The 60,948-nt window shown below is 46.2% G+C and overlaps 5 protein-coding genes across 5 annotated transcripts; 4 read left to right on the top strand and 1 right to left on the bottom strand.

Annotated features, from left to right (window-relative positions):
- Positions 1–2,274: 2,274 nt before the first annotated feature.
- Positions 2,275–4,467, top strand: LOC119656965 (uncharacterized protein K02A2.6-like). The gene has a single exon (XM_038063684.1). It carries the CDS (start codon positions 2,275–2,277, stop codon positions 4,465–4,467), a length of 2,193 nt encoding a protein of 730 aa, XP_037919612.1.
- Positions 4,468–4,554: 87 nt separating this feature from the next.
- Positions 4,555–5,460, top strand: LOC119656964 (uncharacterized protein K02A2.6-like). The gene has a single exon (XM_038063683.1). It carries the CDS (start codon positions 4,555–4,557, stop codon positions 5,458–5,460), a length of 906 nt encoding a protein of 301 aa, XP_037919611.1.
- Positions 5,461–7,332: 1,872 nt separating this feature from the next.
- Positions 7,333–10,045, bottom strand: LOC119657753 (NEDD8 ultimate buster 1-like). The gene is made up of 7 exons (XM_038064807.1): positions 9,804–10,045; positions 9,604–9,727; positions 9,104–9,298; positions 8,116–9,047; positions 7,961–8,047; positions 7,661–7,897; positions 7,333–7,605 (listed from the first exon to the last, which is right to left on the bottom strand). Exons 1-7 carry the CDS (start codon positions 9,921–9,923, stop codon positions 7,495–7,497), a joined length of 1,806 nt encoding a protein of 601 aa, XP_037920735.1. The 5' UTR covers positions 9,924–10,045; the 3' UTR covers positions 7,333–7,494.
- Positions 10,046–11,559: 1,514 nt separating this feature from the next.
- LOC119656962 (cingulin-like protein 1) lies at positions 11,560–19,386 on the top strand. The gene is made up of 4 exons (XM_038063682.1): positions 11,560–11,824; positions 11,866–12,395; positions 18,607–18,900; positions 19,039–19,386. Exons 1-4 carry the CDS (start codon positions 11,560–11,562, stop codon positions 19,384–19,386), a joined length of 1,437 nt encoding a protein of 478 aa, XP_037919610.1.
- A 30-nt stretch (positions 19,387–19,416) lies between these two features.
- LOC119656961 (probable E3 ubiquitin-protein ligase bre1) lies at positions 19,417–33,329 on the top strand. Its single transcript, XM_038063681.1, has 4 exons — positions 19,417–20,212; positions 20,265–20,392; positions 22,798–23,310; positions 33,285–33,329. The coding sequence occupies exons 1-4, from the start codon at positions 19,417–19,419 to the stop codon at positions 33,327–33,329; spliced, it is 1,482 nt and encodes a 493-aa protein (XP_037919609.1).
- Positions 33,330–60,948: the final 27,619 nt, after the last annotated feature.

Genomic DNA, 60,948 nt, shown 5'->3' with positions numbered 1-60,948 from the left:
AACTTGGCTGCGGTGGCATCTAATGCAAAAAATGTTTTAGATTTGGAGAAGAAGGTGTTCAAACAAAGCACCATTCCGCCAAGTACACAAATTTCAAAGACAAAGACTGATGGGCTGAAAGGAGATAGCTGGCCAAGAAAGACGATTTCGACACCCATCGCATCTAATCAAGAGGTACTCCAGCAGCAAACACAGCAAAGATGGCATAAGAGAAAACTCATGGGAGCCCAGCAATTGAAAAATGTGAAGGAGTATGTAAAAGGAGTAACCTGGAAAAGACTCACCGAGAACAGAGCTCTGACCCAGAAGAACTACCTTCTATGTAGCTTGGAGCTAAAACTGTCGAGCTTTCCAACTTCATCAAGGACACACACAACATGCACCAAGCCATTAAGAACATAGTGAACGCCACCAGGGTACTTTATAATAGGTCGCAGGAAGAAGAAAGAAAATCGTATGAAAAGCCGAACACCCCTGCCCCGACAGTTGCACAGGCGACTCAAGTGACACCGAAGCACAAGGTGAACGACCTACGATCAAGTAAAAGAGTGCGAGACAAAGAAGGGAAAGCTTTAGGGAATCAACAGGCGCCAAAAAGGTGTCTTAGCCAGTCCAACAAACGAAACTAAAAGTTCAGAAGGGCCCAAAGTGGGAATGCCGACAAGCGAAGCGAAACCAAAGGAAAATGAAAATGGTGGATGGACTAACGTCGTAAACAAAAAAAAAGGACAAAAAACTCAAGGTGCGAATTCGCCCGGAGGCAACTGTAATCTTCAGCAAAGGAAATCTATCGTATGCGGTTATACTGTCAAAGGTGAAATTTGACCCCGACCTAAGAGACCTTGGCGGAAATGTCAGCAAAATCCGAAGAACCCAGAATGGGGATCTCATATTTGGGCTGAAAAAATCCAGCAAGGGAAAAACTGACGGCTTTCGTAACGAAGTTATAACCTCACTTGGGGAGAATTTCGCGGTAGGTTCCCAAAAATATGAGATCTATGTACAGTGCAAGGATCTCAATGAGTTAACATCTAGAGAAGATATCTGCATTGTCTTGAAGCAACAATTCAAGTTGGAGGAACTCGGGGACACCGGCCTTAGTTCTCGTAGTGTAACAGTGTGAACTAACCATTAAATGTAATACATAGTGTGAATTAACAATTAAGTTTACTACAACTGTATTTAATATACATTCAACTGTCAAATAAACATGATTCCACAACATACTGGCGACGAGGACGGTCGTGTTTTTCGTTTTTCCGAGCGCGAGTTAAATATGGACCCCACACAGTTTGCCGAATTTTTACGTGTGCAGGCGGAGCAACAAACCGCCATCCTAAAAATTCTTGAAAATTTCGCTACCGTGACGGTTGGTAGAGAAAACATCTCTACAGAGGTAAAAAAACAAATCATCCTAAAAAACTTTAAATGTGAGAAATATGATGGCGTTACAACGGCTAGTGTTTTCGTAGATTATTTTGAAGCCCAGTGCATGTGGGGAATCGCGGATGATATAAGTTCGAAAAGAGAATTATTCATATCATGTCTAAAGCCGGAAACCTATCGTGAACTAAAAATTGCATTTGCGGACGCAAAGAAAAAATTTGAAAACCTGACTTACACGGAAATCGCGGAAAAATTCGTGAAGCTTTTTGAACGAAAAACCACGCGCTTCAAAGCTCTAACGAACTTTTGGGATTGTGTGAGGAAAAAAGATGAGTCATTCGAATCTTACGCGAACAGGCTAAAAGACATAAGTCGCGATTGTGGCTACGACGGCGACATGCTAGAACGTCAATTACGTGATCGGTTTGCAACGGGTCTCAACCATCCCCGACTTGAAGTGGAATTGAAACAAAGGTGGCCAGAGCTAAAAACATTCGATGATATTGAAGGCATAGAAAACGAAGTGTCGTTCGCTGATGTTTTCAAAATAGCGCTATCAAGAGAGTTGGCGGAAAAAGACATTGTAGAAAGTGAATGCGCGGAAGTGAAAAAGATAGTAAAACGTCGTACGAAAATCGGTAAGCGGATCCGAATTTTGTCGGAAGAACAATGTTTAAGATGTGGTGCGCGTGAAAGACATTCGAAATACAACTGCAAGGCGGCGAATCACAATTGTGAAGCGTGTGGCAAACGTGGACATTACGGGTCGTGCTGTATAAGAAAAGGCAGAGCTAAATTGATCGCGAGAGACAAAAAGAAACAACAGCGTATTTACAACGTAAAAATAGTGATACATCTATTTCGAGTTGTGAGCAAGTTTTTAAAGTAATGAGTGCCATTGCTAAGAAAAGAAACATTGACGTTAAGATAAACGGTGTCACGTGTACGATGGACTGGGATCCGGGCGCGTCAGTTTCCATTATAAGTACAGATTTTTGGAAACAGATCGGATCACCAACGCTTAAAGGGAAGCCAAAACTACGGGCTTATGGCAATTTCGATTTACCTTGCCAAGGGGAAGCTGCAGTGACAGTGACGCTGAACAAGCGAACGCGATCTTTGAAAGTAGCCGTGGTGGACAACGCGAATCCAATGTTATTTGGGTTAGAGTGGAATGAGGCCTTCAATTTGCCACTGCCCGAACCAGTGTACAACGTAGATCGTGTCAACAACCACGTGCAGCCGACAACGAAACCACTGCATCAGAAGTTAAATGACATATTGGAAGAGCTATTCGAAGAAGGACTGGGAAAAATAAATAACTACCACGTTAAAATTCACGTAAAGGAAACAGCAACACCAATACATATTCCAGCCAGGCCAGTCCGATTCGGAATTCAAAAAAGCGTGGAATTCGAACTTGAAAGGTTACAGCTGCTTGGAATTATCTCACCTGTTGACCCCAACGAAACACCGATCGAATGGGCAACACCCACTGTCAACGTGGTTAAACGAAACGGAAATATATGTATTTGTGGTGATTTTCGTGTTACACTGAATCCAGCACTAGTAACAATACGACATCCAGTACCAACATTCGAAAACATCCGTCAGCAGCTTGCCAAGGGTGAGAAGTACACGAAATTAGATCTACGCGATGCCTATCTACAATTCGAGATTAGTCCAGAGTCAAGAAAATACCTAATCATATCCACACACAAAGGGTATTTTCAGTATAACCGTATGACTCCTGGTATATCGAGTGCACCCGGAACATTTCAAAATTATATGGAAAATCTACTTGCTGGCATACCCAACGTTGCAATCTATTACGACGACATAGGCATTACAAGTCCAGATGAAGATAGCCATCTAAGATCATTAAGAGAAGTTTTTAAACGTCTGCGTGAAGCTGGTTTTCGTATCGAAAAGAACAAATGTAGCTTTTTTCAAGACAGTATCGACTATTTGGGCCATCAATTCAACCGAAAAGGGATCTATCCAGTGGAAGACAAGCTGATAGCAATAAAAAATGCTGCAATACCCACTAACAAGAAGGAGTTACGATCCTTTCTGGGATTGGTCAATTTTTACGAGAAATTCATACCCAACTTACATGGAGCATGTTCCGAACTACACGCATCAACTGGTACAAAGTCGCAATGGCGATGGTCAATAAAGGAACAGAAACAATTTGATAATGTTAAACATATGATAGCTAGCGCTCGTCATCTAACTCCTTACGATCTCACAAAACCGCTTTATTTGGCAACAGACGCATCCGATGTAGGCCTTGGTGCTGTTTTATATCATCAGGACGAGGCTAACAACGAGTTACCTATCGCCTACGCGTCACGAAAATTGAACGAAGCAGAACAAAAATACGCTACCATTGACAAGGAGGCATTAGCAACATTTTTCGCCGTGAAGAAATTTGATCCATATTTACGTGGGACAAAGTTTACATTAATTACGGATCACAAGCCGCTTCAACACCTGTTGGGAGACAAACGAAATTTGCAAAAAATCGTAAACAACCGTCTGACGAGATGGGCACTAATGTTAGGTGCATACAATTACGATATACAGTATCGTCAAGGCAAATACAATATTCTAGCTGATTGCTTATTACGCTTACCAAACGCACATGAAGCAATTTCGGAGGAAGCGCAGAAGATTCATAAAATTTATGCGGTAATTCAAACACGGAAGCTTGATGATATTGTACTAACAGAACAGGAACTTAGGAAGCAGGCGAAACATAACCTAATATTACGACGAGTAATTGAGTTAATTGAGCGTCACTGGCCAGACACGAAGTGTATGAACAACGAGCTGAAACCATACTACGACAAACGGGAGGAACTATCATACGAAAACGGTATTTTGATGTGGCAAGGACGAATTATCGTGCCCGATAATCTTCAAGAAGTAACATTGAGGCATCTTCATAGAGGGCATCCAGGCATTGGCTCTATGCGTGCGTCAGCGAGGTACTATGTATGGTGGCCGAACATCGACAAGGACGTGGAACATACAGTGAAATCATGCATGGCATGTCAACGGCAACGCCCAAAATAATCTGAACTGCCAATCTACTTTTGGTCCCTGCCAGAGCATTGTTGGCAACGACTGCATGTGGATTTTGCAGGTCCCTTCGAAGGAAAAATGTGGATTGTGCTTGTTGATGCTTTATCAAAGTGGGTAGAAGCAGATGTACTTTATGCTGCCACCACAAGAACTTTGTGCGAATTCCTTGAGGAGAAGTTTATAACATTTGGTTATCCGGAAATTATTGTGTCGGATAATGGTAGTCAATTTACGTCAGAAGAGTTTCGAAATTATTGTCAAAGTCATGGAATAAAACATGTAACGTCTTCACCGTACCATCCGAAAACCAACGGACTAGCCGAACGATTCGTACGAACATTCAAGGAGCGCATGAAAGCCAGTGAATATGATGGTTTATCACAACGTCAGCGCTTGCGCACATTTCTAGTTACATATCGAAACACACCACACTCCTTTATAGGGAAGGCACCATCTGAATTTTTGCTAGGTCGACGCCTGCGAACTTTATTTGACAATCTGAAGCCTAATGTACGGCGAGAGATGCATTTTAAACATGTAAAACAAAATCTTCAAGCAGAGCAGTCTAACAGAGAGTTCCAACCAGCACAACCAGTATTCGTAAAGACAGACATCGAGAAAATGTGGGAACCAGCCAACATAGTCGAAAGAACAAATCGATATTCCTACCGTGTTCGAACAAAGGACGGTGTAGAAAGAAGACGACATGCAGATCATATCCGAGAACGGAGGGTAATACCACCATCAATCGACTTCCGGGATGTCTCAGATTTTAATCGAAACAGTTTCCATTACCAATCTGCAAGCCCGACAGCAAATGATGAACAGGAACATCAGCAGTCTATGCAGCCCGGTATACCGTCGCATGAAAACGGAAACAAGAGTGAACAAGGACAACACACCGAAGCACAACAAATTGAACATCCAGTACGGCGAAGCCAACGGCTAAGAAATCGACCCAAGAGACTAGTCGAAGAGATGTAAAATTACTGAAGGAAGGAGAAATGTAACAGTGTGAACTAACCATTAAATGTAATACATAGTGTGAATTAACAATTAAGTTTACTACAACTGTATTTAATATACATTCAACTGTCAAATAAACATCATTCCACAACAACGGGCTGGTTATATTTGGATTTCCAGTTCCCAAATATTTGGCGTAGTACTGGATTATATCCATGCTAAGTACCAGGATAATCCAGTCAGATCTGGGAGGCAACCGCTTGATCAGAGCTGTGAACAAAGGCACGCCCCAGGGTGGCGCCATCTCTCCGGAACCCTGGATAATAGTAACGGACGAAACTTTACGAACATTTGACAGCAGCGGGGTGAAGGTGGCAGGGATATTTCCGTCCATTATTAGCGACATCATGGAAGGAGCGTTGCGAAAGGTGTGTCTGTGGCCGCAAGATGGGGACTAGGCGTAAACTCAACCAAAACGGAATGGATGCTGTTCACCACCAATAACAAAAAGGATACTTGAATTCCACCTACCACGGCCGAATGGACAAAGATTGGTTCTTTCCTTTAATGTAAAGTTTCTGGGTGTAATCCTGGATCCAAAGTTAAATTGGAGATTAAACATAGAACCGAGGGTTAAGAGGGCCTATATAGCCTTCTATGCCTGCAAGAGAACCTTTGCAAAGAAATGGGGTCTCCGGCCGAGGGTGGTTCTCTGGATGTACATCGCTGTAGTGCGTCCGATCCTAACGTACGGTTTTATTGTTTGGTGGCAGGCTTTGAGCAAAAAATACAATAGAACGCAGCTCAATAGGACTCAAAGAACCGCGTGTGCAGATGCTACTGGGCTCTGCAGTCCTGCCCGACAGATACTCTCAATGTACTTCTATACCCCCTCCCCTAGACCTCCTCATTAAATACTTTGCAGCGTGCAGTGCCGTCAGACTACGTGAGTCCGGATGCTGGGCAGCGAAGTCCTACGACCACAGCAACATCCTAGACGGAGTACCTCGGGAAATCTGGACATTCCCCACGGACTATGCCACACGCAAGCTGAACTTCACGAGAAACTTTGCTGTGGATTTTCCAACCAGGACAAAGTGGAAGACCGGCGGCGTGTTGCAAGGTTATGACTCAGTATTTTTTTACTGACGGATCAAAGATGGCCTGTGGAGTCGGCACGGGGGTTTTCTCGCATATACAGAGCGTATCCAAGTCGTATGGTCTTCCAGGTTTCGCCAGTTTATTTCAAGCGGAAGTATTAGCGATACTGGGAGTCTGTCGATGGCTGGAGCAAGATTCGAGCCCCAAGCGTAACATAGCCATTCTGACCCACTGCCAAGCGACCATCAAGGTGTTGTACTCAGCGATATCTTCCAGGCTGGTGGCGTAGTGTCGAGACGCGCTGGACCGTCTGGGCAGCACACCCCAGGTCACCCTCCTCTGGGTTCCCAGGCATAGGAACATAGAGGGGAATGAGTTGGCTGACGGATTGGCCTGCCCAGACCCTTCGGTGAATACAGTCCGTGTTTCGCTGGGGGCTTTCAGGGGCGGAGTCTACTCGCACTACCTAGCAGCCGCGGACCTTAGATTGCGAAGGCTTACGCGCTGTGCTTAGTTAAGGAAAATTTGGCCCGCTTATAACATAACCCGATCACGAGAGCTCCAGTGCCAGACGCGTGCAAATGCATTCAAGATTACAGCGGTCTGCACGGTGCAATGGCTCATAGGGACCATACCGATAGGCTCCGCATACCCTACAATTCGCATTGGCGAAGCTGCAGAGAAGGAAGGGAAACCCTCATGCACTTTCTCTGCCTCCCTGCTCACGGAGCGTGGAGAAACTTCAAGGACAGTGTCAAGGAGCTTAGAATTAGGAGAAAAAGAGACCACTTTGCTATCATATCGTATACTTTATTTCACATACATAATATACTTTCACAAGGGTTACGGAACACATCAATCTAAAAATAGTTTTCATTCTCAGTTAGTTCGTTTAAAATACCTGAATTGACGGAAGCATAGAAGTGCACGGCGCCAGCCCACTGGAGGCGCTCACTGCAAGAGCCGGTTGTACTCTTTCAAGATGTTCTCCTCGCGGACCAGCGGCAAATCCAAATACTCTTCGTCCTCATTGGACAAGTCTTCAGCAAATCGGGTGTAAGCCTGCGTAAAATACAAAGTTAACAAGAGCTCACTCCTCAGTTTTTGGGTTACAAACCTCCATTGTCTGTTTGAACTTCTCCGAGGACTTTTTTAGATTCTTCACGGCTTCTTCTTGGCGGCTGCTGGCCCCGGCGCTTGTGGATGGCATGTTGGCAAGAAGACTCTCCAATATCTCGTCGTAAGTACCGTCGGTTTGCATCTTCAATAGGATCTCAATCGCCCGCTCGGAATTGTTGAAGGCTTGCTCGAGGGCTACCTGGACAACCTCAGGGGCGAAGCCAATCGCCGTAATCTGTGCAGGAAGGGAGGAAGATTCGTGAGTCTTGGGGATATGGAGGAAAAAATTGTGTCCTACCTCATTTAATAGGTCGTCACTGACCTTCAGCTCCTCATTCTTCACCTCGGAAGCGAGCGCGTCTACGTTGTGTTGCAGCATATCGATCTGGAAATGGAACAAAGTGGAAGGATTAGGAACTAAGTTTCTTTGTAGATGGAAGCAAGACGACTCACCGCGGTCTGAATGTTGTTGTCGCTCTTCTTTAGTGCGACAATGGCGAGCTCCTTGTTGAATCCCATGTTCACCAAAGTGTTCAAGCTCCTGGGGTTGACCCAGTCTTCTCCGCCCCGTTTCAGCAAAGACCGATCCAAATGCAACTCTTCCTTGCCCTTCTTCCTCGCCTCCTTCTTTGCTTCCCGTCGTTCAAGGATATGTGTGACGGCGCGATCGATGTCTCCACCGCAAGCCCGTAGGGCCACCCGTGACTCAGTCGGGCTGTACCCCATGTCGACGAGCATAGAAACGCTGGCCTCATCCACCTTGAGGCTTCGCAGTTCTGCCTCGGCGAGCATGAACATGCCCTTGGCCTCGCTCCTACGGTTCTGATGGAACATGACCACTGCTTGCAAGAGGTGGAGGCGCATCATCAACGCCTTCTCGTTGGCTGCGTTGCCCTTGAGAGCGCGCACGCGATCCATGTTGTCGCCGTAGGTGCGCCGGAAACTTTCCTCACAAATGATAAGGCGACGCTCAGCGTCTGGCAGTTGGGTTAGGCTCTTTAGGCAAAGGTAGCACCAAACGATGTCCAGATTGAGGAGGGCGTAGTTGTCCACCGTTTCGAGGAGGTTCGCGTTGCATGCCGTGAACTCCTGGTCCGCCTCGAGGAAGAGAATGAGAGCTTCGTGGTAGTTCTCGCGATCCAGGGCAGCGCGACCCTTCTTGTGTAGTGCAAGGGCGATCACCAAGGACTTGCGCTCGTTGGGGGGTATATGGATGGCGTTGCCGTCCTGGTCCTCCAACTGCATGAAGCTCTCGTTATCGTACTTGGCCATCATAACCGCGTCTTCCTTAGCTTTCTTCACGCGATCGTACATTTCACACTCACCGTTGGCGTCCGTGCCGTTTTCAACGATGACTGCCATGAGCTGTTGGTTGTTGTTCACATCTGAAAATAGAGGAACGCGTTAGGCCGGGTTTCCCGTGATTTTCTGCTGGACGTACTTTGCTCGGATAACGGCCTCTCCGGGTCTAGAACTTTTCCTGCTGAAATCAACTTGACATGCTCCTCGGGGATCTTGAGCTCTTCCGAAATTTTCTTTTGGAGTTCCTTGCCCGGCGCTGTGAGGGCTAGTTTGAGTGTGAGCAAGTTAGTACCGTTTGTTCGCTGGACGGTCCGCACCTTGAGAGTGGCAATTCCTGGAAGGATATGGAACTTTATATGGTTGTGTCGTAAAGTGCAGGGTGTGGCGGCAACTTTTCACTTTTGGAAGATAACTGAAAGCGAAAAGTACAACGCAAGTTCGCACATCTTCAAGCATCGTCTACACAACCGACAAAAGGATGTGCGCAGGATCCGGGAAAATATACGCCTTCCCCTTGATCGAGGTCCTTGTCTCCATCAATTAACGCCCATAAAAGCTAAGCCTGAAGATCACATAGTCACACCACCATGCACACACAAAATAATTTCACCACGTCTGAAATATCGCTTGCTTACGTACCAGTTTCTTGAAATTCCTTCCTGGAGCGGAGTTTTTCGATCGCGTTCGACTGGAGCTCGTTGATGGCGGCCAGGCAGTAGTCGTACCGGATATTGAGGACGCTGCTGAAGTCCCGGGCCAGCCGCTGTGAAAAGACAATTCCATTGTTGTGGTTAGCACCCGCAACACACTTGATGTTTACAAATAAACAAAATACTAACCTCCATCTCCGACTCGATGGGGCCAATGTCCTCGATGTAGTACGGATCCAGCCAGAGTTTGATGCTGTTCCGGTTGAGCTCCGCCCGGACTTGGATGATTATGTTGTCAATGTGCGACATGTCGTTCTATGGAAGGACACCAACGAAATGAAAATGAGTTTGCAACTTTTCTGGAGGAACTATTTCGACGACAGCTGTTCGACGTAAACAAAGCCATGAAAGTGATAAGAGAAAATCTGAACGGGATTTTATACTCATGTCAGCTGGTGTAGAGTTTCGTTCAGTTCTGACAATTGATTGTTTGCAGCGGTGCAAGACGGGACGGTAATGCAGGTCAAGATTGACGATACTTTGATTTGCCATGGAGAAATTGTAATTTTGTATTTCAATTTCAGTGGAAAAATATAATTATCCCATATTATCTTGCTATTTTCAAACCTAAAATATAACCATTCCCCTTATGGAATATTATTTTATAATCACCAAGGGGAATCCCCTAATACAGCAAATAAAGATGTACAGGAAAATGAAGCGAAAGTTTTTAGGCAATGGTGGACAGGATTGAGCGCAGGGTTTAGAGTAAAACGCAGTCCTTTCTCATTGGTAATAGCAACCCGAGAAGGGGTTAATTTTTACTCACCCCAGGAGAGGGCGTACAGGAGAGAATTTTTGTGGAATTTTAGGTTCCGCCTTCTGTATTTTGCAATGCATTTCCTAAGGATCGTCCTTTCAAAGCGTTGGAGGGCTTCATCTACGTTAGGTCACATGTTAGTCCATGCAGGGAAACCATAGGTCCGGATTGGTTGAATTAGGGTTTTGTATATTAAGGTTTTGTGTGTCCGGATTGCTGAGTGGTTAGAGCCCAAGCCTGTCGTAGGAAGGTCGCGGTTCAAATCTCGCTGGTGACAGTGGGTTTTGTATCGTGATTTGACGTTGGATACCAGTTGACTGAGCTGTTGAATGAGTACGTGTTGCCTCCTACAGTGTTCTATAGTGTACCGTTACCGTCTTGAATGAAGTGCTCTAACACACTTTAAGGCTCTGATCCAATATGAATTGTTGTGCCAACGATTATTATTATTATAAGAGGGTTTTGGTGGCAGGGAACAGGGCCCGAGTGGAGAGGGTTTTTTTTTTTTAAAGCGGTTGAGGTCCTAGAAACTTTGGTAATAGTTGATCTGATGTAAAGGTTAGATTTAAGTTTATTGTTGAGAGAGATTCCCAGGTATTTAATGTTTGGTTTTGGCTTGAGAGTGTGGTTGGCAATGCGTAGATGAAGGTTTTTACTTTCTGGCACTGGGCGCCAGTAGCACTTCCCCCTAAGGTTTCCGAAACAAATAAGCTCAGACCTAAGAGAAATAATGGTGAGGGCCCACTGGTTGAAATACGCAATGATCCTTTGTTTTGAGAGTGAGAGACTAGTGAGGGTCTGAGCCTAATCGCATATAGGATGGTGTCTTCAGCGAAGAGCATCCCTCCTGAAGCCGGAGAACCATTGTGATTGGGGAGAAAGGGCGGGCCTGGAGCCGCCTGAGCTGCCGTTAGCGAAGGGGATAAGTTCACGGGGGGAAGGGTAATATTGTGTAGGAAGATGTTAAAAAGTTTGGGGCCTAGAATGGTTCCCTTCTCCCGAAATCTAGTGGTTACCAGCCTTTTCGTTTTTCTGATATTCACCTTCGGACAATCTTAACAAGCGATTTTATAAATACCCGATGATCTGCTATCTGAATTGGAAAACCAACTAAAAGAGTGTCAGATGGAGAAAGATCGAGCGGTAAAAGAGAATGATACACTGCGTGGTCAAATTTCTAATGAAGACATTGAGGATTTGTTGGATCAGTTGAATGGCTGCAAGCGAGAGAATCAGAGACTGCAGGGGTTGCTAAGTGAGGGCGGTTCTCGGCATTTCGATGAGATGTTTGATGAACTTAATGAATTACGATCCAAGATGAATGAATGCGAAGAAGAAAAAAAGAAACTAAACGACAGAGTACAGGAGTTGGAAAAGCTTCTTCAGGCCAGTAAAAACGAAAATGACCTTTATATAATACTTTGCTCGAAGAAAAGCAGGAGGCAGTTGACTCTTGTCAGGCTCGTGTGGCCGAATTGGAACAACAGGTGGCGAAGTTGACCAAGGAGTTGGAGGACAGCATAAACAATTGTGCACAACAGGTTGCGGAGATGAAGAACCAAATAAATAAAGACAAAGTTGACTTAGATGAGCAACTGGACAAAACGATAGCGAGTCAGGAAGACAAACAGAAAGACCAGGAGAGTGTTATCAATAATTGCCAGCAACAACTTGACGAACTCAAAGCCCAGTTGATGCAGGAGGTTGAAAAGTGCCGAAAAGAGAAGGAAGAAATGCAGAAACATGTGTCGAAACTTGAGGATGCTAAGGATGATCTTGGAAAAGCCGAAGACGAAATTGTTCAGGATCTCAGTGATATTGAACAACGTCTGGAGCAATGCATGCGAGAGAATCAGACTCTCCAGAAAGAACGCGATGACTTGGGTAATCAACTGAAAGAAGCGAAAATCACCGCTCAAAATGAGATCGATAAACTGCGCGATGAAATGAAACAAAAAGAAGTAGACCAGGAGAAGGCAAAGGACGAGCTGTCATAGAAATTCGCTGATGCTTCGAGTAAAGTTGAGGATCTTCACTCAAAGCTCGAACAACAGGTACAGGAAGGCAATGTATCTAACGATGATTGTGAAAAGGTGAAAGCAGCATTACGAGACCTACAGGAGAAGTACAGACAACTAGAGAGTATATACGACTCACTACAGCAGCACGACTCAAGCATTCAGAAAGCTCTGGATGAGTTGAGGAAGGAATACGAAGACAAAACCTTGGAGTGGACAAAAGAGATCAATGAGCAGAAGGGCTTGTTGGAGCAAGCAAAAGCATCCTTGTAGACACAGCGTGCAGAAATATCCAGGCTGAACGATGTCCTTAAACAGGGCTCATGTAAAGACCTCGAAGATCAACTAGCCAAAATGACTGCTGAACATAATAAGCTGAAAGACGAAAACGAGAAGTTGTGGCGCGGCAGGATTCGCAGCATTCGAAATTTATTTCGAATGTTGCGAGTGCAAGCGAATAGATGGCGCGGATCTATCCACTTTGCGTAGCACGCCAAGGGAGTGGAAGATCTCAGAAAAGTGTGCGATGAGTAGTTTTGTTTTAGGCGAAAAATGACTGATATAAAAAATGTTCACGAAATAAGATTATTAAGTTGAACTTGAAAAGATTAGAAAGTTTAGATAATATTAAAGAATTTATTGCTTGAATTGTTAATGAATTTTCCTCATAATCTCTAGTGCGGAGTAATGGAATAGATAGTCTGTTGTATTACCAAGTGAAGTAGCAAAATTGAAGGATTACTTAATTGGTGACCCCGAAGAGCACCGCAGCCCCGGACACAATCCAATTCCGACAGCTAATCACCACGGGCAAAGGAAGAAGAATGTAACGCAAGGGCCTCTTTTCGCTGCTTCTCAAGTTCTTAGGAGGCATCGCTATCTGCTACCGCTAGGCGCAATCAGTGCATCCTTAGCTCTCGGAATTTCCGCCTATGCAAGGGGTGAACGTCTACTGAAGATACCATATAAGATTCCATTCGCAAGCAGAAGTTCAGTGCTCAAGGATCCGGAATTGAAGCGGATATTCTACTGCGGAAATTGGAAACAAGTTTACATCTTCATCATTAAGTCTCTTGCCCTCAAGAACGCCTGCTCTTTCGACGCCAAGTCCATCGAGCTCCACTATTTCAAGTTCCGGCCAGTTCAAAACTCAGACTTTTTCACATCCCGAGTCGGAGCAGAGGCAAGAAAAAACGCGAGAAAACCTTCTCTACACAGTGTACTGCGCGACACACGTCGGACCCTCTCCAGAAGTAGATTTTCACGCGACTTCCCGTACGCACGCCCTCCTGCACAACGCCTTTCACGCACCGGACTAGTCATCATTGCACCTCGCTCAAGTTGGTGCCGTATCAGTGCAAGTAAACCAATCTCCAACGACTATTCAAAGTGCCACGAATCAGCCTTCAATTACTATTCAGCCCCAGTTAATGCAACAACCAGCTTCTATCATCCAATCGCAGGGCAATCAACAACAAACATCGCTCCAAACACAGCAGCAAGCTTCAATTTTATCTCAATTGCCACAACGATCAACAACAGCAACAAACGGACGTCCCCAGCACCGCCAACGCCGCAGCTACAGCCGACAAATTCGACCAGCGCCGCCGTCGAGGAGTTATATTTAAGTGAAATTATTGTTCATTTATATATAATATTTATTTATTGATTCAGTTTAAAAAAAAAATAGTAATAAAAAAATTGAAATCGCTGCAAGAGACGGCGTGCAGGTGTTTAGCATCGCGAGTCCTCCATTCTCATTGGTGGTGTTTTTGGTCTGCGCTGGATAGCGTCCGCTTCGTTTTTTCTCGTTTCGTGCGTGCATTTGTGGGTGCGGCCTGCCGTGTCGGTGTAAAGTTCACCGCGTTTCAGAATAAACTCACCGCGTTTGCATTTCAATCTCGTACTTTTCGTGAAACAAGATGTCTTTTGACAATAGGGACGCGGCGGGCCCATCGAACCCGCAAGTGACCGCCCTCGCCGTACGCGTTCCTCCGTTTTGGCGGCGGAACCCCGAACTGTGGTTCGTGCATCTGGAAGCACAGTTCCAAATGTCCGGCATCACATCGGACGCGACCCGCTTCAACTACGCGGTGGTCGGCCTGGACGAAGAGTCCATACTTCTGGTGTCCGACGTGGTGAAGTCGACATCGTATGTGCAGCTCAAGAGTGAGTTGATCAGGCGCCTGTCGGCAAGCGAGTCGGCAAAATTAGACCACTTGCTGGCAGGTTTAACCTTAGGTGATCGAACTCCCAGCCAATTGCTTCGTGAAATGAGGCAATTGGGTGGGAGTAAGATCGGCGAAGACCTGATCAAGTCGCTCTGGCTGCGTCGGCTCCCGGAGGGCACCCAGGCGATCCTCGCTTGCGTCTCCGGTTCCTTGGAGGAACTGGCAGCGACGGCCGACCAGGTCCAGGAGGTGTACGTACGCCCAACCTTGGCGGCCGTTCAACCACCGTCAGATGAGGTGGGTGAATTGAGGCGCGAGATTGCTGCGTTAACAGCCAGCATGGCCGAGATGCGGGCGACGTTGGACGCTCAGCGTTCGGGCGCCAGATCGCGAGCACGCTCGCGGTCTGCCATCCGAAAAGGGCGATCAGGTAGCAGGTCGTCAAGACAGTCCACGGACCCAGGGATTTGCTGGTACCACCGCAGATTCGGGGATAAAGCGACAAGATGTACGCTACCGTGTAGATTCTCTCCTACCGCAAAAAACTAGGTCCGCGGGGGGTCTTGGCGGCGGCCACCCAGAACGCAGCGCCACGTCGCCTAACTATTTTCGACCCTCTCAGCAGGCGTAACTACCTCGTCGACACGGGTGCGGAGGTTTCGGTCCTTCCCGTACCCCAGCATCATCAACTTTTCCCTCAACCGCTCAAACTTGCGGCAGCAAATTCCTCCCGCATAAACACGTACGGGTATAGGCAAGTGGACGTGAGTCTTGGCTTGCGTAGGACGTTTTCGTGGCGTTTCATCCTGGCGGATGTCAGCTTCCCCATACTAGGCGCAGACTTCCTGTGTCACTATGGATTGCTGGTGGACTTGCAAAACAAGTCTCTTATAGATTCCACGACCAAACTTAATTCGTCGGGACATATGGTATCTCACCCAGGCAATAATCTTTCCGTTCTTTTAGAAGACATTACCGACTCTCGTGTTCGGGCACTTCTCCAAAAGTTCAGCCAGATTACTACCAACTGTGGTCTCTCCAAACCAGTGAAGCACAATGTGCAGCACCACATTATCACTACTGGTTCCCCGATCTTCTCGAAGGTGCGTCCTCTACCATCTCAGAAACTGGCAATTGCACGGAAAGAGTTTGAACAAGTCGTTCAACAGGGTATCTGCAGGCCCTCAAACAGCTGTTGGTCTTCCCCACTGCATATGGTCCCTAAGCCAAACGGCGAATGGCGCCCATGTGGGGATTACAGAAGGCTAAATGCACAGACTGTTCCTGACCGATATCCAATTCCACTCATCCACGACTTTGCGCATCACCTCGCGAATTGCCGCATCTTTTCGACCTTGGACTTAACCAAGGCTTATCACCAAATTCCAGTAGCTCCTGAAGACATTCCAAAGACGGCAATATGCACACCCTTTGGACTCTTCGAGTTCACCCGGATGACTTTCGGATTGTGCAACGCGGCGCAAACCTTTCAAAGGTTCATTCACTCAGTCCTGCGAAACCTCGAATTCTGTTTCGTATATTTGGATGATGTTTTGGTCGCTTCTTCCACTGAGTCTGAGCACTTAGCCCATCTCGAGTGCATTTTTCAACGTCTCCTTGAGGCCGGTTTAGTCCTAAACGTTGAGAAATGCAAATTCCTTCAACAACAGGTGAGATTCCTCGGCCATTTCATTTCCCCTGAAGGAATACAGCCCGACCCAGACAAGGTGCAAGCGATATCAAGCTTCCCGCGTCCAAAGACAGTGAGGGAGTTGAGGAGGTTCTTGGGCATGCTAAACTTCTACCGTCGTTTTCTGCCCAAGGCCGCCCATCTCCAGTCCATTTTGAACGCGTACTTGTCTGGCCCCAAAACTAAGGACACACGAGAGATCGTGTGGTCTGAAGAGGCTATCTGCGCGTTTGACAAATCTCGTCAACAACTGGCTGACGCTACGCTCTTGGCATTCCCTCTGCAAGATGCTCCCCTAGCCGTTTTTGTTGATGCCTCTGACATCGCAGTAGGTGCTGCCCTTCACCAAAAGGTGGACCAAGTTTGGCAGCCGTTGAGCTTCTTCTCGAAGCAGTTGAATCCCGCTCAACGGAACTACAGCACCTACGATCGCGAACTGCTCGCCGCATACCTGTCCATCAAATACTTCCGTTTCTCCCTAGAAGGCAGGCCGTTCACAGTGTTCACGGACCATAAGCCTCTCACGTTCGCTTTGAAACAGAAGCCCGACAAAGCGTCCCCTCGTCAGCTTCGACACCTGAGCTTCATAAGCCAGTTTACGTCGGACATCCAGCACGTGTCCGGGAAGGACAACATTGTTGCTGACGCTTTGTCTCGTGTCTCCGAAGTTAACATCCCCGCCTCACTCGATTTCTCGGCTATTGCCAAGGCGCAAGTGGATGACGCAGCACTTCAGAGCCTCAAGTCCAACCCCAAATACAAATTTCGGGAGTTGCCCATCTTCGGCTCAAACCTCTCGCTCTGCTGCGAAGACTCGGAAAAGGGACCTCGGCCATACATTCCGGCCACATTTCGCAAGGAAGTGTTCCACGCAGTTCACGACTTGGCGCACCCCGGCATCAGGACAACAAACCGGTTAGTCACCGGAAAATACTTCTGGCCCTCCATGAACAAGGATATTAATTCCTGGGCCAGAGAGTGCATCGCATGCCAAAAATGTAAGGTCTCCAGGCATGTTAGGAAAGAAGTGGGCTCATTCCCCCGCACTACCAAGCGTTTCCACACCATACACCTCGACATTATAGGGCCTTTGCGAGACTCGCATGGTTATAAGTATTGCCTCACAATCATCGACAGGTTCACGCGGTGGCCTGAGGCAATACCTCTGAAAGACATCACGGCGCAATCATGTGCTGAAGCCCTCTGTCGAGAGTGGATACCTCGCTTTGGCGTCCCTGCAGTGGTCATCACTGACCAGGGAATGCAATTTGAGTCCACCCTTTTCTCCGAGTTAGGCAAACTCCTTGGTTTTAAACGCCAGCGGACTACGGCATACCACCCACAATCCAATGGGATGTTGGAACGTTGGCACCGGACGCTGAAAGCCGCCATTATGGCACGCGACGACCCGTCCTGGACGCAAGTCTTGCCTCTCGTCCTACTCGGCCTTCGTACAACCCGCCGAGAGGAATTTGCTGCCAGCCCCGCGGAGCTGGTTTACGGGGAGAACCCAAGACTCCCAAGCGATCCGGTCTTCGACAAGAGATCGGGTCTCACGGAGTCGGGGTTGGTGCGTCTGCTGAGGGACAATCTCCGGCGCATCAAGGCGCCACCACCCACTCGACACTCGTCCATACCTGCTTGTTCGCCCAAGGAACTGGACACAGGCACGCATGTGCTGATCAGGACGGATGCCGTCCGGAAGCCGCTGCAGCCTCCATATGAGGGCCCGTACCGCGTTCTCGAGCGGGGAGAACATTTCTTCCAGCTCGAGATCGGTGGTCACAAAAAGGCGGTCTCTTTGTCCAGGCTGAAACCCGCGTGCGCCCCGAAGCAACGTCGTGTCCGCTTTGTGGATTAGCGGCGAACGAAGTTCGGGGATCAGTCGCTGAAACCCCTAGGTTTCATCTGGGGGCGGAGTGATGTGGCGCGGCAGGATTCGCAGCATTCGAAATTTATTTCGAATGTTGCGAGTGCAAGCGAATAGATGGCGCGGATCTATCCACTTTGCGTAGCACGCCAAGGGAGTGGAAGATCTCAGAAAAGTGTGCGATGAGTAGTTTTGTTTTAGGCGAAAAATGACTGATATAAAAAATGTTCACGAAATAAGATTATTAAGTTGAACTTGAAAAGATTAGAAAGTTTAGATAATATTAAAGAATTTATTGCTTGAATTGTTAATGAATTTTCCTCATAATCTCTAGTGCGGAGTAATGGAATAGATAGTCTGTTGTATTATCAAGTGAAGTAGCAAAATTGAAGGATTACTTAAAAGTTAAGGGAATCTATCCAGGCAAGGGAAAAGGAAGCCGCATCCGTACAGGAGAAAGTAGAGAATATCGCAATTGATGTTAATAATGGGGATGAACAGTTGAAAGCTACAGATTGTTCAGCGTACATCAAAAAAATCGATGAGTTGAAAGCGGCGATTGCTAAACACTTAGAAGAAATTAAAAAGCAAGCAGACCTCCTGGACAATCTGAAGAAAGAAGTAGAAGCAGCGAAGGTTGCGAAATCCGAACTCGAATCCGAATTAGCAAGAACAAAAGCTGATAAGGAATCTGCAAATCAAGCACTGAAAGACCAGGTCGATAAACTATAAAAAGACTTGGAGCCCGCTAAAAGTACTGCTCCTCCCACACAAAGCAACGATGAGCTGATCAAATGTTTAGCTGAGCAGAAGCGCCTACAAGAGGAAAATAAACGCCTTCAAGATGAATTCCAGCAACTCGAGAACCTCGTGAAAGACATTGAAAATGAACGTAAGAAAAATAAGGAGCTGGAAGGACTGATTGCTGAGCTGGAGCAAAAAATTAAGGACCTTCAAAATAAGCCTGCTACGATAGCGCCGTCCACAGATATAAATGTTCAAGGTGCTGTTGAAAAAGTAAAGGATCAATTACAGGCGGAAACCAATAAAAATAATACTTTGAGTGCTGAATTGCAAGCATGCAAGGCCTCTTTGGCTGATGCGCAGAAAAAGCTGGAAGAGACTCAGAAAGCTTTGCAGCAAGCAAGGATCGAAATTCCACAATCAGATTGCGAGAGGGAGCTCGCAAACTGCAGGACATAATTGGACAAGGCCAGGGAAGAACTTGTGGCAATGGGAAGACAACTCGAACAAGCAAAAGCCTCAATGGGTCAGACAGGCAAAGACATTATTCGGACATCATCGAAAGGCGAAGAAGACGGTACAGTTCCTCTCATTGGGGGAGCTGAAGCTCCTAGTTCGATATTGAAGATTCCTTCATTCCCTGATCCTACTAGTCCAGTCACTCTGCTGTTCCCTGATGAAACAGTTCCACCAGGGGATAAACGAAAACAGCTAGGACCATTGAAGGGTCAACAAGGTGAAGCCAAAACGGGTTCCAAGCCGTCCATAGATCGCAATTCAAACGAAACGTTCTTGTCAACCATAAATGAAATCCGGGCTAGCCATTGTGAGAATTTAGAAAAGATGCAGAAGATGTACGAGGAGCGGATGCAAGAGATGATGAAAAACCATGACAGGGAAATCGAATCGTTACGAATGACCAATGAAGCCCTTCGCAATATGCTGCAAGATATCAAGGCACAGATAGCCGCTCTGGGTGGGGTTGGTGGTGTCGATGCCAATAAACTAGAACAAATCAACAAAGAATTAGATTCTGAATTAGATATTTGCGGACAGGATAAGAAACTCAATAAGATATGCATGAAAATTATAAAGACATCGATAAATTGTCTCAGTTTACGAGAACTCAGGTACCTCCATTGCGCTGTGTATAGGGCGGGAGTGAAAATGAAACCAACATCTATTGTCCATTCGGAGGATATAAATCGTTGTTGCGAATGTACAGGATTCATCTGTTGTTTGCCAAGTATTCCAAAAGATGCCGAGAAGAAGTTCATTGAGAGAAGTATAATACTCTACTTTTTACTGAAAAAAATCTAATCCTATTTACTTTTCAGTAAATTGCCTGGAAAATGAATTGGAGAATGCAAATGACCTTCTGCAACGCTTGCGGGATCGCTATGAATCGAAATCTGGTTGCAATCGTCGATGCTGCACTGGTCACTCTGAAAGGTACTTACATTACGTTTTTATGTATCTCGAAATTCTTCACATACTATGAGACACTGGTTATCGTCTGCAGTGTCTTTGATTAAATATGGTTGCCTTTCACCCCTTGGTGGGGTATAGCACGTTAACCACATATGCGCCATAACTCGCGGTTACCTGAAATGCGCTTCAGCTCCACCCACGACTTCCCGAGACGCTCGCACTCCTTCTCTACTGTTCTGCGCCAAGTGCTCTCGGGACGACCCACTCGTCGGCCATCTTGGGAGAGTGGATTCCACTGAATAGCATAGTCCGCAATGCAATTTTCGCCCCTCCTTAATGGATGACTTATCCACTGCCACTTCAGTCTTTCTATTACTTCGCATACGAGTGTCAAGCCTGTGCGCCGGCCAAGTTGTTCGTTCAGGCCAGCGTACTCCGATGATACGATGCAGACAGGTACTGACGAAAGCCTGGAGCTTTTGAGTAACAGTGGAGTTCACTTTGCCTGTGCTACTCCCATATAGCAACACAGAAAGAACACTAGCACAGAAGAATCTCAACTGGATCTTAGTGTTGGGATAACTGCATTTCCAGATGTTAGATAGAGCCACGAAAGCGGAAGCGCTGTTACTACGACGGGAACATCTCGTTCGTTATCGCTGTCGGCAGAAATCACGCTTCCTAGATATACAAATTGATCGACGCTTTCAAGGCTCTGCCCGTTAATGCAAATAGGGAGAGTGCGATGACTCGTCAGACTGGGAACCTTGGTTTTGTTGGTCTTTCTCTTCAGTCCAACTATACTTGCCACTCTTTCCAAATCCAGAGCCATTTGACCAAAATCCATGAGTGGATTTCATCAGTCTAATTGCTTGAGGAAACATCTCATCGTCCATTGAATTCCTCCACGTCCTCTGGGCAGGGCAGTATGAACAACGTCACCGATAACAAAAGGAAATAATATCGAAACCTATCTCGAAATCGATGAAGAGCAGGTGCAGCGAAGATCTAAATTCCGCACAGTGTTTCAAAATAATCCGTAGGGTGTTGATGTGGTCTACGCAAGAGGATCCGAGGCAGAAACCAGCCTTCTCTCTGTCGATCAAGCTTTCCAGATGTTCTTTGATGCGTTTCCGGATTATTTTAGCTATTATCTTTTGCGACGGCAGGCAGAGAGCACGCAGATACCCCTCCAAGTGTTACAATCAAAACTTTTGCCCTTTTTTGTGATCTTAACGATCATCCCCTTATTCCACTTTCTGGGAAACGTTTCGAATTCCCAAAATTTACGTACGAATGGAAGCAGCAGATCTGCAGTAACTGCAGGTGCAGCGATAAATAACTCTTTTTATAAATACCACTCATCTGCTCTACCGTTTTTCGGTCCTTTGCTCTATCAAGCTGAGATTTTAGCTGGTAGATACGATTTGATCCTACCAGTTGTATGTCGAATTTTTTCAATGTGCTTTTTATTTGCTTGGACAGATTTGAGAAGGTGACGCTTGACCTTTTTGAAGTGGTAGAAGTCGATTGTTGGCTGCACATATTTCTTAGATATATTAATCAAACGTCACAATGGAATACCTTGATGTAGTAAGCAATGACTTCCCAAGCGGACTCTTGTCCAGAGGTATCGGGAATTTGTCGTCTGGGTCACCTCGTAGGGATATAATACACCTACAATTACGACTAGCCTCGATGCGCGCAGTATGTGTGTAAAGACCATCGAAAACTCCAAAAATGTAAGGATAACAGCAATACAACGGCGGGTGCGGCAACTCGCTGACTCCATTTGCGGTCGGTAAGGGTTCTGCTCGCCAAATTTTTGTACGCTTCTGATTGCGCTGGGTGTTGGCGGTAATCTTCCTTTCGTGATAACTTTCTTCCATCAAATTATTCGGCACCTCAGCCGATCGTGTTTCCTTCCTTCAACTTTTGCGTCAGGCAATAGCCCACGCTAATACTGTCCACGCAAAAATCATCAAACTGGTCGATGAGATTGATTCTGTTTTCAGTCGTAGCACCTGTCGTGGTTGGCTGGCCAAACTACCCACCTCCCTGTCTTCTTTTCGTTTCCAAGCCCGCTTACTGAAGTGACAGTCCCATTTCGCTTAATTTTTTCAGGCATTGGTTGGGTTATATTGAGCAAATCGCGGTATATATACATATATATACATTCGCCTTAGTCCAGAGTTCGCTCCGAGACTTCGTGGCGAACAGACGTCGTGCAAAGTAAGAAACTACAGTGTGTACCAAAAAAACGCCTTCGGGCATATTGGATCAAAAGTTGAGTTCGGAAGTGGAAAGGAAAAGTGAAGACAGTGCAGTGAGAGCAAGACCAAAGGAAGTATTGTTCCTTTAACAGTGGCACCAATATTAATTGGACACTGTCAACAAAAATAAAAGAAGCTAATAAAGGAAAATTTCTTTTATTTTCAGAGTGAACCAAGGACGGGCTTGGGGACAATAATGTCCGCCAAGAGGACAAAGTTAGTTCTACCGGACGAAATTTCGTCTGAAGAGGAGGGAACGGGCCCTACAACGACGATGGAGGGGAACTCGAGCCTCCTCAAGAGAATTGCGGAGCTGGAGCATGAAAAGGCTGACATGGCCCAGCAGTTGGAGTGCCAGTTGGCGCTCATCAACGAGCTGCAGCAGCAGATGGCCGAGATGAAAGCAGCCAACATGGCCGCGAAGCAGCCGGCCCATCAAGAACAACAGCAGCAACTACTGAACCAGCAGCGGCAGCAGCAGCAGCAACGGCAGCAGCAGCAGCAGCAACAACGGAAACAACAGCGACAGGAGCAGCAGCAACAGCAACGACAGCAACAGCAGCCAGAAGAAGATGACGGCATGTGCCTGGAAGTCATCCTTCAGGAGGAGGAAGGAGACCCCTTCAACTTCGTGCAGCGAAGGAAGAAATTGAATAAACAAAAGGTTAGTGCAACTATTGTAAGTGCCCCACCAACCGCCCCACAACCTTCTCCCCAAGCAGCTACTCCCAAAAAAACGAAAATCCCCCCAATAACTGGGTACAAGCTGAATGTACCACAGTTCTTAAAACTCATTAAAGAGAAAGGGTTGAAAGCAACCCTTAAGAACACGAGGGCTGACAAGACCCTCATCTTCGCCGAGACGGTTGAAGACCATGCTGCAATTTTCGCTCTCATAAGAGAGAAAGGGCTTCACGCCACCACCAGCACCCCACCGACCCTTAGAACAAAGTCGCTGGTTATTCGCGGTCTCCACAGGGAGACAGATCCAGCAGACATATTGCGGGAACTCAATGAAGATTACCCGCAATTAAAACTGAAAACTGTGGCCAATTTAATTACGCGTGCAGATAAGCTTCTGCACAGCCAGAACCCGGCACTCCCGATGAGGTCTCAATCGGGACTTTTCATAGCCACCTTCGAGCCCTCCCAAGAGCTCAGTGAAGTATTGAAAATTAAGTATATACTTCACCAGAAGATTTCGCTTGAGAAAGTCAAGCCAATTGAAGAAGTGCAGTGCTACAACTGCCAGAACTTCGGGCACATTGCCCCTAACTGCTCCATTGTGCACAGGTGCGTGAAGTGCGCAAAAAAACACGTTCGCGGGGAATGCCCCACACCATCGGCGGAGACGCCGCATTGCTGCAATTGCGGCCAGACCGGACATCCTGCCAACTACCGCGGATGCCCGGCATACAAAGATATGGTTGCCAGAAGGGAAGCTGGCAGGGCGCGAAAAAATGCAGAAACGGCGAGGACCAAGCAAACGTTGACACAGATGTCACAAAGCTTGTCCCGGCCAGGTGTATCATACGCCCAAGCAGCTAGGAATACTCTTCCTAGAGCTGCACCTCAAGCTCCACAAGGCAACAAACTGGCCTTCAAGAACTTGGTCGATAGCCTCGCTTCCGCCCAAACGAATGAACAGCGGCAGATTGCCGCAATCCAACTACTCATGAACTTATGGAGTTAAATATAGTTACATTTAACTCCGCGTCCCTGGTCTCACACGCCCAACGTGCCACTGCCCAAGCGTTGGTTGATACTCTGAAAGCAGACATATTTTGCGTTTCGGAGACCCACCTAAACCACAGACATAATGTCAATTTCACCGGATATACCACTATTCGGCATAACAGCAACACGGGCGCTGCCCTTCTAGTCAAAAAAGACTACCATTTTGAAGAAGTCGTCATCGAGGGCTTACTAGTCTGTTCCGCTGCAGCGGCAATAGTTAAAACTATCGATAATAAACGGATTTTGGTAGTTTCCGTTTATTTCAAATACAATTCCCCAAGTGAGAAACTGGGCCATGACTTAAAAGTCTTGGGCGATCTCCAGTTAAAATCAAAATATCTTATCTTCGGTGGCGACTTTAACTCACGGCACAAATCCTGGGGCGATAAGGCAGAAAATTTAAATGGGAAAACCCTGTATAACTGGATCCACGACCCTTTCACGCCAGCCAACCTTGAGGTGGTCTCGCCGGATTCGCCGACAAGACCCGCTAGTCAATCCATCATTGACTTTTTCCTGCTGTCTGATGAAACCAAGCAAAGTTTTCAGGTAACTTCCTGTAAAACCTTGCCAGGCATGTCCGACCATTTTGCAGTTGAACTCAAAATGGCCTCAACTTCACAACTGCAGAAGCGAGTTAAGATAACCATCAGGTCATTCGCCCACACTGATTGGGACAAATTCAAGTCAGATTTAGCACCAAGGCTGAACTTGAAGAAACTCGCTACAGATCGCAATCTGTCGGACAAAGAAATCGACGAAGCAATCATTTTGGCCACGGACGCCATCAATACTGCTACACGCAGAAATACCAGGCTTATCAAAGTCGATGAGTTTGTATACAACAAACTCCCGCATGATATCATGCTACATATGAAGGTCAGACAGATTTGGCGCAGGAACCTCAAGCGCAACTTCCATAAAAATGGAAATAAAGTTAATGCTGAATACAAAGCATTGCTCTCCCGGATTAATTGCCTGAGTACAATTATCCGGGAAATGGTGGCGCAATTCCGCAATAAAGAATTAACCCGTAATCTCGCAGATATTAAACCCGGGCCAGATATGTTTCAACATATAAATAGGCTAGCGGGGAAAAATAAGTCCCGTAATTTCGTTCTTACCAGGAACAAGGAACCAATCTGCGGAGACGCCAGAAAGGCGCAAGTCCTTGCGGAATCATTTGAGTCTCAGCTCAATACCCCTCCGCCTCAAAGTAACCCGGCAATAGTGTCGATGGTTGAAACAACTATCGCCGACTTTGTCTCTAGGCATTCAAATAGATTAGTCACATTCTCCCAAACGAACTCCTCGGTAAAACCAACGGATTCGCAACAATTCCTGAGTTTATCACAACTCACCGCCTTGACCTCAAACCTAAACGATAAAAAATCAGCCGGACCTGACGAAATTCCTAATTACGTAATTAGGCAACTTCCCCGAGTCTCCATCAAATTTTTGCTGGCAGTATTTAATAACTGCATAAATAATGGCTACTTTCCCACCACCTGGAAAGTAGCTAAAATAATTGCGATCCGGAAAAAAGGCGGCTCTACTGAGCCTAAAAACTTTAGACCCGTGTCATTACTATCCAATTTAGGCAAACTTTTTGAGAGAGCATGGACCATCGGGCTAGTCCAATATTGCAATCTCAAAGAGATTATACCGAACCATCAGTTCGGGTTCCGCAGCAAGCACGGAACTCAACATGCACTTAGCTACCTTCACGACACCGTCGTAGCAAGACTTAACGTCAATAATAAACCGACCGTAGCATGTGCATTAGACCTAGAAAAGGCCTTTGACTCCGTATGGGTAAACGGACTAATATACAAACTGATTGATCTTGAGTTCCCAATTCCGATCATTAGAATTGCACTAAGCTTCTTCGAAGATAGGTATTTCTACGTCAGCGTGGGGAATGAATTCTCCGATCTCTTGTCGGTAACATCGGGAGTACCGCAAGGATCCATTTCTGGACCCACATTTTACAATATCTTCACGGCTGACGTCCCAACTCCCGAGCCCGGCACCGAACTTGTTCAATATGCCGATGATACTCTCATCTTCGCTTCAAGCCTCCACCCCAACAGGGCAGCCAAAGCGGTCGAGAGATACTTGAAAGACCTTGGCAAATATTACCTGGCATGGGGCATTAAGATTAATGAGGCCAAAACGCAATTCTGCACCTTCCGGAGGAAAGCTAGATACCTAGGTTCTAGAGGAATCCATAGAAAAGCTAAACGCTTGAAAATGAAGATCGGAAACACTATAGTGAGCAATTCCCAGACCATCAAGTACTTAGGAGTTAAACTTCATGAACTCCTTAAGCCACATCTTGAGCTCGCTATCGGTAAGGCACGCGGTGCATTCAGTAGGATCTACTTTCTTCTTCGAAAGAAGGTAGGACTCAGCACCAAGGCCAAACTGACTCTCTACAAGACCCTGATCAGACCCATTATCTGCTATGGAGCGCCCACGTGGATCACTTGCTCCACCCGAACCATGTCCAAATGTGAGGCATTCGAACGCCGGATATTAAGGTACTGCACTGGTCTTTCCTATAATTGGAAAACCAAGAAAGTTGGAAAAAACGCCGAGGTATATCGGCGCGCCAAGGTACAACCTCTTCGAGAATTCGTTCTCAACTTAGTGGAACGGTTCTTCGAAAGAACGGAGAATCATCCAAATCCACTAATCCGGCAACTCTACCAACAGGGTAGCACCTTCCCATTGGCCAACTTCCTAAGGCCCTGCCAAATAGTGAGCGAAGCTCTTAAACCCGCCATCCTTTCCCTATATGATTCTCCCTGCCTGGTAGGGGTACATCGAGGCTAAGCACAAGATATGTAATGTGCTATTGTATATAGTAGGTTAAGTATTTATTGTTAGATTAAGTTAGATTAAGTTTAGACTTAGTTAGTTTTAAGTATTTAAGTAAGTAAGTAATGCCTTCTGGCGCTTTTAGTGCAAGCGCAGTCTTTAAATAGTTCAGTTTAGTACAAAAGAAATGTGAAGATTTATGTATTAAAATTAATGCAATTAAAGTAATAAATTACACAGAAGGTCGGGTAGGCCAAACAATTGTAATAGCCACCCATTGAAATAAAGCTAAGTTAGTTAAGCTTAATATTTAAGCTAGAATTAATCAATTATGTATTAGCGTAAGTCACTATCATGAATAAAAAACTTAACTTAAAACTTCGCCTTAGTGTCAGATTGCTCTGAAACAACTAGGAAACGTTCCGTCCGCATCGCACAGCACTCTATGTCCATCTAGTATGCCATCGATCTCTTTCTCTTTTGGACAATGGAATGCAAACTGTAGATTTCCTTGCAATATATAGTGTGCTCCAGTATCTCGCCAGTGAACACTGCACATACCGTTCCCCTCTTTTGCGAAAAAACTCGTCACGTAAGCTTCATTGGGGAGGAGCATCGTAGCAGCGGAGCCATCACAAAGAAGATGCACGGAACCAGACAGTTTCCCTAGCTGTTGGCACCGACGAAACGCCTTTCTCGTAAGAACAATTGATAGTTTCCTCGATTAATAGCTCCTTTGGGATCGTAAAAATAAAATTCCCTTTTTACATTTGCTGGAATTGTGTAGGTTCAGTAAAATTTCAAGGATGGCTACTCTGATCGGGGTACTTTAATTCAAAACAAGAGCTGCTCACCTTCCTGTACCATCTTAATCACTGTTTTTCGATAACGTCTCTAGGAGCTCCGTATTTGGAAGTTGCCGAAGGACTTTTAGCGAATCCTTGTTGTGAAGTAATGCCTGATACAATCGACCAAAACTAGCGCTCTCCACAATCTTAAGCAACATTTTCAAGCCCACTAAAACCATTGATGCAATTCAGCTGGACGTTGTACTATTTCGTTTGCTACGTTAACTTAACTAAAAAGAGCCGCAGCTTCCCGTATCCGGGTCTCATTAAACAGTTGAAAGTTCGACTTCGTCACACTTCCCTGTTTTTCCCAGCAAGTGGTTTCCCTCTACTCCAATTCTTTGCCTGCCCAAGATTTGAAAACGGTCATCGTTATTCTACGTTTCGAAAGGTGTCTTACGGAGGGGACCCCACATCGAAAAATGACCACCTTACTTCAGAATGCTTCCGGTGGATGTACTTGCACCATCTTTAATGGCCCCCGGTAGATCGAATCTAACTTACTTCTCCGTTGAACATCTCTGAGAAACACCTGTTCCCTCATATGCAACCTAACTGGGTTAAGTGACCTGTCATGGAATTTTTTAGAAACCTCTTTGGCTCGTCCTAGATTCTTCCTCTCTCCCCTCTCCCTGAATACGAAATGTTATTATTGGCGAAAGCTGCCGTCTTAAGGTGCTCATCTCAACCTCGGGGCTTATCATTCAATAAGTAGTGCAGATAATTTCCTAGGGAGGAATGCTGTCATTCCATAATGTTGGCCTGTGCATGTAGAGTGACTTATACATCTCTCCCGTAAAATTAACACCCTGATCGGTCATTGACTTGGGCACTCGAATATTGGCTGATTATCTCATCAAACAATAATCTTGTAGCACACTTCTTGGTTCGAGATAGCCACGAAGTCTACAAATCGACTACAAATAGACTGGGCACTTATTGTCCTTCGACGACTCAGGCAACGGTCCCATCAGATCTAGACATATTTTGGATATAATTCGCACTCTTGTCGTGTTTTGCGAGCCGCTTCAGTCACGTAGCTCTCAGGGCTGAGGTGAGACAGCGCCTGATGAGTTGCCTCTGTGCTGATACGAAACCATAGCTGCCTTCGTCCCTTTTTAAGGTTTTGCCTAATACAGAACCTTATTAAAATCAGTTCACTGTCTGTCTGTCTATGTCTTTTTTTAATGGATGGTGGTGGAAATCTTATAAAGACACTGTTGCACCAGGTTGCGGCAGCGTGTGGAATTCTCTCTCAATAAAACCACCCCGAACCTCCCCTTCTTCCTCCCTCGCGGAACCGCTGCAAGGCATTACTTCGCGGGGTGGACTGCGCTTTAAGCGACCAAGCCTTCCGTTTTTCGCGCCCTCCGCTTTTCCAAGTTCCTCCTGCATTCTTTTGATTGCGGAGGTCACCGTACACCAGTTTCCCTCCGACTTCAATATTTCCCCGACGATGTTCTACTGGCTTGGTTTGGTTTTCAGCGAGTCTTCCAGACTTCTCCTCTCTCAGAAAAATCGTGGACAGTGGAGCATAGCATACTCCGGGTCCTCAACCAATCAAGTTCACCGACTCCTTATCATTTTCACGAACTTCCCCCCGAAACAACATTTTAAATCCAATGTTTCTAAGATTACCAATTTTTGGACTATTTTTCGACTCTTCTGCCATTAATTCTTTCCTGCTCCTTGCTTGGGCAACCCTTAGCTACTTACTGGTAGTCACTATCCGGCGATGCCAAAACCTCAGAACCGGTCTATTACGGTTTCCTTATGTAAGAATCCCCTACATATTATCCTGTCATATCTTAAACTCCCGTCATTTCTTTGTATTAAGCTGTTTATGTTGGGCTGCAGGTTCACTGGCAGACAATTAGGCGATAAAGGTTGGTTGCGCAAAATACTAATGACATTCTGACCTCAGTAGGGGGTAAAAGTGGCTGCCAAGGATATACACCCTCCATAACAATTAATGTTGAAGCTCTGAACGCAGCAAAAAGGGTCCTAGACAACGCAGTAAATTTCTATTAGGTCCGCCTTGATCCGAGACGTAGAGAATGTCAAATGTCAAATTTTCCCTCTAGTCACTTACAAATTCCTATCCGTAATACTTGAAGCAAGTTCTTAACTTCAGTATCTCTGCAGGATGTTGGTTGCCTTAGAATAATAGTGAGTACTTCTCCTATCTAGGGTCGAAAATCACAACCGATAACAGCTATGATAATGAAATCCGCGCACGACTGTTGTCAGCCAACAGAGCCTATTTCAGCTTACAAAAACTGTTCTGCTCGAAACGTCTCACCATAGGGTCTGTAAAAGACAATGATCTTGTCAGCCCTCATATATTCCTCGGAGACCTGGGTTCTTAGCAAGAACAACTGCGAACTCTTGGCCGCGTTCGAGAGAAGAATCCTCCGAAGAATTTTTGGTCCCCTACATGAGGATGGACGATTCCGTAGCCTACACAATGATGAAATATATGAGCGATACCATGACCGTCCGGTTATGGATAAAATCCGGCTCAACAGGTTACGGTGGGCGGGTCACTTAATCCGTATGGATGAGGATGATCCAGCCCGGAAAGTCTATAAGGGCAATATCTATGGTAGAAAAAGAAGACGAGGTAGACCCTGCCTAAGATGGAGCGATGGCGTAGGTCCGCACGCCAGACAGCTTTTAGGGATATCGGATTGGTGGACCTCGGCGCAAAACCGGGATGTCTGGAGTTCCTTATTAAGGCAGGCCTAGACCGGATACCGGTTGTTGCGCCGTTGATGATGATGATGACTTGTTTCCTTCAAGTCCGTGAACTTGTTAGCACTGATGAAGGGAACAAGTGGTTCCCCGGTATTTGGAAAAAAAAATCAACATTAGCGAATAGGAAAAACAAGTTTTATTATTTCAAATTCCTCCCTACTTGTCGTAAGAGGCGACGAAAAGGGTCCGAAATTTGTCGTCTAGCAACCTACACATTTTGAAACTTTATTGCTACCGAAACGTCATTAACGCTTCGGGTAGGGTCAAATCTCACGACTACGACCTTTGGCAATCGAAAATGGGCTATGGTTGGTTTCTGTAATATGCCCACATTCCTCGATAATGGTAGGGATGATCCTCAAAATGCCCGCTTTCTACAACTTATTCCAGCGATATAAGCTGGACATTCTTGGCCTAAACGAAGTAAGATGGGGAGACTATGGAGTGTACTCCCTTTCTTCTTGCGGCAATGTTCTTTTGTACTCTGAAGAGTCAAGTAGTAGTAGACGCGAATCTGGTGTTATTTCTGACGGATGCCGCAAGGTGCGCTCTCTTGACCTTGACTGCAAGATTCCGGGGTTAAGGAGTATCATAATTGTACGATATAGTCGAGAAGGATGCTTTCTACTAGCAATTATACGCAGTTCAAGGGAGACTTCCTAAAGGTGACATTGTGATCATGATGGGTGATCTGAATGCTAAGGTGGGTTTTGACAACACTTTGAGCCGATATGTGATGGGGAAGCAAGGTCTTGGTGTCCGTAATGATAATGATGGGAGGTTTGAGACGTTGACATATTGTTCAAGCACAGAGCCTGCCATAAGATCAGTTGGATTTCAACTTACTGACACTGTACAAGCAATCAGATAGACCACTTCGCGATCAGCATTAAATTTAGTAGTCATCTTCTGAATGTGCGTAACAGGAGAGGCTCAGGAAAACGGAAGATGCCGCAGATCGCAATTATTTCAGAACTGTATACTGCATCACCCCTTTTCGATGGTCCAGTCAAGGACGTTAATGGTCGACGTCTCATCCACGATGACGAACAACTGAAGGGGTGGAATAAACACTCACCACGGTTTTTAGCCGTATTACATTTGGTAAGGTTACTCCTCTTTTGCACCATAACACCCAGATACGCAATCCACTCAAACAGAGTAAAACCACTGGGATTGACGGTCTCCCCGCAGAATTATTTATCGCTGCACGTGCAGAGAGTGGAAGAAGGGGATGTTCCTTAAGATTCCAAAGAAAGGAACCTGTTTTGAGTGTGACAATTGCTGCGTGAACCCTGCCGTTGTGAAGATAATAGCTAAAATAATCCTGGAACACAGCAAACAACAGTTCGAAAGTTTGATCGACAGAGAGCAGGGTGGCTTTCGCACTCAATCCTCCTGCATCAACACCCTACGGTTCATACTGGAACAGTGCGCGGAGTTTAGATCTTCGCTTCACTTGCCCTTCATCTATAGTGTGAACAGGGAGTGTATCTGGAGCGCTCTTCGCAGGAGGGGTATTTCAGAGAAACTAACAGCTATTATCAGAACGACATATGATGCCGCAAAATGTCACGTACTGCGGTGACCCACAGGCTTGCGTCTTGCCACCGATATTAATTATTGTAATCGGTGACGTTCTTTATGCTGCCTTGTCCGGAGGACGTGGAGGAATCCAATGTACTGTTATACCTTTCCTCAAAAACCTCGAATCTCATCGGGTCATAGAAGTTGTCTAAATGGCTCTGGAATTGGAAAGAGGGGTAAGTTGAGTTGAACTGAGTCTCCCTATCTGCATTAATGGGTGGAACATTAAAGGTGTCCATCAATTTATATATCTGGAACCGTAGTTTCTGCCGATGGTGCGAATTGGGATGTTCTCCGAGGCATTGATAGTGCTGGATGCGCGTTCGCCACCCTGTCCAAAATCTGGAAATGTAGTTATCTTAATACTAAGATTAAGTTGAGGTTGTTCTGTGCTAGCGTTCTTTCTGCGTTGGTATGTGCGAGTAGCACATGGAAAGTTACTCAGAAGCTTCAAGCTTTCGTCAATACCTGCCTGCGTTGTATCATCGGGGTACGCTAGCCTGACATTATCTCAAACGAAAAACTTGGTCGGCGCTCGTATGCGATGTGATACGAAGACGGAAGTGGCAGTGGATAGGTCACACATTAAGGAGGGGCGACAATTGCCTTGCAGGCTATGTAATGCAGTAGAATCCGCTCTCTCAAAATGCCGACGATAAGGTCGTCCTAGGAGAACTTGGCGCAGAGCAGTAGAGGAGGAGTGCAAGCATCTCGGGAAGTCGTCGGGGGAGCTGAAGGGCATTTCAGGTAACGGCGAGCGATGGCGCGTTGGTGTGGTTGCCGCGCTATACGTCACCAAGGGGTGAAAGGCAACCATATATGTAGATATGTATATTACATTTTTCGACAGGTTAGATTACTGCTTTCCTGGAAATTCTTAATTTTTCTTTTCAATTTTCAGATGCATATTTGGTTCCTGCTTGAGCTGCTCACTATACGAATTTAGATAGTTCCGAAAATCCCCATCTAGATATTCAGGTCTGGCTGATGAAAATGCTGAAGTTTGCAAATATGATGCACACTTCCATACCGGCAATCTTTATACCTCAACTTTATCTTTTCTCCTCAACCAAAAATATATTGTTTAATACGATATCATTTGTCTGTATCATTTTCGATACGAAACAATTCAAGTATTTTATTGAAAAAGTTTTTCTTGGCAGAGATGGGACATGTGGTGCATCCTTCCTTGATAAACAAATGATTGTGTTTTGATTTCCTCAAGTTTTTGTTATATTTTTTGAATTTATTGATTTTCACATGTTTGGGTTGTATTTAGAGGGGTAGGTGGGGTAGGAAAGGAAGTACTTGTGAAACGGAATAAAAGTTGGTGAGTCTTTAAAAATATGTATCTGAAAGCAATGCGAGATTTATTGAATTTTCAACTTAATGATTTCAATCTAGGTGAAGGGAAAAGGTATCCTTTAAAGTTTGAAGATATAATTAAAAAGGATATTTCTTATCCTTTCGAGACAATATTTCCAGAGTTCGAAAAAGTGACTTTCAATTGATGAAATTAAACTTAATTCGAGGTAGTATTTTGTATTTCTATATCTCTGTATCTAATGAGCTCAGATTTGGTCATCCGCCTGTGATAGAACTTCGAATTTTACATGATCTTATTCAAAGGAGAGGCTGAAAAGGCTCATTATTCAGCTGTTATCTTTTGGAAAAATTTAAGGTAGGAAAAATGCAGAAAAATTAAGTTTTTCAGGAGAAGATAACGAAGATCATCTATAGCGATTAGGCACTTTACATGGACCTGATTTGCATTCTTGAGCGAGTTATTTAGAAAAAGGATAAACAATTCCTGAAATCGGTAATAATGGTTAATGGACCAAATGAGTGGAATCAATTTTCAGGTAGGTGAACCGTATTACTATCCCCTTAAGGGCCTGGTTCTTAGGCTTTTAGGAAATACCTGTTTCCTTCTCTGGATTAACTCATTTTCAACTAGTTCACTGGATTTAAAAATCCAGATCTGTTGTGAGGCCATAAAAAACTATATCTGCCAAGTCGAAATCATTAGCCCTCACAAGTTAAAGATAAGAAGTGCATTCGACGTATAGTAAGCTGCGAAAGTGAAAATGTTAACTCTGTGTGCGGTTTTATGCGCACCCATTTGCTAACACTGAGGTAGGCTAGGCAATCTTCCTTGTTAGTCACTGACTTATAAACCCCTTAAGGATCAATTATCATATTGTTGTGGTGTCCTATTTGCGAGGTGGAAACAAATCTATAGATTTGAAATTATAATACAAGTTGTAATGCCGCCATCCACGTTCAGTTGGGCCTGTCAGTTACGCGGGAGAGTCCGGAACACACCCGGCTGCCAGTTGAACTGAAAGCACCATTCACGTATCGGCAAGTCGCAACATCATTAATTCAACTCTGGAAGTGGGAGGCCTTGAGATGAGAATTTGAGATATTTTTGAGTGTGAGCATTTATCAAAAAAGCAAAAATGCCCATAAAATTCTCGGTTACAACCTAAAACAAAAGAAATCCTCGGTCACAACTTAGCCTCTGTGTCGTTTAGAAACGGGGTCGTCCTGATCGATTACGTCATTCTGCTCGGTTAGGGGCGTAATCTGGATGGAGTTGAGAGGCTATCATATCACCACTTGTCATATCAAACCATCGTTGTTTCGGTCGGCGTTCTGGTCCCGTCTTATCAACTTCAATGTTCAAACCAGTCTTAGCAAGTGAATTATGCGAATTAAATGTCCATGCCCCTTTCGCACGGTAAGTGCAACCCCATATCGATTGCAAATACCCTCATGTGATCACAGCGTGTTAAGCCATTGGTTCAACGCGACTTCTTTTTCGCGAGGCGCCGTTCATTGTCTTTGTCACCCAGAACCATTGAGGGCGACAAGGTGCATGACATGACATGTGCCGATTATATAGAAGAGTCGGAGGATATAATGAAAGTCGGACTCGACCCAGCTCAACGTAGCTACAGCGCCTATGATCATGAGCTACTCGCCACGTTCATCACCATCATCATCAACAGCGCAACAACCGGTATTCGGTTTAAGCCTGCCTTAATAAGGAACTCCAGACTACCCGGTTTTGCGCCGAGGTCCATCAATTCGATACCCTTAAAAGCTGTCTGGCGTGCTGACCTACGCCATCGCTCCATCTCAGGCAGGGTCTGCCTCGTCTTCTTTTTCGACCATAGCTATTGCCTTTATAGACTTTCCGGGCTGAATCATCCTCATCCATACGGATTAAGTGACCCGCCCACCGTAACCTATTGAGCCGGATTTTATCCACATCTTGACGGTCATGGTATCACTCATAGATTTCGTCATTGTGTAGGCTACGGAATCGTCCACCCTCATGTAGGGGGCCAAAAATTCTTCAGAGGATTCTTCTCTCGAACGCGGCCAAGAGTTCCCAATTTTTCTTGGTAAGAACCCAAGTTTCCGAGGAATACATGAGGACTGGCAAGATCATCATCTTGTACAGTAAGAGCTTTGACCCTATGGTGAGACGTTTCGAGTGGAACAGTTTTGTAAGCTGAAATAGGCTCTGTTGGCTGCCAACAACTGTGCGCGGATTTCATCCTCGTAGCTGTTATCAGTTGTGATTTTCGACCCTAGATAGGATAAATTATCAACGGTCTCAAAGTTGTAGTCCCCTATCTTTATTCTTCCCGCTTGACCAGTGCGGTTTGATGTTGTTGGTTAGTTGGTTTTTGGTGCTGACGTTGCCACCATATATTTTGTCTTGCCTTCATTGATGTGCAGCCCAAGATCTCGCGCCAATCAGCGCCTGCTCGATCTGGATGAAGACAGTTTGTACGTCTCGTCACGTTCCTCTCTGCTAAATATTTCCGTTTCTCCTTTGAGGGCAAGCATAAGCCAGTTTACTTCCGACATTATACACGTGTCTGGGAAAGACAACGTTGTTATAGAGGCTTTGTTTCGAATCTCGGAAATCCCAGCCCCCGCCGCGGTCGATTATGCGGTAATCACTGCAGTGCAGAAAAACGACACAGAGCTTCAGACCCTGAGGACAAGCTTTAAATACAAGTTCAAGGAGTTTCCTATTTACTTAGTCTGCAAAACCTCAGACAAGGGACCTAGGCCATTTATCCTGGCCGATTTTCTATATATTCTACGCTGTACACGATCTTTCGTACCTAGGCATTAAAAAGAGGAACCGACTAGTAACCGGAAAATACTTCTGGCTGTCCACGAATGAAATCGTAAACTCTTGGGCCAGACAGTGCATCGCGTGCCAAAAGTGTAAGATCAACAAGCATGGCAGGAATTAGGTGCACTCCCTCAATCGACCAAGTGCTTTCACATCATCCACCTCGACATCTTTGACCCTTTGTGAGACTCGCACGGATACAAGCATTGCCTCACAATCATCGACAGGTTTACGCGGAGGCTGACATTACGGTACAATCATGTGCCGAGGCTCTCTGTCGTGGATGGATCCTGTGCTTTGGTGTACCAGCCGTAGTTATCACGGACGTATCTTTGGTCCGTTTGAGTTTACATTTTCTCGGAGTTAGACAAACTCTTGGGTTTCAAACGCCACAGGATCACCCGCAGTTTAATGGGTTGCTGAAATATCGGCATCGGATGCTGAAAGTGGCCTTGCTGGCCTGCAAGGATCCGTCGTGGTCGCAGTCCTTGCCTTTCATCCACCTTGACCTTCTCACAGCCTATCGAGAGCAGTTCACGGCAGCCCCGCGGAGATGGTGTACCTGGAGAATCTACAACTTCCCGCCGACTGTGTGTCGGATATCAGAGCAAGATTAAGCGGCTCGAACACGATGCGTCTGTTCAAGGACGCGGTTTCCGACCAACTCCACCTTCCCGACATACTACGCCGGAGGTCGACACCCTCAGGCACCTCGAGTCATGTTCGCAGGTCCTCATGAGGCGCTCCTCGGATGCCGGTGCACTCGTCACATGAGGACCCTTTTAAAGTCCCGAAGCAACGGGGACACCCCTTCATGTTCGACGATAGGGGCAGGCCCAAATAGATATTCTTGTCGAGGCTGAAGCTCTTTGCCGAACCGGAGGACGCTCCAAAGAAACGTCTGTGGAGCGTCAGGTTCGCTCGGTAACCCCATTGGCGGGTTCACGTCCTAGGTTCCTCTCCTGAACCCGCGCGGTTTCAGTTAGTGGCAGAGTGATGTGACTGCACAACGGAGACAAAAATTGCATTGGTGGTGGTGAGAATACTTCCGCGACCTACTGAACTGCCACCGACACATCTGGCGGCCTGGCATGAGGCCGGCGTGTTGCACTTCCTCTTTCTTCTTGTTCCGAGCGCTGGAGAGCGAGGAAGCCGGTCACAACGTGATTTAAATATATTTCGAAACTGTGTTTCAATTCACTTGAAGTCCATTATCAGCGATTTGACAAGCGAATAAAGGCATTTACAAAGTTGTAAGGAACAAGATACGTGGGCAAAAACCACCTCAAGTGACCTGTCTGGGGCTATTGTTGAAAATGATTGTAGCCCATTTTCCGCAGCGGGGGTGTATGGAGCTCAGCTATCGCTTAACGTCTTCTCTATCTCTAGGGCCACCGAGAAATACAAACGGAAAATCTGGGGATGTATTCGTATTAAAAAAGGTGCGTTATTGAATAGATCTCCCAATTTGGCTAATGAGTGGCTTTTCGCGCCCAGTGGTGGAGGTAGCAAGTTTGGTTACCGAAGATCCAAAAACCACCCCTTCATATCGCCCATTTTGTCTTTTACATTAATGAGGAAGGTGTTGGAGACTGTGGTGCAACAGGCTGGCTCCGTTCGCCCCAAAATCGATCAGGCGGCACCGCAAGGGGTGATGATCGATGTTAAGTTGCGCTTCCAAGGGACACTTAGACTAAGCGGCAAGAAAGATACCAAACATAATTTCTACTATCTAATATCGGGAATCAAAAGCATATTTACGAATAGGGGGAGGTTCATCCTACTATATCCGGGGGCTGCAAACCATAGAAGAGTGAGTTCCACAAATTAACCAACCACGCCGATAGCATGCGGCGAATATAAGACAACATCGGGTGAGGCAGGGCCTGTTACCGCGGAAACGATACCTATAGACCTTGAAGGGTTTGAGGTGGTCTGCTAGGGAGGAAGGCAAATTCATCCGAAGTGACTGTGGTCTTTCAAAAAGGCCCTGGAGAAGAGTTGTCCAGGAGATGCAGCAATAATGGGATAGTTTTGAAAATAGCCTCTGGTTCGAGCGAAGACATGGAGAATTAAATTTCCATTTGGAACAGTTTCAGACAAGTACGCTTTCAGGATAGCTTGGTGATGAGCGGCCTTGCGCAAGAAACGACGATAGAAGTTTAGCATGCTTAAGAACCTTCGCAGTCTACGGTAGTAGCTAGTGGAAAGCTCTTAATCGCCTCAACCTTGCCTGGGCCAGGTTATCTACCATCAGAGGTCACTAAGTGGCCGAGCAATTTTACCTACTTCAACGTTTAAGTTTAACATGGACTTGAAGTGTCAAGAAGATGTTGAAAAATACACCTTGGCTAGATCCAAGGTCGTAAATTAAGGATGATTGGAATGGGATACCGGTCTGGAACTGTCTGAACGTTCAGACGCCTACAATCTCCGCATGGCCTCCATTCGCCGTTCGGCTTAGGGACCAAATGCAGCGGAGAGAACTATCAACTGTTTGGTGGTCTGCGGATACCCTGCTTCATCGAATTTTCGAACTATCTCTTCGCAACAGCAAGTTTCTGGGGTGAAAGAGGATGCGATGGTCGGCAACGTTCTCGAAAGTTATTCAGAGCAGTAGAAACCATCCCTGACGTCTGTAACAAGGTTGCGGGTTCTATTAAGGTCTTGTTCTGTAAGTCAACAAGCAGCCTATAGTGACACAGGAAGTCTGCGCCTAATATGGGGATGCTGATGTCCGCCAAAATGAAACGTCACGAAAATGTAAGACGGAATCCGAGACTCACATCCTATAGCCATAGGTGCTGATGAGAGACGAGTTCGCGACTGCCAAACCCAAATTTTGCGGAATAAGGGTGGTCGGACGGGGTACAGGGAGAACCGATACCTCAGCACCCGTGTCGACCAGAGAACAACGTCTGCTTTAAATCCTCAATTTCCGGAGCCATGTCCCGGGTTCCCTTGTTCGCTGTGGCGGCCAACACCTCTAGCGATCCCGAGTTCGCCTAGGACAAATTGGCGCGGGTGCTCTCCGGGGAGGACGATCCCCGGGCTGTTGCTTCAGTTCATCCCCCCGCCAGATCTATTTACCCCTAACGCATGACCAGCAGACAAGTCCTTCCGAAGACGGTTTCTAACGGCCACCGAGAAGAGCTCGTGTGAGGACTTGCCGAATTATGCAACTTTAACCTGAAGCATAATTAGACCAGGCCACTTATCTTTGGTAGACCTGCTGAGGCTAAAGTCTTGCCCATGGGTAAGCACCTGCCCACGGACAGCAAACTGCCTTCGGGCAAACCGCCTTTGGGCAAACCGCCTTCGGGCAAACAGCCTCCGGGCAAACCGCCTTCGGGCAAACCGCCTCCGGGCAAACCGCCTTCGGGCAAGCCGCCTCCGGGCAACGCACAACCAAAGAGCTGTGCCAAGGTTGAGGGGAAAGGAGCGTTCGGGACACCTGCGGCTAAGGGGAAACCGAAGCGGCAGCGGTCCTCGACGACGATCCTAACTCTTCGACACAAAAGGCGGCAAAGAGGGCTCGGCCGGCAACGGTTAGGCTTTCATTTGCAGTCAAGGCTATCGAAGCCGATGGATGGGTTCTGTATGTCGACTCTAATCCATCCGGCTTCGATACTGAGCAGTGCGAACAGCTTAGGAGGAAACTCCTCCTAGCTGTGAGGACTGCGTCCGCGCAAGGCATTAAGCTTTGCTTTGAGTCGGTAGGTGTATACCATAAAATGTTACGGCTGAACTTTGCGGACGAAGACACGAACGAGTGGCTCAGGCAGTACTGCTCCTACCTTAACGATGTGTGGAAGGGTGCGCGACTAACCTTGAAAAGGGTCTCTTAGCTTCCATCGAGCAAAAAGTGCTTTCTCTGGCTTCCAGAAGAAGAGCGAAATGGTGTCGGGGTTCTGGAACAACTTGGTGTACAGAACAACCTTAACACTCCCACCTGGTTGCTGCTAGGCAGCAAAACAGGAGAGAGAACCGATAGGCCGGGAACTTTTCTCACTATCGGCGTTCCCGAACCTGATGTTAAGAAAGTTCGGGAAAAATCGGGTTGTCGGCTCTACTATGGGCTGGGGACCGTCACGTTACAAGTGTCGGCTCCTAAAACCATTGAAGGGGACATGCAGCCCTCGGCATCTACATCTGAAACGTAAATGAGGTGCCACATTTCCCAAGTAAATTTGTAGCATTGTAAAGCGGCGACTGCACTTATTAGTCGTCGGATCAATAGCTGCAAGACATTTATATACCTCATACAAGAACCGTGGGTTGTTCCAAAGTTCCAACATGCTGACCTATTGTATGCCAATGGAAGCGATCGACCCCGCACCTGCATGGTAGTCTCCAAAGACTTCCAGGCTAACCTGGTTAACGACCTATGTGATGGCGACACCACATTGGCTAAATTAACCACAAAAAGTCAACAGGGAGATAAAGAGATACTATGGTGCTCTGCATATTTCCCCTACCACGCAGAAGACGTTCCCAGTGGAACATTCATCAGAGCTATCCAATATGCCAAAAGTAGAGGCATGGGGGTAATATCAGGATGTAATATCAACACTCACCACATATGCTGGGGAAGTTCGAACATCAATGCAAAAGGATCGAGACTACTGGAGTATCTAGTAGGAACCGATTTGCAGATCCTAAATGCGGGTAATGAACCCACTTTCTTCAACGTGGTCAGGCGAGAGGTCATCGACATCACGGTGGCATCTCCTGACATCGCGGCTCTGATCGGAGAGTGGAGAGTATCAAACGATATCACACTCTCGGATCACAGACGCATTGATTTCGTTATGGGCATGGATCTACCTCCACCCACTCCATTTTGGAATCCGAGGAAGACAGATTGGGTAATGTATCAAACAGAATTGAGCGCCCGAGTCACGATCCCTGGGAGGCGCATCAAATCCATTGCTGGAATTGAGAAGACAACCCAGATGAACACAACTAGCATGAGAGAAGCTTTCGAAGAAAGCTGTCCACTCAAGATGCCAAAGAAGGGTAAAACACCATGGTGGAACTCGGATTTGGCAAAACAGAGGAGAACGACAAGGATGCTCCTTAATCGTGCTATGAAGGGTGAATCAAGCACTAGCTGGAATCGCTATAAAGAGGCACAGAAGGCTCTAAAGAAGAGCATAAGATCGGCTAAACCATCATCTTGGAGACGCTTTTGCGAAGAGACTAACTCTCTTGAGGCAACCTCAAAGCTGAAGCGGATTCTGGTCAAAGAACGTAGCCAGAAACTGGGTTATTTACGTTTACAGAATGGGAAGTACACAGAAAGCGATGAAGAAACGGCAAATCATTTGCTTGAAGTACATTTCCCAGGCAGCATCCAAAATCTAATCTCGGGGCCAACAGGTGCATACAGCCCTCAACCGAGAGACTGGAATCTGGCATGCAAAGTAGTATCACTGGAGCGAGTGAAATGGGCATTTAACTCGTTCCATAGATACAAGTCTGCAGGTCCGGATGGCATCATCCCTGCGCTAATAATAGAAGGAGTGGATGCCCTGGGTCTACACATTCGGAATATATATCGTGCATGCCTAGCACACGCTTATATTCCAATTAAATGGCGGGATGTGAAGATGTTGTTCATTCCCAAATCAGGAAAACCCACCTACACAGACGCAAAAAGCTTTCGACCGATCAGCCTAACGTCCTTTCTGCTAAAAGGACTAGAAAGATTAGTAGATCGGTTCATAAGGGATACACACATTCCTAAATGGCCACTTCACCATAGGCAACACGCCTACCAGAAAGGCAAATCCACGGAAACAGCACTCCATGAACTTACGGCAAAATTGAAAAGGCGATGTCCGATAAAGAATACGCCTTAGGCGCATTCACGGACATCGAAGGTGCCTTCAATTGTGCCTCATTTGCGGAAATTTGTGATGCGGCAAGACAGCATGGAATCGAACCGCTGCTAATCAGTTGGATCCTTCACATGCTAGAGTGGAGAAAAATCCACATATCGGTCGGCAAGAAGTCTATTGAAGCAGGATGTCTCAGGGGCTGCCCACAGGAAGGGGTTCTCTCTCCACTGTTATGGTTCTTGGTGATGGATACCCTACTGTGGCTCCTGGAAGACAAAACAGTCTTCGCGCAAGCATTTGCGGACGACCTAGCCGTAATAATTACCGGCAAGTTTGCGGACATAGTATGTGACCGCTTGAATGCAACTCTGCATGTAATCCACAGCTGGTGCCTCCGCAATGGACTCACGGTGAACGCTAGGAAGACTGGACTAGTTATGTTCACTAGAAACGTCAGGTGGGGCAGCTATACGCTACCCATCTTAACAGGGGCGGAAATCCAGCTGGCACAAACAGTCAAGTACTTAGGAATACATTTCGACTCCAAGTTAACGTGGAAGCATCATATCCAGGGACAATACCAGAAATCCTGCAGATTGCTCTGGTGCTGTAGGAATGCGATAGGTAAGACCTGGGGACTTTCACCTAAACGGATATATTGGATGTATACATCCATAATTAAACCCATTTTGATGTATGCATGCATCGTCTGGTGGCCAAGACTGAACTTTGCTAACAGCAGGAAGCTGCTACCGCAGATTCAGAGCCTTGGTTGCCTAAGTATTACTGGAGCAATGAGTACTACGCCGACTGCGGCACTTGGAGCTATCCTGAATTTACCCCCCAATCACTTGGAGGTGAAACGGAAAGCAGCCAACGACGCATATAGGCTCGATACCATTGGGGCGTGGAAAGGCGGCCAATCCAACGGGCATGCGTCTATCTGGAAATTCCTTGAAAAACATCCGGTAGCCCTGATGCCGATCGATCATATGGTTTCCAGATTCGTCTTTGAAAAGAATGAGAAGAATGGTTGACAAGTGGTCATGAGTCTTTTCAGATTACAGACTTAATAATCTTCACCAGGTGTGCTCTCGGAGAATCCGATTATAGAACTGGCCCGACCCCTCGGAAAAATGACGACCATATTCCAGGCGGAGATATATGCCATTTCATTGGCAGCAGAAGAATGTCTGCGACAAAAATGGAGGGGTCGCACCATTCGAATCTGTTCCGACAGTCGGGCGGCATTATCAGCACTAAATGGCAACAACATATCAAGCCAGTTGGTGTGGAGTTGCCATCAGGTGCTGCTGAAACTTGGCCGACTGAACGAAACATTCCTGATGTGGGTGCCGGGGCACTCTAACATCGCCGGTAATGTGGAGGCAGACAGACTGGCTCGCCGAGGGTCTGGATCTACAATGGTGGGGCCAGAACCAGTTCTTGGAATCCGACCATCTACTGTCAAGTCTACTCTGAAGGGTGAAACTGCAAGGATTCATGCAACCGAGTGGAGAAATTTGGACTCTTGCCGGCAAGCATTTTTGTTGTCCCTTAAGAAGTGGGACATGAAAACCCTAGTAGGGCTTTTGACGAGACACTGCCCCTTAACCTACCATATGGAAAAGATTGGGGTAGTGGTTTTGGCCGTGTGCAGCCAATGTGAGGAGGAGGAGAAGACAGCCCTGCACTTTTTATGCAGCTGCCCGGCATCCTCAGATCTTAGACGAAGACACCTTGGCAAGGTTTTCTTCAATGAAGAATCTGCACACTCACTGCCTCTTGAGAATGTTCTCAGATTCGCTAAAGCCTGCGAACACCGTAGGCGGGAAGCCATTGAATAGGCAACTTACGGGGATAGTACAATGGGCCTAATAATGGCCTCAGTGCTCGGAGCTGCGGCTCCCTCCATTTAACTAAACTAACTAACTATTTTTGGTAGTCCTTTTCATAAGAACAATCGTGATTCACAGTTGGTGCGATAATGTGGCCCGTAACTCTCCATTTGTGAGGGCTCACCATCCCAACATCCCCTCACTCAACACATTAAAATAAATAATCCATAACTACATCATCTGAAGTGATAAAATCAACATACTCATATCTCTGACATTCCCAGAAGATTCGCTTGATTATCATGCACAATTTATCAAATCATCGTCTCGTTATAAACCCATAATTTGTGAGCACGGTTACAAGCAGGACACAATACGCTAGTCGCACCGCTGTCGTACGTAACAAGTACATATAGGACAGTAACTGAATTTAGAGCTTAATACAAAATTAACGTAAATTAAATGTCATAAAAAGACATTTCCCACGGCAAACATCACACGGTGTATGGCGCAGTGTGTCCTTATGTTGGTTGCCAGCAGTCAAGACGCGCGAAAACAGCAGCCTGCAGGGAATAAACATAGGAAGGGCAGGAACGACAGGAACACCAGAACGCGAAAAATACTGGCAAAGCGTCGCTACGAAACCAGCTTGTTAGGGATATGGTTCAGGAAGTAACAGAGCTTAGAACATACATGCTAGTTAGCGCCAGGTACACTTCGCACCGGGATCAAGGGAGCTCCAGCCTCCTGGTCCTTGTGTCGGTTTTATTACAGCAAATATGTGTTAAATGAAAAGCATATTTTCGTGTGAACATTATCTTTATCCACAGTAGAATTTAAATGAACGCATAATGTGCTGGTTTGCTGATACAGGGATCTGTTGGTGCTTCCTTTTCGTCTGTAAGAGAAACTGGGGCTGAAGGCTACTATTTCTTCCGGAAAAATGTGCTGAATAATAGTCACTTAGGCAGCAACGTTGTTCCAATTGTAAAGTGTTAGGATGCAAGCCAATGGGTGCAGGTCAAGCACAGTGATACCAGCAACTGTCCTGTTCAATATTCTGTTCATCCAGAAGTGGAAATTCTGGGTCCCCGCCATTGGCCATTGAATATGAAAGAAAGGATCTTTTCAAGGACCTTTTGAAATTCCTATTTTGAGAGACAAACATCAACTTCCAAATTCCTGCGACTATTAGTCCTTTTAGCCTTTCACTTTAACCCGGACTTCTTCTACAATTGTGATCCTATATATACTACCCACCCCCACCCCTAAAACGCAAGTAACAACTCTCCTCTTCGCAAAATCCCCAAATTCATATATCCATTGTTTCTACGTAAAATGTTTCAGGATGGTCCGTAAGAGGTTGACAAAGCTCCCCAGAATCCCAACCATGAAGGTTTGATGTTTGGTCGCGTCTCCAACGAAGGACTTGAGTTATTGCCGGTGCATGGGGGATGAACGTGAAGGTGTAAAATTTACATCAGGTACAGAGCATTCTACTGTCGACCCCATTGCGAATTACGTGTATATGCCATCAGATATCAGCTTCCGAGAGAGTGTTAATTTTTGGGGGCAAGATAAACAGCATCGATAACGCACCCTGAGTTACGTGCAAAAAGAAAATTTGTATAATTGAACAGAACAACTGACTCCGAGCCAGGACTATCACCGTCACCGTGAAACTCTCGTCGAGCGACAAATTTAAATGGGGGCCACGATTTACATCCGAGATAATCTTGAAAATGGAAATTTAAACGATTGTTGTGATGATCTGGCGAATTTTCAGTATTTATTCGGTAATGTTTTATTCAAATTTCGTCTGGATATTGCTGGTGAGATGGAATGCGTGTCGATAAAGGGTGACGAGTGCATTAATTATGAAGGTTTTCGCTTTCAATTATTATATGCAATTGGAAACGTCAAACTAGGAGTGAGTGGAAATTATGAGCCAAAGGGGGTGTAGTGACCGCAGCTCCGCGACGGAAGCGGAATCTTGTTCGCTTCTTCCTGAATTAATTTGCTCAAATAATGCATTCCCTAATGTGCAATTACCCTAATGTTCCCCGCAGATTGCACATTATTGAATCCTTTCGGGCGAATTGATCTTGACAAGAAGGGAATGATTTGCCGCATCTGTAGACGCACGTGCATGTTGCTGCAATATGAACTCTCGGAGTTCAACAGAGTTCAAAGCGAGCGTAGCAGCGTGGGGACCGGTTCGTGGGTGGACAACTGGTCAACGGCCGGTGGGATGTGGAGAAAGGTTTTGGGTGGCACCTCGAACAGTGTGAGAGGAGGACGACGAAAAAGCAGCTAAAACACAAACCAAGTGAATTGTCGACGGTTTCAGTGGTCTCATGGAAGATTTAATTATGAAAATGAGTTTACATTAATTAAAATGGACGACGTTTAGGAACTTCTTAAAATTATTACTACAACGGTCGAAAATTACTATAGTTAACAGTGATTAACAAAATGTGCGATTGGAAAGAATTTTCTTTTCGTTTGAGGACTTCCTCCCTCTCTTTTCCTCTTTAACCCCGCAAAATTTTCCTAGGGACTTCTTCTAAATAATGGCCTGAGGATGTCAAGGATGGGAGGGAACCTCAATAAATATCTGAGGCAGAAGAAACAATGATCGGGACCGTGATCCGTCGTGGATCATCCGTCTCGGTCACGGCACTGGGGTCCGGAGATTTACGGCTCCACGCGCACCGTCGAGCCGTCTTTTTATATTTTCCAGTTTTAGCTCGTGTTCTGGTTTCATCGTTAGGCCGTCGCGGATTTCTCTGTTTGTGGTCTATTTTAAAATTCGGTGCGGACCCACGTATCGGTGTAGACACGTTAATTGTATTTATATTAATGACACGTGAGGGATCAAAGCGCTCAAAGAACCCCGCCACATTTCCGAGCCTGGCTAGCACAGAGGCGTGCAAGAACGTGTCAACCGAACACTTTGATGGAGCTTGCGGAGTCTTTGCGGGGGGACCTCCACGGTCAATTTCACCAACTTTTTAGGGTTCTGGGATTGCTCTTCCCTCTAGGTCGTTCTCGACCAATTAGGATGATCGGTTGATTATCCCATTTCCTTTAAGTGTATTACAAATGGCGCCCAACGTGGGGCCCAATATTTCCTGGATTCAGGTCTATTTTTTCATTTATAGGTTTTCTGAAGCAGTTCAAGATAGCCTATTTTGGCTCACAACTTCGTTTGATGGTGTCGGGTAGAGAATCAATAGATTCTCAACGTTGTTCCTGGCTAGGCTCCACGTACACTTGCCTTCACATTTTTAGTTCTAGGTTTCACGCCCTTTTCCCCGGAAGCAGGTATTCCTAAGTCTCAATTTCCTTTCCTACCTTGTAACGTGGAGTTTCCAACCCTAACCATGGCAGAATACCATAAGAGCTAGTCGTTTCTTTTGTTTGTCTTTGAGACTTAACGTCTCGTAGGTGATTGCCTTCCAGAAATCTCTGGATCTACGGGCCTTTGTGGCTATATGCTGAAAGGCATTGCTGCCCGAGCTATGAGGAGTGTCCTGAAAAAAAACTAAATATTCTTTCTTCTTCGTAGGGATGAAGTGATGGGTGAGTTGAATCCTTGATGGAATACGGATTTAGTCGGCTATATCCCGTTCCGTTATGGTGTTCCAGCATGGCCTGGAACCCAGAGCATCCAGACCTTGTTGGATAAGTCGAGTGTATTCAGTTTCTCAAGGCATACCAGTTTAGAGTTCACCTGGTTGGATCTAAGTGCCTTGATCGCTGCTTGGCTGTCGGTGAGAATAGCAATGTTTTGTCCCCTGATTAAAGGAAGCACATCTGTCCATGGCATATATTTCCGCCTGGAATATGCTAGTGTACCTACCCATTACCTCCAACTACACTTTCCTTGAACCAATGGCACCCGTTCCCTCTGCTGTGGGGGATCCATCACTGTACCAAGTAATCATTTGCTAGTTTAAACCGTATGTCGCAGTCACGCTCCGCCAGTTTGCCCGTGTTTGAAACTTATTATCAAAGTGAAACCTCGTTGTCATGTTATCCCTTGGTGTCAGTAATTCAGGATACCGCCTAGAAAGAATATCAATCTTCCTTTGCTTTATGCAGCTCCCCGTCTCATTGATACTCCTGGCCATCCTGAATGTTGCCCTCCTTGCCTGCATCTGTATGTGCAGATGGAGGGGGGTTAATCCCAGAAAGACCTCCAGGGATGCCGTTGAACATGTCCTCATTGCCCCACTGATACACACGCAAGTCGGCCTTTGGAGATTGAATAATTCCCTGGCTTGTGTGCTGAGTTCGGTTCTTTCTCCCCAGATTACCGCTCCATATTTTATCATTGGCCTTACTATTGCAGTATATATCCAAAGTAGTATCTTCAGGCTGCAACCCCATTTTTTTCCTGCTATGGACCTCCAAGTCATCAGAGCCTTCGTGGCTTTCCGACAAGAGTTTCCGACATGTGCCTTGCAGAGTAATTTTTGATCTAGCGTAATTCCCAAATATTTGCCCTCTGGTTCTAGTTTCACCTCCCTGTCATGTAACCTGTAATAGGTGATCAAGCTTACGTCTCCTAGTGAATGGTACTATGATGGTTTCGCCTGGATTGATCCGCAGTCCCACCTTCCTGCACCAGGCACTAATAAGCCTTAATCATCATATAGGGTATCCTTATATTTGCCCCTACAGATTAAAACAATGTCGTCCGCGTAACCCTGGACTTGTATTCCAGTATTTGTTAGCATGTCCAGTAGTTCGTCCACTACCAAACTCCATATAAGTGGCGATAGTATCCTGCCCCGAGGACCACCTTGGGTAATATTCATGACAATAGAATTCGTGCCTGTCGGTACTTCTATTTGCCTACTCTCTAGCATTTTGCCCATCCAGAAAGTCAGGGTGTTTCCCACTCCCTTGCGGCTCAGGGCATCTTGTATCTCTGTGTGCGATGTGTTGTAGAATACTCCTTCGATATCCAAAAACTCACACAGTGCTATTTCTTTTGTTTTTATGGGATCCCGTAGTACATCCGTCAGCTGATACAGAGCAGTTTCAGTTGACCGTCCTGCCCGGTAAGCGTGTTGATGTAGGGAATTATAATACGTTTTAGAACCTTGGTTCTAATATAGTTGTCTATGACCTTCTCCACTGTTTTAAGTACGAACGATGTTAGGCAAATTGGTCTGAAAGATTTAGGGTGAAAAGGATCCTTTATACCCATTTTTGCCCGTCTCCATGCCTTGGTATATATTCCAGGGCTATGCTACCCCTTACCACCCTTAGAAGGGACTTTACGATGATTCCTAGGCCTCTCTGGATTAGTGCTGGGAAAATGCTATCTACTTCGGGTGATTTCAGTGGTTTCAAAGTTCCCACTGCCCACTGAAGTGTGTTGGAGCATTTCATTTAAGACCGTATACTACAGTAACACTGTAGGAGTCAATGTGGTCAACATTGCGCCCGCCCGAGGTTATTACCTTAATTTGACTCAGGTACTCATTCAGAGTTGAGTGGACTGTCAAATCACGATACAAATCCCCCTGCAACCAGTGAGATTCAAACCACGCCCTTCCGTACGACAGCCTTATGCTCTAACCACTCAGCTATCCGGACACCTCCTGTCAAGTGCTGGTCACAAATGTTGCAGTGTTCCCTAAGTTATATATTTCTAACTTATTGGTAAGAATAAATTCAAGAAGGTACTCACCTTTTTGATTGGTGTCGCTGCTTCCCCAGACTTCGTGATGGGCATTGGCATCGTAGCCGAGGAGAAGTGCGAACGCCCTCTTCTCACAGTACTTCACCAGTTTAACGACTTGTTCCGGTGGAGCCCGGATTTCGTCTCCTGGGAAGTTTCCCGATGCTACGACTCGAGTGCTCCTTCCGGTTTCCAATGAGACTTGGATAGCCACAAGGTCGCCGGTCAGGAACTCTGAAAGACATATATATTTTAAATTATGTTTAAGAATTATGCAAGCTCTTGGTTTTTCACAAGAGGAGTACCAATTATAATACATTCATGTTTCCTCCTTGCAGAATACGAATTTGCCACCGCTATTCCAATGTTCTCCTTGGAACTCGCTTTTGCAATTACTGCAGATGCAGCTTTCGCATGGTGGAGGTTTATCTGGGCTATCTTAGTGCTGGCCATTGGCTCCGTTTCGAGCTCTTCTCCACTGTCGGTGTATCGCCCTCCTTCTCCGAAATGGCGCTTTCCTCCGTTGTCCACCCTGAACCCTAGAAGTCCTACGTCTAGGTCGTCCAGCTTCTGCTCTTCACTGGGCAGGAGGTCTATTTCCCTGGTTGATCCAGTCCTTTCCATTTCTATGGCTTTCGAGACTTCTTCGGCGACCTCGGCATGCTTTTCATTCGATATTTCGTCCGAGGTGCCTTTCCTCGGCTTTTCCCTGTGGACATGCACAGGTATGTTGCTAAATTGATAGTTGATATGGCAACTCCGACATTTGATTGCCTCCAGGGATCGGTCATCTACCCCGATCGTGAGGAGTTTACTCTTGCTAACAACACTCTCCTTAATCGCGAGATCCTCATTCTGAGCGATTAGGAAGTCCATGAGATTTTCTGCCCCTACTGTTGCGGTTTTCGAGAGAAAATCTGTCACCCTGTATGCTCCCGGTATTTCGTCCCCAGCACATATTGACTGTTCTGCTCCTTTCCAGCCTAGCAATTTAGGAACTATGGTCCTAAGAAAGTCTGCAGTCTCTTCCATCGCGCAGTCCACCAGCATAAGACCTGATCGAAAGCGTATCCCGATGAACACAAGTTTCGCAGTCCATCCCCTGCACATCTGCCTGACAACAAGGTCTTCCACGGTTTCTTGCTCCTCACGAATGAGTATTTGCTCGGGAAATATTTTTGGCAGTATGGCCAGTCGAATGCTCTCGACGGCACTAGCATTGCTAATGGCGGGCTTCCTGATTCCCGCCTTTACTCCTGACCTGCACAGGTTTTAACCCGCTTGGATTCAGGTTTGGATTTTTTGGGAGCATTCCCTTCATGTGGGCTGATCTCTGCTGCTTCCCGCTTTCTTGGTTCTGATAAATATGCTTAGGTCTATCCTGATCCTTCTTAAGGGCCTCTTCTTGTTTTAGGCCTGCTTACAGGTAGCGTAGGTACAATTTAACACTTGCGCCACTGGGACCTGTTTCCCTCCTGACGTCTGATATATTTATCTCAGACGTGCTTTTGCTAGTCCCCGCTTTTTGAGCAGTGGCGTTTATTGGTTGTTCTCCACGCAGCATACCAATGTTGATCTTGGACCCACTGCTTTGACGTCGCAACTTCTCCCTTCTTGCGTGGAATCACCTGGCTCTCAGTATTTCGGAGATATACCTCAGTCTGATTAACCAGTTTGTGTGCAGTACGGGGTTATAGGCTCTCATTTACTCATTTGATTCCCGCGAGTATGGGGGTTAGGAGGTCCACCGTGCCATAACCCCTGTATCCAATGGGCACGGTTCTCATGACACCCTGGATTGGGGCAGGTGTTTTTCAACTCGCCTGTCTAAATCCGTAGCGTTTTGCTAGTGGTGAGGTCATCTTGGTTTTTCTATCACCACTCACTAACGGTCTTGGTAGACGAGAGACTTCACCCTTGAAAAGGCACACATCGCCCTAGAAGAGAAACAGTTGACCCTCAAAGAGAGATAGATTGGCCTCAGAAATCGACGGCCCGAAGAGGTAGACAAAATCGAGGAAAATTGAAAATTCCCACGACCTCCGAGTCGTAAAAATTGCCAAAAATGCAAAATCGGATGCCTTGATCGAACGGGGAGGCAGCCTAGATTCACGAAATTCAGGAATTTTCACGCTGCGATGTCGGGAACGCGGGATATCGCAAGAAATCGGCGGGCCGAGGAGGTAGCCAAAATCGTCCAGACAGCTGTTACTTGCCGCCAACTCCAAACCTCCCGATTTCTCCCCGGTGGATGGATCTGAGAATGCTCCAAGGTTTTGGTTTTTCCCCCTTGCAGACCAATGCTATCCTTGGAATTATCGCAGATGCGGCTTTTTTTTTGTTTTTTTATGGATGGAGGTGGAAACCTTAGAAAGACGCTGCTACCCCAGGTTGCAGCAGTGTGTGGGATTCGCACCCACTAAAACCACCCCTACTCTTCTGCCCCTCCCTGCGGGACCACCGTGAAGTACTACTTCGCGGGGGAGGCTATACCAGCTCGTCCATGTCGCGTCTCCGTCGCGCCGCCTTCCGAGCTCGATCCAACTCCAGGAGTTTTGTCTGCACCACGGCTACTGCCTCATTTACCGCCATCCAGCTTTCCTCCGACTTCAGCATCTCTTCCACCAGGTTGGAGGGCTCGATGTCCGCCCCCAAGATGCTGTTCAACCTCCTTTTCTGCTGCAGAAATCTGGGACAGTGGAACATAACGTGTAGTACTTCCTATAGCCACCGTGTCCCGTAAGGAACTGTGTCAGGTGGTAATTCAGTTCTCCGTGCTTTCGGTTGACCCATTTCTCGATACACGGGATCAATGTATGGGTCCACCGGCCCTTGTCGGAGTTTTCCCAACGTTGTTGCCACTTGCCACAGAACTCTCTCCTGATGGCTGGATTTGCCTTCCGTTTTTCGTAGAGCCAGTGTGCCTCGCTCGCTAGAAGATCTATAGGGATCATTCCTGCGATGACACACACTGCCTCCGTCGACGCCGTCCTAAATGCGCTGCACACCCTTAGCGCGATTGGCCGGTATGCTGAACTTATCTTCCTCCGGTTGGCAGCGTGGTTCAACGCTCCCGCCCAGACAGGGGCCGCGTATAGCAGGATCGACCTCACCACTCCCGCGATGAGTAGCCTGCGGCTATACTTCGGCCCTTCCACATTAGGCATTATCCTTGCAAGGGATGAGCTGACATTTGCTACCTTCTCTTCCACATAATTCCGCGCATGTCCCTTGAAACTCAGTTTGGTATCGATCATCACCCACAGGTATTTGACAATTGATTTTGAGACGACCTCACGATTACCAACCTGGATGATAACCGTGTTTTTCTTCCTACGGTTGGTAATGAGCACCGCCTCCGTCTTTTCGTTCGGCAGGTCTAGCTTGGCCATTCGTAACCATGACTTGATGGTATGAATGGCTTCATTTGCATAAATCTCCACGTCCTCGGGATGCTTTGCAATTGCAACTACCGCCAGGTCGTCCGCAAAACCAATCAGCGTTGTCTCCTCCGGCACGCGAAGGCCGAGCACTCCGTTGTACATTATGTTCTACAGCAGTGGTCCCAATACAAAACCTTGAGGTACACCTGCTGTCACAATGTACTCTTTCGGCCCGTCGTCCGTCTCGTACCAGAGAAGTCTGTCCCAAAGGTAACTCTCGATTAGCCGAGCCAAGTAGCTAGGAACACCTAGTTTGACCAAAGCGCCTTTAATCCAGCCCCAGTTGGCTGAGTTAAAAGCATTTTTGACATTCAGCGTGACCAGAGCACAGCATTTGCCCATGGCCATTGCATTTCGAGCCAACTCCACCTTTGCTACTGCATCGATCGTAGAACGGGCTCGCCGAAACCCATATTGCCGCTCTGAAAGACAACCCGCAAGCTGGATGAACGGGAGCAGCCTGTTGTATATCACCCTCTCCAACATCTTCCCTGTGGTGTCTAAGAGACAAATAGGGTGATATGAAGAGGGCACGCCGGGTGGTTTTTGGGGCTTCGGTAGCAACACCAGCTTCTGCCTCTTCCACTGGCCGGGAAATATTCCTTCTGCCATGCACGATTCGAATGTGCTTGCGAACTACCTTGGTCTGGCCTTGACCGCCACCTTCAGGGCCTTGTTCGGAATTCCGTCCAATCCCGCGCCTTGCTATCCCCAGTACGTCTGCAGATTTCCCGAAGTTCCTCCTCCGTAACACCAGGGATCGAGAAGACGTTCTGCTGAGCTGTCAGCTGGGGTTCTCTTTCGTCCTACAGATGCGGCTTTTGAGTGGTGGAGATATACCTAGGCTATGTTAGTGCTGCTATTGGCTCCATTAATGTTTGGAGTTCTTTTCCAATGTTAGAGTATCAAGCTCCTCCTTCGACTTGACGAATATGCGTAGTAAAAGATCCGGGTCTAGGTCGTCTAGCGTCTTCCCCTCTATGTCCCTGCTCCAACCTGCTCTTTCGGTCTCTCCCCAATTGCTTCGGCAATTTTGGTAGCTCTCGAGGTTCCCTCTGAAGTATCTTTCATGATGAATCAGTTACAGATTTATTTATAGTGCTAGCAATGAATACGTTCGCAGTTAGCAAGTCAAAAGTGGTGACATTAGAATTCCCGTCCAGCGATCACGGAGGACACGTAAACCATGTGTGGACGTGTGATTTTTCAGAAACCCTTAAATTTTTTATTATCTTTATGGTCGATTTATTCCCAATTGGAGTACCATATGCAGTTTGGTTCAACAAGTCTCAACTGGTGCCACTAAAAACGGCATAAGAGCGCTCATTGGATTAATTGAAATCGATTAAATCAACACAGTCTAGTAATTAAATAATTTAATAAATTCCTGATAAACAGCATCTGTAGCCATGTTGCTGGCTTTGTTGCTGGTATCCGGCCAATAATGAGTTAATGCCAGTGGACAATGCAATCTGGTGGTAATTCCATCCCCGAACAGATTCATCGAGCCGCGGTCCTCCAAGGACGACCTACGGGCCGAAATCGGGGGGGACGGGGACGAAATAAACTGATTGTGAGCCTTTATTGCAGGGTTGCATTGCGTGGTGCGGAAATGAAAGAATATAACAATGAAAGTAATTGTTGGCTTTTATTGACGCCAAAATGGACGGATGACGGCTTGTTTAAATTTGTAATTAGTTATTTTTGTGCTGCAAGCAGACCCGGGTTGACCCGGCTGCATAGCGCTGCATCTGCAACTCGAATATATGTTTGGAGGCAATTATGAATGAAAATTTGATTCATTTCTAGCGAGCTGCATAGCATCATCCAAGCTAGATCCCAAGTTGTGAAGGGACGACTGCTTTTGGGGGTTGTAAACAGAAATCGGGAAAGCATTATTGATTTGTTCCAATGACTTTTCAATTCGCGGTCAGCCATTTCTCGTTATATTTATTGACGAATTGTTTTAATCAATTGCGGACATTTCCCGGGGAAATGATGCTTTGAGCGTTGAAAATATTGGATGCATTTTGGATACTCCAAAGTTACAGTCGTACAAAGGCCAGTTTTCGGAGGGAAACAAAAGGTCCTGGCAATTACAGTATTCATTAAATTCCGACTCATATGACCACGATTTGATTGAACATTGAAACTTGCCTCATTGTTGGGGAAGGACGCATTAGCTATTTCCAATTAAAATCCGGCTCAAAACAATTTAAGTTAAATTTTGAAATTATCCTGGATTTTTCCCATTTTCCGATGATTGGCTTTGGTCGTTAATAAACAATTGTGTTTCAATTGGAGCTCGTAGAAAGTAACGTCCATGATTAGCTTTTATTAGCTTTGGTGGCAAAGTATTGAGTTTCATCAGGCTAGAGTGGAGTTAGCGGTTGGGATAACGCACGAACCTAAATAATCTGGGTCTGGTCGAAATGCTAGTTGTCTCGAATTCCCCAGAAACAATTGACAGGATTATACGGTACAATGGCTGGTTGGGCAAAAGTCCAATGGTGTTGAACAAATTTTATTGATATTGGTCGCGCGCTTACCGGTTCATAAAGTCCCTCCTGATTGCCAGAGGATGACGAAGGTTAGTGTTGGCAAGGTGCACTTCCTGGAGCGCATTTCAGTCCTTGAACGTCGGTGGTGGACGGGTAGGAGGAACAGAAATCATTGGTTGTCATCCGTACTCAAATGCGCAGGATATAAATGTCCTGGTATTGTCAATTGTATTCCTGGGCTACATTGGAGAAGGATTCATCAAACCAAAACTATCATTGGACCTGCTCGTTAACAGCTGGTAGCCCTTCGCCAGAATCATTGAATAAGTTTGCATACAGTCACCTTGCGTCAGGATCGGAACTGCTGCACAAACATATGTTCATAGTGGTTCGTCCTGTGCTACATAACCCGGACAAAAAAAAAACAATATACTCTCGCAACGATTGAGTAATTTACGACTATTTGAAGCCATTACGAAACGCTTCGTTATTTTTACTATCCGCTTCCAGGTTGGCCAGTCTCAGTCCTACTACGATGGATATTTATGAGTTTCCCTAACCAACACCTGTCTATAATGGAGCCAGGACAAAACTATGCAGCAAACTGTGGCAACAGAACTAAACGGGAAATTATATTCCTATATATCCTTATATCATATAAAAGCCATTTTGGCGTAAGGATGTATGATAATTTCCGGCGGAAAGGTAATCAAAAATCGCTTAGAGCGATCGGGAAGAAGGAATATTGGCCAGAGTTTTTCCGTTGTTTATGCAAAAATGGTCGGGCATGGTGGAGTTGGTGACGCTTTTCCTCTTTCAGGTAGGATACATGATATGATGCGAGAATAATTGATTCGTTTAAGATGATTTGCGAGTAAAGGAACATTTGGGGATGGAAAGGATTCGTAGAATAGTGACTTTTGGTTGCTTAGAGTCAAGGGGGAGGGTGGTAGGAAATATCTTCAGTGGGACGTCAAAGGAAATTAAGTTGAATTTAACTGGATTAATAAGGAATGCAAGGATTCTGGGCAAAATGTATTTCCGGCCATATTTTTTTCAATTTTATTGTTATGATAGGTCGAAACGTGTATAAACTATGAAGTAGAGAGGAAACTGTCGTCCTTTGTACAGGTCCTTGTAAAGGTCCTTAACCAGAACTTAGTCCCGAATTCGAATTGTATTACGGCAGTCAAAGGACAATACAGGTTCAAAAGCGAAAGCATGGATTGCTGTCCACGATGGGGAGGTTAATTTCGGGAAGCGCCAACAGCTCTACTACCAAGACTTATTTTGACCTGAATCTGGTGATCGCTGGGAGTTCTTTCTTAACAAAAAACTTCAGACATAGAAATCTGCAGGAACCCCTAAAAACGAGGTAGACTTTGCCAGCTGATCCTTCAGGTTGGGGCTTGAGTAGAACTGATACCTCTATGTGAAAAACCACTCCCTAAGGAGCCTCAGACTGGACTGATACCACAGCGACTAACCCGAAAACGAAGAAGGACAAACGATTTGTACATTTTCTCATGGAACGTGGACTCCTTGAATAGAATACGAGTTATGCATGTCTTTCAACTATTCGTAACAGTTTCATACAAAAAGAAGCGAAGTTGAATTGCTGAACGAGCCCAGTCAGATGCTTCGAAAAATTAGGATAAGGTCGGCTCAGAGCTTTTCAAAACGCTCTTGTTGCAGTGGTTCCCGGAGGGCACCCGTGCACTCTTACTCTGCGCGGCCTCAGAGTCGCTAGATGTGCTGTCCACCACGGCTGACAAAGTCTACGAGGTGTATGCGCCCGGTGATCACGGAAGTGTCTAAGGACACACGGCAAGAAGTCGAGGACCTTAGACAAACGGTGGCTTCACTTGTAGATGCAGTTTCCAAGCTGAAAGAGACTGTGAGTAATTTGCGTCAATATCTGCTTTCTGCCGTCCGGATAGCTGAGTGGTTAGAGCGCAAGGTTGTCGTACGGAAGGTCGCGGTTCAAATCTCACTGGTGGCAGTGGAATTTGTATCGTGATTTGACGTCGGATACCAATCGACTCAGCTCGGGCGAGCGCAATGCTGACCACATTGCCTCCTAGTGTACCGTTATGGTCTTGAATGAAGTGCTCTAACACACTTCAAGGCCCTGATCCAACATCGATTGTTGCGCCAACGATTATTATTATTATTATTATCTGCTTTCTGCTCCCGGGACCCTCAGTGCTCCGTCAATTTGCTGGTACCACTGTAAATTCAGAGTTCAACCGGCTAAATGACTTTGGTTGTCATTGTATTGGAAGACTGCTCCTACGTTCGACTGAAGGGGCAGCCCATACGCTGGCTGTCAGTAAGTGTGGAAGCCAATCTGAATTACTTACTAAGCGAACTGACGCAAGGTGACCGTACCCCCAGCCAGATGCTTCGAGAAATGAGGTGACTGTGTGTACTTCTCGTTTGGGAGGTAGATCTCGATCGCAGTCACGGTCGAGGTGAGCTTTCCGAAAAGGGCGTTGCGGTAGTCGCACCTCAGCGCCCCCAACAATTTGCTCGTTGCAGCTGAAACAACTAAATGTACTACCGGATTTAATTTCAATGCAAAAAACTAGGCTTGCCGGCGGCTACCCGAAAGGTAGTACCACGTTACCTTACAATTTTCGACCCTCTGAGCAGACGTTCGTTTCTTGTCGACACAGGCTCGGAGGTGTCGGATCTCCCCGTACTCCGTTCAAATACCCTAATACCACAAAACTTGCGGCTAGAGGACTCCTTTTCGATCCGCACTTACGACTGCAGACAGGTGGACGTGAGTTTCGGATTGCACTGATTTCTTTTTGTGGCGATTCATTTTGGCGAACATTAGCTTCCACATTTTACGCGTAGATTTCTTGCATCACTATGGGCTGCTGTATATCTGCAGAATAAAGCTTTGATAGACCTCGTAAAATCTTTGGAGTCGTCAAGTAAAATTTCCGCCTGCACAAACGAGCCTCTTTCCATTGTTTTCGAGGACATTGCTAACCATCGCATTCGTGCACTACTCCGAAAATATCGCAATATGACTACTGAAAGCAGTTTCTCCCAGCCGATTAAGTACGATGTGCAGCACCATATCAAGAGTTGGCTCCCCGATCTTCTCAAAGGTGCGTCCCCTATCACCCCAGAAGCTAGCTGTTGCAAAGAAGTATTCGAAGAGTTAATGAAATAGGGTATTTGCAGATCTTCCAATAGCTGTTGAATATTTCCACTACATATGGTCCTTAAATCAAAAGGCGAATGGAGGTCTTACGGAGATTACAGGCGTCTGAATATTTAGACAATTCCTAAACAATACCCCATCCCATTCTTCCATGACTTCGACCATTAATTAGTAAACTGCCCTATTTTCACAGCCTTAAATCTGGTCAAGGTGTATCACCAAATCCCTGGTGCTTCCGAAGACATACCGAAAACGGTTATCAGCACACCTTTCGGACACTTCGAGTTCACCAGGATAACATTTGACTTGTGCAACGCTGCGCAGACATTTCAGAGGTTCATTCACTCTGTCCTACGAAACTTAAACTTCTGTTTCGTCTACATACCGCATCTTCTTCCGAATCTGAGCATTTGGACCATGTCGAGTGCGTTTTTTCTCCTTGAGGCCGGGCTCGTTCTAAACGTTGAACTTTCCACTGCCAATTACAGTGAAGGATCTGTGAAGGTTTTTGTGCATGTTAAATTTCTATCGTCGTTTCCTGCCCACGTGTCTGGGCCCAAAACGAGAGACCCCCGCGATGTGTGGCGTGGTCTACTGAGGCCGTCTAGGCATTTGAAAAGGCCAAAAAACCCCTTGTTGATCCTATACTGTTGGCATTTCCTTGGTCAGTTGTTTGTTGATGCCGCCTCAGACACTGCGGTAAGTGCCGCTCTTCACCAACCGGTGAACCAACCAGGCAACCGTTGAAACAACTCAACCCAGAACAATGTAGCTACAGCGTTTACGATCGTGAGCTACTCGCCGCGTACCTGTCCATTAAATACTTCCACAAGCCCCTTACTTTCTCTCTTAAACAAAATGTCGACGAAGCGTCTCCTCGCCAACTTCAGTAACTGAGCTTCATCACCCAGTTTACTTTCGACGACCAACACATGTCCAGAACCTCGTTGCCAACACTTTGTTTTTGTGTATCCGAAGATACACCGAAAGCAGAAACAACCGCCTCCCCCGCTGAGAACACAGTAAGCGCCAAATGGATCGCAGACGGAAGGCAAGACCTTTGCGGAAGTCCTTTGCAAAATCTATTATAGAATTAAGCTCAAAGGCAGAGGAGCGGTAGTGTCTTGTATTCGGAAAACGGAGGGTGGTGGAGTCCTCGTCGAATTAAGTCCGAGGAACACAGATCACTGGTGTCGCTGTGGACGGGTGGCGAGTTCTGGAAAACTTTTCGGTAAGCGACCATCAATATATTGATTTCGAAGTGGGTGATACAAATTCTCGGTGTGCGCCAACCCGGCGCTCTTTTTGTGCATGGAACTTCGTGAAGGTGAGCACCGGGGGGTTTGTGGAAACATTTGGAATAGGGGAAGCTGCGCTGAAGTCCACTCCTGGGGGTGATGGTATTTCAGTTGACACTGCCGTAAATTCCGTTCTGAGCCGGATAACGACGGCCTGTGGAGCTTCCACGCCATGATTTTCACTTCTCGTTTTAAGGTAGCGAGGCTTGCGTTGATCAGCAAAGGGAAAGGCGACGCTGAGTTACTGTCTTCATACCGATTACTTTTTATGTTTGACACTGCTGGGAAAGTGTTCGAAAATCTTATCAAAGGTAGACTCGTTGAAGCGATACGTGCTGCGCAGACTTGTCCTCAGGACAGTTCGGCTTTAGAGTGGTGGGATCCACAGTTTATGTTGTCATGCAAGTCGTAGATGTCATTCGTCGAGCGGAGGCACACAGCTGCCGATCTCGACGAGTGGTGCTACTTGTAACTCCTGACTTCAGAAATGCCCTTAATTCCGTAAGATGGAAAGACATTTTAGGCACACTAGACAATATTTTCTACGTGCGGAACTATATTTTACGGATATTGAGGGATTATCAGAGGAACCGCTTCTTGC

Source organism: Hermetia illucens, chromosome 5 (assembly GCF_905115235.1).
Source record: "Hermetia illucens chromosome 5, iHerIll2.2.curated.20191125, whole genome shotgun sequence".
In the NCBI taxonomy this organism is placed as follows: Eukaryota; Metazoa; Arthropoda; class Insecta; order Diptera; family Stratiomyidae; genus Hermetia; species Hermetia illucens.
Note: the sequence above shows the minus strand (reverse complement) of the source record. Positions and strands in the feature narration are given on the sequence as shown.

Coding starts and splice junctions, on each gene's coding strand:
- LOC119656965 (XM_038063684.1), top strand. CDS start 2,275: ATGAGTGCCATTGCTAAGAAAAGAAACATTGACGTTAAGATAAACGGT.
- LOC119656964 (XM_038063683.1), top strand. CDS start 4,555: ATGTGGATTGTGCTTGTTGATGCTTTATCAAAGTGGGTAGAAGCAGAT.
- LOC119657753 (XM_038064807.1), bottom strand. CDS start 9,923: ATGTCGCACATTGACAACATAATCATCCAAGTCCGGGCGGAGCTCAAC. Junction 9,299..9,603: donor GAAGGAATTTCAAGAAACTG/GTACGTAAGCAA, acceptor ATATCCTTCCAG/GAATTGCCACTCTCAAGGTG. Junction 9,048..9,103: donor GAGGCCGTTATCCGAGCAAA/GTACGTCCAGCA, acceptor CTCTATTTTCAG/ATGTGAACAACAACCAACAG.
- LOC119656962 (XM_038063682.1), top strand. CDS start 11,560: ATGGAGAAAGATCGAGCGGTAAAAGAGAATGATACACTGCGTGGTCAA. Junction 11,825..11,865: donor GGAAAAGCTTCTTCAGGCCA/GTAAAAACGAAA, acceptor CTTTGCTCGAAG/AAAAGCAGGAGGCAGTTGAC. Junction 12,396..18,606: donor ATGAAATGAAACAAAAAGAA/GTAGACCAGGAG, acceptor GAATCTATCCAG/GCAAGGGAAAAGGAAGCCGC.
- LOC119656961 (XM_038063681.1), top strand. CDS start 19,417: ATGGGAAGACAACTCGAACAAGCAAAAGCCTCAATGGGTCAGACAGGC. Junction 20,393..22,797: donor CTGAAAGGTACTTACATTAC/GTTTTTATGTAT, acceptor TTTTATTTTCAG/AGTGAACCAAGGACGGGCTT. Junction 23,311..33,284: donor AAAAGGTTAGTGCAACTATT/GTAAGTGCCCCA, acceptor TTCAATTTTCAG/ATGCATATTTGGTTCCTGCT.